This window comes from Medicago sativa, chromosome 5 (assembly GCF_051527215.1).
Source record: "Medicago sativa cultivar Bolivia chromosome 5, Bolivia_mono, whole genome shotgun sequence".
NCBI classification, from domain to species: domain Eukaryota; kingdom Viridiplantae; phylum Streptophyta; class Magnoliopsida; order Fabales; family Fabaceae; genus Medicago; species Medicago sativa.
The window spans coordinates 70,472,263-70,533,210 of NC_140753.1; the positions used below are offsets into that span (position 1 = coordinate 70,472,263).

The following is a 60,948-nucleotide window of genomic DNA, read 5'->3' on the forward strand; positions in this document are numbered from 1 at the left end:
CAATAATTTATTCCTCTAAAATTACCACTTATTTTTGTTCTCACTGTTAACTCTTCTATCTCTATTTTCACTCTTCTTTAATTCCCTTTTGGCTTCCTCATCCCTCATTGTTTTTGCATAGGATATATAACCAATTTAATTTAATATGGATATGATGGACAGTGGAGACACTTGCAAAAAATGAGATGGTATTGTTCTTTTATCGTGATTTTTATTCATTCACCAACTATGATGTTGAAGATTGAAGAAAACAATGTTGTTAATTTTTTGGCCTCATTACAATTTTTTTTCTCCTTTGCAGGAACTATTTTCATTTGGTTAGTTATTTGTATTCTGCACTTTGCTATTGGTGTACGTTATGATTCTTAGAGCATCTCCAATGCTAGAACCATATTTATGTTCTTGAAGCATTTTGGTGGGGTCCAAAGGTGCCACATGTGTATTAAGAACATCCTTTCATTTTTACTCCAATGCAAAGAACAATATTTATGTTCTTAACTTACATTATAGGGTCCCACAATTGGCCCCACATATTTTTATTTATTTCAATACTTTTAAATTAAAATACTTATTAAAATACCTTTTCTTTTCTTCTCTTCACAAACAAAACCTGCTGTCCCCACGCCAAGTAGAGAAAAGAAACAAAACCTGTGTATTTTCTCTCTCTTACTCTCCTTTTTTTCATCTGCTTTTTCTGACAGTTTTGCTGCTGGAACATGTTCTTCACATAGAACGGTTCTCCAACATGGATGCCACATCATCCATCTCCAATGGTAAAGAAAACAAGAACTTGCTTTTAAGTATCAAGAACACTGTCAAGAACTAGCATTGGAGTTGCTCTTAGTGTTATGTATGTCTTTAATCAACTTTTTCCATTTTCTAATTTGTATTGGTTTTTATGTTTGAGTAGGAAGAATGAGGCATAAGTCATTTGAGCTTTGAAATAAGGAGCAAGATTGATGATGTTCTCTTAAGTATGGAATTAGGAGCAGAAAAATATGTATTGGTCCCTGTTAAGTTTAAGAAAATCTGAAATTTTGATTTTGATTTTGTATTGTTGCCTTTTTTCATTAATTCTCTATGACATGTTTTATGTGATGCACAATTACAGAGGGTGAACATTTTTTGTATATGAATAAATGTGATGTTATTTGATATTTGATGTAATTTTTTGGATATTGTCTATTGCATGGTCTTTACGGTGGACTATTTATGTTTTGTATATAAGGTATGTATAATATTTTGGTAGGTTGCTAGCCTGGTATATACACGCTTGCATTTAGTGTATGTTTGTGTTCAATTGTCCAAACCAAACATAATTAACAAGCGTAGCTAAGTTGTGTCTATTTATAAATAATTATAAAAATCCATCAATATGATTTCTATAGTTGTCCATAATTTCTCTCCAAACGTTTTTCACTTTTACTATTATTTTTTTCTTTTCTTAATGTTCGTTTGAATTGGTTTATTTTTTAGCCTATGAAAAACAACTTAAGACAAAAATAGACTTTTATGTTAATTTATATGTTCTTACTTTATTTTAAATAAAGCCAAAGAAAGCAATAAAAGATCAGAAGAGGGTCTGAACTCATAAGTTCTTACCAAGTGTATGTTTTTACATGGTCAGTAGTATGGTGCAGTTTCACGAGTTACATTAAAATGATTGATGATATTGATAATTGACGAAGATGATAAAATGGAACTCGATTGATAATCACAAAGATGGGCATATATGTTCTTGAGGGTAAGGTGATAACAGGAGACAATATTGGTGAAAAGGTCTATATACCTAGATTATCATTGTGTCTTGATACGGGAATTCCTTTTAAATTTTAATGTCGACAGTTAGCTATATTTGTATCTTTTGCAATGACTATTAATAAAAGTCAATGACAGTCACTAAAAGAAGTTGGCATATACCTTCCTTAGTCAATGTTTTCACATGATTAGTTGTATGTTGCAATATTGAGAGTTACATCAAGAAATGGTTTGAAACTTATGTTGACCGATGAATATGGCAACTACATTAATATGACTTTAAATGTGGTGTATAGAGAGATTTTTCGAAACGTGTAAAACCTGAATTATAAAATTGTAAGAAATGTTTGTAAATATATATGACCCGTGCTGCAGCACGGGTGAACGATCTAGTTTTAAATGTAACCCTAAACTTTTTTTTGGTAGTGAATGTAACCCTAAACTAATCTCATTCCAAATTTTATAATAGAGAAAATTTGAAATTTAAATAATAACACTAAACAAAACTCAAATTTATTATTGTTATTTTTTTAAGTTATTTCAACGTCCTCTTCTTTTCAAAATCACTCATATGAATTGTTTGTCCTTCTTCTTTAGTTAAATAAGTGATTGCCACATATTTTATGTCTTCTTTCGTTTGTTTTTGTGATTTCATCGTCTTTGCACTCCGTACCCGTCTATCTCGTCTTCTTATTACGTTAATGCGTATAAATTACCAACATTAGTTTTTATGAAATTTTGATTAAAATTATAGGTATAGATATTATATATTTTTTGCACTTTGATATTGTAACAAATTATACTTATCTTTTTGAATGATACCGACAATATAACAAATATAATATCTTTAAAAAAAAATATAACAAATATAATATAAATTCTTATCTTTTTGAGAGACGCCAATAAAATATCATTCTTATAGTCAAATTTGTTTGAGAGTATAATTGGAAGGAGAAAAAATCAGCCCAAAACATCGTATTTTCTTTATATAGAGTATAAATATAAATATACTAAGTGCAAAGAATTGTTTTTTCAATACAGATATATTAAAATTTTGTTTGTAGTGTTATTTTCTTTTGAGTTTTTTTTAAAAATTTGTTTGATGAAAAGGAAAGAAAAAGGAAAGAGAGAGAAAAACACGAGAAAAGTGAGTTCTCATAGCATCCACCATGAAAGAACTAGTTAGAGAAGTTGGACATTAACTCCAAGACACATTGCAGCATTCAAAATATTTAGCTAACAAGTCTGCACAATTGTTCCCTCCTGCAAGGAATGATGAAAAATGAAGACTTGAAGATAATCCATAAACTGCGGAATGCAATTGATGATAGAAGCATATGAATGTGCCGGTTATACTCCATCTTCAATCAAAACTCAAAGAAGATTTGCAATCTCATTCATACATGATAGATCTACTAAGAGAAGCCAAGAGACCAATCACTCATGCCCGACGATTTTTCATTTTTTTTTTGGTAAAGTAGGCTATTAGCTATAATTTCACCTCTTAAACTGAATAAACGATGAATTAAGAGTTTGAACCTCGCCTTTCATATTGCAATAAACTATTTCTACCAAGTATCAACTGAGTAACAACGATTTGGGTTTTATGATTTCAACTTATATTATACAGGAAAATTTACCTTGTACCCCAACATTTATACCTCTACCCATACATATTATCAAAAATACCAATTTTAACCCTTTCTAAAATTACACCCATCCACCCTATCATGTGTTTCCAGGAATGAAAACCCATATCAAAATTACACTCATCCACTTGATCTTGTGTTTCCAGGAATGAAAAGTTAATCGGTTTTCCAGAATTGATCATCATATCAAAAAGCTTATTGACTATCTCTATCAATTCAGGTTGTCGCAGTAGTAATCTAACGGTTCTCCTCGATTTCATAGTTATCTTCTTAATCACATTTTCAACAAATTAAATCATTAAGATTATTGCAAAAATAACAAAGGGGGAAAATCGTGAGAAGCTATAAATTAATCATAACATAGCCCAAGTGCTAGATCTATTCAATTTGATTTTTGACTAATTACTACGGACTATAACAAATCATTATCATCGTCATAACCTAAAATAACTAGTTTTCTAGACAAGAACAAAGGAAGGATTGGAGCCGACATCGAGATTATAGATTAACATTCGGGTATGGTTTTTTTATTCAAGAATAAATACCGATACAGTTATAAATTCTGAAAAACTTGCCGTTTGATTTTCGGTATAGTTATAAATTCTGAAAACTTGACCATTTTCAATTCTAGAAACACAACACGATGGGGTGGAAGGGTGTGAGTTTAAAAAGGTTAAAATTGGTATTTTTAATTATTTGTAGGGTAGAAGTATAATTGTTGGGGTGTGGGGTAAAATGTCCCATTATACATTCTGGTTTCGACCCAACATGTTATGTCGGATCAATAATTCATATTGATTTGAATTTTTTTAAGTAAGCATATTGGTTTGATTTTGATTCAATATAAAAATGTGAATTTTTTTAATAAGCATATTGGTTTGATTTTGATTCAATATAAAAATGTGAATTAATAAATAAAAATAAACATAGACGAGCAGATTTTTTTAGCTTAATTGCTATGTTCATGCAAAAAAAAAAAATAATGCAGACATTTTTACAATCAAATGTTACAACTGGCTTTTAAAATAGACATACAAATTTAATAAGGTGTCAATTTAAGGAAAGTACAATGTGATTTTATAGAATTTATTTTAAAAAATTATTATGTAATATCTTAAAAGAGGGATGCTATACATCCGAATTTTAAACTTGTGAATTTTCACGAAGGTAGATTTTATGAGTTAAGGGTCCACTATGTTTCGGAAATAGTGTAAAACATGCACGACATTCGTATTGAACAGCCAATCACATTATGTCGCAATGCATTCGTGAGTTATTTCTCTCGTTATGTTTAGCATTTTTTACGGAAGTGATCAAGAATGAAAATCAGATCAACGAAAATCAGTTTTGAGATGAAAACACCGAAGGTTGGGAGAAACAAATTAAAATCATTAAATAATGGGTGAGTGGAATACATGTCATGTGTGTCATGAAACATTGGCTTGGTATTATTTTGCTTTAAATAGCATTTTTCTTTCTTTAAATATTACAGGAACAGACAATAATACAGTTATAATTTCTTAGAGCTCAAAATAATACTAGTAGAGATGCCAATGTTGACCCTTTCAACAATTTAACTTAGCCACGTTCTTTTCTTTTCAATTTGCGGGGATCTCAAAGTTGTATGATTTGACACAAACCTATTCATGAGTTTAGAAATGCCAATATATCGGTTGATTTACATGCAAGTCACACACGGTCAATGTCTGTAATTTGTTTTTTGTTTTGGATCGTTCCCATAAGGACAAGGGGTTTCTTTGAAGTATTCATTTGTCGTAAAAAGGGAGTTGTATCAATACAAGAAAGTTTGATCACAAAATCCATCCATTCACTTGTAAGTTGTTGTGAAGGATATTCTCATCGACCATTAATAGTTTAAAATTTGTAGAATTGTAAAGTTATTGCAGTGTTAAGATTGATCCATATTTCACAGGTGACATTTGACATGGGAAAGGGGAATCCTTTCCCACCATGGGAAAGTTTTTTTTAACTATTAGATTGAAAGAGAACACTGCTTTTACTATAGGTTGTCCACACTATATCTTTCTTCTCATTGTCTTCAACCTCGAGACACCAATAGACCCACCACCTACTCCAAGAGCCACCCCTAAACAATTGATTTCAGCTTAAATCTATTATGCTCATCATCTTCATCCTCTTCTCAAATCCAAAAGTTACAGAGCATATATCTTGTCTATTGTCCCAAAATCAAATGAGCTTTAACCCATTTATCTGATTCCAACAAGCTTCAACCTTAATTTACGGAAGCTTCAGCAATCTTTTGCTATTGACGTTTTGGGATTTTAGATAAATTTGGTATTGAGAAATGATTTTAATTAAAAAATATATTCCATGATTGCAAAAAAGTGGCCAAATTAATGGAGTAAAAAAAAGTGAATTTTTATAAGCTTTTAACACATGATGGCTGGCGTAGATAATCAAATATTGCATTACATGTTCAATAGAATTTTTAAGGTTAAAACATTTATGATTTTGTCCATTTTTCCAGATATTTCCATTTTTGATTTCTGCAGTAAATGTTGAAGATTTGATCTTATACTTGAAGATGATTTTATTATCTCTATCATCTGTCATTGAATTTGTTGGCTGGGTCGTATTGATACTGTTATTATTGTTTGCCTCCTATGGCCGAGCCTGGTTGTGCATGATTTTATCTTATGGCAAGAATGGAGGCAGAAAGCTAAGCCGGTCAATAACATTGAGAGGTTGTTGTTCAAAAACATTGAGAGGTTGATGACAGTGAGAAAAAATATAGTGTGGACAGTTTATAATAAGATCAATGTTCCCTTTTAATCTAATGATTTAAAAAAACTTTCCCATGGTGGAAAAGGATTTCCCTTTCCCATGTTAAATGCCACCTATTTCACATGGACTAAAACTGTTTTTAACATTACTAATAAACTATTACCTAACGTTCATGCATGTAACTTATTTTATTCATAAATAAGATAATCAAAATGTAGGAATTTAGATTAGATCAGATTTTTATTTACTAAAGAGGACAAAACTCAGAGATAAAAAAACTACAAAACTAAAAAGGTGTTTTGAGGCATGAAAGTTTTGAAGATGCAATCAAACAAAAAATCTAAAATTTATTAGAGAGAGTAGGGGTGGGCATGGTTCGGTTAACCATCAAAACCGAACCAAACTGAACCAAATTGCTGAAATGGTTCGGAAAAACTGAACCTAACCGTTTAAAGTTTGGAAGTAACCAAACTGAACCAAAGTTATGGTTCGATTAACCATTTGCTTACCTATTAACCGAACCAAAACAAATATTTTTTATCCAATGAATAAAACCACTTTTATTAAAAAAAATAACAAATTAAAATTAAAATTAAAATTAAAATCTAGAATAGTTTATTTCTTCAAAACAACTTGTCTTATGCAAAACAACTTATTACTATCTCTTTAAAAAAAAAAAAAAAACTTATTTTATGCAAAACTTCTCTCAAAAAAACAGCTTATTTTTGCAAAACAACTTATTATAAAAAACATCTTATTCAAAAAAGCTTATTTTATGAAAAACAGCTTATTACGATCTCTTTTTAAAAAGCAGCTTATTCAAAACAACTTATTTTATGCAAAACAACTTATTTTAAAAAACAACTTATTTTGTGAAAACAGCTTATTTTAAAAAACAACTTATTTTAAAAACTACTTAGTTTGGAACAATATTTAGTTGAATTTAGCACAGTGGTGCAATTTAAACTCATAACAAATATTTTGACGTTTTTAACGAGTGATGTTTGCAGCGGCTTCTTATCTTAAGAGTGGAAACTACAGATGCAGATCACGACAAAGCTAAGCTTATACTCAAAGTTTAGCTTGTGAAGCAGCAAAATAAATTCAACGGGCGTGAGCAATGCTTTAATGCACGGAAAGAATTTTATAATTCAATTATCATTACAAAAAATTTGTATTTGTAACTTTACTAAGAATGATTTTTTTTAGTTCAACGATATATTTTTACGGTTGAATGACCTATTTGCAACACTTATGGTACATAAATCTTTAAATTCTACAATTACTGCAACTGCACATTATAATGCTAATCAAATTGACATACAAAATGACACATTTCATAATAATCATTAAGTTTTGAAACATTATATAATAAGCTGTTTTTAATATAAGCTGTTTTTTTTTTTAAAATAAGCTAATTTTTTTTTTAAATAAGCTGTTTTTTATAATAAGTTGTTTTGCTTAAAATAAGTTGTTTTGAATAAGCTGTTTTTATAATAAGTTGTTTTGAATAAGCTTTTTTTTAAAATAATCTGTTTTTTAAAATAAGTTGTTTTGCATAAAATAAGCTGTTTTTGAATAAGCGGTTTTTAAAATAGATGTGGCTAATGGTTCGGTTTGGTTCGGTTCGGATAATTGTGGTTACTAACGGTTCAGTTCGGTTAGTGAATTGTTATCAAAATAATGGTTCGGTTCGAGAATTGGTTAAATGGTTCAGTTAATTCTGATACGGTTCGGTTCGGTTAACCAGTTCGAATTGGTTTTTGGTTATTTTTGCCCACCCCTAAGAGAGAGGCTCCAAAACAAAACAAAATACATTGGCTCAACCGAAATGCTAAAATTAGGGAGATGTATTGGATTAGGATTCTATGGGATTTTAAAAGACTTTTTAATTATGAAAAAGTCTTGTGGTATTCAATCAAGACTTTTTGCAACTTAAAAAAAGTCTTGCGGTATTCAATCAAGACTCTTTGTCATTTTAAAAAAGTCTTGAGGTATTCAATCAAGACTTTTTATCACTTAAAAAAAGTCTCATGGTATTCAAAATCATTCAAATTTCGAAGGATTGTTTAATAAATTGGATTTTGATGGATTTTGTAGTGTAATTTTAACAAGAAAAAGTCTTTCATGAAAAGATGAGATTTCTTGGGATTGTTTTTCATTTAAAAGTTATTATCTCTTTCTTCGCCCTTCTCCCTTCTCTCTCTCCCCTCCCCCTCTCTCCTTTCTCTCTTCGTCTCTCTATCTCTCCATTCTCTCTCTCTCTCTCTCTCTCTCTCTCTCTCTCTCTCTCCCTCCCTCTCCCTCCTCTCTTCTTTCTCTCTCACCTCTCTTAGAAAAACTCAAACGACTTCTCTAATTTCAAACACAAAATGAGGGCTGACACAATATTTTTTTTTTGAAAGATTTGTAAGGGCTGTCATAATTTTAAATATGTACAATTGAATTTTGTGGGAATAGCATTTTTAACAAATAAAAAATGTGTATGGAGAATAATGTGTTAAGAGTGTTTTTTAGTCCCTTAAAATCTTATAAAATCCATAAAAACCTTAAAATTTTAAAATCAATAGGAAAAGAATTTTTTATTGGTTTTATTTTTCTTTATTCAAATGCTAGAATTTATTTGTTCATTATTTTTATCATTCACGCTTGTAAGTTTTTTCTTTTTTCCCCTAAAATTCATTGAATCCTTTAAAATTTTAAAATCCTATAAAATCCTTTGAAATCCTTAAAAGTCATTGTGATAAATCCATTAAAATCTTGAGTGTATAAAGTCTTTTACATAAAAAGTCTTTTAAAATCTCACAGAATCAATACAATCTCACACAGTCTTTTAAAATCTTAAAGACTTTTTTTATTAAAATAGTCTTTTAAAATCCTAATCCAATACACCCCCCTTAGTAAGTCAATTTGCGCTTTTATAGCCCTCACACCCATTGTGGTTGATCTGATCAGTCCAACTCAAATTTAAAACCTTACAGATACATCTAACCAGTGTCGCAATGGTACCCCTAAACATGCAATTATCGTTAATCAAATCAACAAAAAAATTTCATGCGCAACCAACTGAATATAGGTTTAGATAAGATAGGGATCCACCATATTCCAAAGCGTCTTCCAATCACCTTCCACATAGAGAGAGGTCTTATGCTGCAAATTGTATGCAATCCGAACTATAAATGATGAGTTTTAGTGCCCCCCCAACCAAGAATATACTAACCATTAGAGTCTGAAGGAGTCGGTAGGACTAAAATCTAATTAACAATGTTTAGTGGCAAGTCATCAAGAAGTTCTGATCCCATTCCCCATAGGGATTCAAAGTATGTGTCGACATACATTTGATTGACTAAATAGAAGATAGAAGTGATTTTTGGGGCCCATTTCCTCCAACAAAACATTAGTACATCTCCTATCCACAAGATTTAGAGCTGATAGTGATACTGATATTAAGATTTTTTTTTTTAAGAAGGCGACTAACCCATCGAAATTGACACGATAATCAAACCTTGAGAAAAGACCCATTCGTATGTCGATTTTGATTAAGACTAAGTCCATCATTCATTTTAGGTAGACAACAAAGATCCTCGTCCTGGTCCAACAAATAAGCTTTATGCCCCTCTCATGAGTCTCCACACACAAAACTTTGTCGGATATTATCTATTCATCACAAATCTCGGGATCTTAGTTTACTGCACGTGGAGGTAAATAATAGAGTTGGAGGCATACTTTGAGAGTGTGATCATGTCGACCAAGCTTAAGTATAGTTGCTTTCAACTACTTAATTTCTTCTTTTAGAAAGGAGAAATGATATTTTGACAACCACTTTTTGACAACTTTTGGACAATTTTCTCTCTCTTACTCACATGATGTTGTTATCCTCTCTCTTCCTTTTTCTCTCTCCATTGTTTTTGACCAATAAGAAGTGAGAAAAACAAGGTTGTCATCAAATGGATGTCAAAATATCATTACTCTTTAGAAAGCACCGAGAAAAGTGTTGAAGTTGTTTAATGTAGTGTTGCTTAATGCTTACGTAATGGAATGGAGATGGATATGTCTATTAGAGGAGGAGGGGGTTATGGAGAAAAATACTTAAGTAGAGGTATGGTAAAATAGAAAAATGCTCCATGTTTACAAAACAATCTTTCACCGATGGAAGATGCTCAAATTGGTGGAGAAATATTATAAGCTTGGGAAATGAGGTAGTATCTAACAATGGTAGCGTTGGAGAATGTTGCTTTGATATTCTTGTTAATGGGTTTTCGGTTTAACATTGTTGTGGTAGATGTTACTTGTTAGGATCAATAACCTTATGTGTAACTAGGGTGAGACTTGTATCTGCACGAAAAAATGTTTGTTCATAAAAATATTTGTAACATCACAATTTTAATAAAATTTTGAACAAAAAAAATTGACTGAAAATAAGAGTTAGAATCCTCTCTATTTATCAAAATAAATTGATGATATGAGTGGATCCTAGTATCCTACTACTAAGCGGATTTCATCACCATTAATTGTTTTATAATGTATTTTAAAAAAAGAAATTGTCTCTCTCTTTTTAAATGAAAGAAATGGAGATGCTTCTAAACGGAGACGGTCTTAACCCGTCAAAATATATATCACAAAGTTATTGATGTGTCAAGATGATTTTCTTTTCATTTTTGTTGAAATCTTTTCATTTTTGTTATTACAACTTCTTATAGAATAAAATTCACATTCACATCTTCAACAAATTTCATCTTAACTTCGGAATGAAAACATCTCAAGCAAATAAAGTGAATATTTTTTTTTACATATTTTTAACTGTACTTCAATCATAATTTCACATTTTAAAGATACAATTTGTAGCATCCGTCTTTATAAGATACAATTATTATTTTCGGTACATTGATAAGACATTACAAGAGAAAATAGAAACATTAGCACCTTCGAAAAAATAGATGTTCATTTCATCCATAATAATAGAGTGAATACAATAGAGAGGATAGTAGAAAGTACTCACATTAACCTGTAATATAGATGTTCTAGCAAGATTATGAGTGACTCTATTAGTTTGTCTCTTAATATAAATTAGAACATAACTAGCGTTAGATGAAAGCAAAACCTACAACTTGGAAGTAGACTTCCTAGTTCATTCTCATAATGGCTGTTATTATTCATTGCGTTCACAATTGTCTGACAATCACTTTCGAAGACTACTTGATTGAAGCCAATGTCTAGAGCAATTTAAACGGCTTGTTGAATAGGAGTAGCTTCACATTCACCTACGGTTGCAATAGAGGGAAATGGAATTTGCTTGAATAAAATATCCAAAGTTGTCGGAAAATAAAACATACACCAAATTTACCTTCAGCTTTGACATGAGCACAATCACCGATGCACTTCAACAAACCTGTTGCGGTTTTATCCAAGTTAAAACAGTAGTTTGTGCATCATCGTTAACATGGTGGCGCCACATATAATCTCGAATCGTATCTGAAGCTAAAACACAAGTTGTCTTAACATTAACAAGGTTTTGCTCCCATAAAAAGGTATTGCACACATCAAATGCTCCACAAATAGCCACAATCGAGCATGATCAATGTTAAAATTAATTTATACAAATTGATGGTGTAAATTCTCTTGCACATGCATTCAATTAAATTTTGTCAAGTAAATATTTTTAAAGATATTTTACGTACGAGTTAACTAAAAAATAACATTATAGAATGATTTGAAGGGGTACAGTGTAGAAAAGATAATTATACTGTCGATATATACGAATTAAATTCTTAATGTTTGTATAATAATATTTGCGAATAACATTTTTCAGCCACCTGTTTTAAATATTTTTGGATTCATCCCTGATTGTTGGTGTTTAGCACATTTACATTTTATCTTCTTATGACAACACACTCTTAGAAATGATATTATATAATAAAAAGATAGAAGAACATGAATTTTTTTTTTTTTTTGGAGAGAAGACAGCAGAACATGATTGACTATTAGAAAATTTGATCAGCTATGATACCAAATGAAAAGAGTTGGTTCACGAATTTTTTTTATGCAGGCCCTAGTTACCAAAAACAATATCCAATGTGCCCTAGTTTGAAAAAAAAATGTCCAATATGCCCTACTTTGCCATTTTCCCTTACATAGCTCCATCTGAGATGGCACCATGTATCCTTTAGGATAACTCCATCTCAGATGGAGCCATCCTACCTCCTTTTTTTCGATTTTAATTTTTTTTTTTCGCTTATTATTTAATATCTCCTTTAGGGTAGCTCCATCTCAGTTGGCACCATCCTACTAGCTTCTTTTAATTCTTTTTGTTTAATTTTTTTGCTGAAAATTTATTAAATTAATTTATTAAATAGAAATAATATAAAATAACTTAATAATATAGATTGATACATTAAAAAAAATTAAAACAACATAATTATATAAAATGATAAATATTACAATGAAAAGTACTACTGACGTGCAAGATTAAAATTAGGGCAATTTGTGCGATAATGACCCTCGCCTCGACACAATTTACATTTTCTTGGAACCTTTTCAACTTCATCCATTTCGGTCCTAATGCGAGTGGTATTTGGACGACCCTTTTTCGGTCTTCGCGTAGACAAATTCGGGCAAAGTACAAATCCCACATACGGGGGCCAATAACTCAGGTAGTGAACAGGGTTGAAACTTCTGTTGTAAACAGCGTATACTCTCTCATTTCCACCATAACCACTCAACACAACTCCAAACCTACCCAACACAAACAACATTCCAAAATAACCTTACCCCCCCCCCCCCCCCCCCCCCACCTTATCGACCTAGCTTTAGCACTCCATCAATCACATATGACTATCACCAAACTACCTTTGGCCAAAATTTTCAATACAACCCACCCCAATATCAAGGTCCAAATCCAGCAACTCTTCAATACGGTGAGTTCGAAAACTTCCCACCCTCACATCTTCAAAATCTCCCACCACCACCAACACAATCACAAACCTCCAATGTCCCTATTAATTCTCCAATCAACTTAACTGATTTTGGTTTCACAAACGAAACAATTCAATTTTTGCGAAGTGGGTGTGACGACGACCCACAAAATGTTTGTGATGATAACTCAATGAATAATTTTTGGGTTGACACATCAATGTCAGCCATGTTAATGAGTGGCCCAGGTCAAACAAGTTCTTCCGCGTTACCACCACCCGAACCAACCCAAAGTCAAAGTGAGAGTTACAATGAAGAAGAAGAAGATGGGGACAAAGAAGACGAGGAACCAATAATTCAACAACGAAAGTCCTCTCGTGTGCCAATACCTAAAACATGTGGTACGGCCGGACATAAAGTAGTTAGAAAAACTAGAAAATAATGTAATATTTATATTTAAATACTTTTCATTGTAATATTTTATTTAAATATCATTTTATATAATTATGTTGTTTTAATTTTTTTTAATGTATCAATCTATATTATTAAGTTATTTTATATTATTTCTATTTAATAAATTAATTTAATAAATTTTCAGCAAAAAAATTAAACAAAAAGAATTAAAAGAAGCTGGTAGGATGGTGCCAACTGAGATGGAGCTACCCTAAAGGAGATATTAAATAATAAGGCAAAAAAAATTTAAAATCGAAAAAAAAGGAGGTAGGATGGCTCCATCTGAGATGGAGCTATCCTAAAGGATACATGGTGCCATCTCAGATGGAGCTATGTAAGGGAAAATGGCAAAGTAGGGCATATTGGACATTTTTTTTCAAACTAGGGCACATTTGATATTTTTTTTGTAACTAGGGTCTGCAAAAAAAAAAATTCGTTGTTCACACCATGTTCTTGGAAGAAAACACTCACATGTGTCACATGATTCATCCAACTATATCATGGCTCACACTTAATTTATCTTTAATTCATAATTCATTATTAATAGAGCATTATCACCGACTAGAGTGATAGTAGAACAAAAATTTTCTTTCTCTTAAAAAACACTTTTTTTTCTTTGTTTAATATATATTTAGTGAGTCTTGCAATCAATCATGTGGACTCTTATCCGTCAAAAATAATGTCAACACTTATAAATTAAAAAATACAAAATGTTCTTTTTGAGAGGAATACCAAATGTTCTGATACCCTAATAAGATCATTTCTTGTGTTGGCAAAAAAAATCATTCCTTGTAACGTCCCAAAAGAAAATATATACAAAATGAAGGGTTGAATACGGTCTTTGAAACAAATCTTTAGAAACATTGACGATCAATATCAATGTCCTTAAATTTAAATAAAGGTTTTAACTCGGGACTGGATCCTCTCATGTGACTGGAGAGTCCAGTGAAATCCTAGCCATTAAATGATAAATACATGTGAGGAATTAAATAGGAATTAAATGTCAAAATGAAGAGAGATAATGTATTTAATGGTTTAGATTTAAACCGTAGAAAACTGGAGAAAGTTTTTACAGGAGGGAATCTGCTCCCTTTTAACTCAACTACAAATATGGCTTAAAAAATACTCAACTTCTAATTTGAGATTGTTAAGTTGAACATTTTGTTATGGTTATTTAATTTAAACCTAAGATCTCCTCTTCCAATTTCTCTTTTATTTTTCTCCACTTTCTCCCTCTCACTCTTAAGCTCTCAAATAGATTTTATGATTCTTTTAGCGTATATTTGGTTCCACTTATAAAGATGTCAAAATTGATTCTAGGTTATGTAGAATTGATATTAACATGTTTGAATGTTTTCAAGTAACACTAATTTTGTCTTCAAAATAATTCCTACTTAAAAATAGGATATGTAGTTTTTATTTCAAATAACCTTTATATAATTGTACCTAAACAGAGACATTTTACTTCAATTCATTCCTGCTCTGAACCAATTTTATATAATCAATTTCTTCAAAATCAATTATTATCACTACATAACCAAATATACACCTCTTAACTTAATCAATGTTGGTTCAATATCTTCCTTACGAGTAAAAAAAATAAAGATAATTTTAGTAAAATTTTGAAGAATAGATCTGCCTCTAAAGTCTTAAACCATACTTTAATACTTCCCCACCCAAAAGCCACTTTAAGAAAAGAAAATCAACTTTTCCATTGTTGAATGTTCTAGTTCTAGTGAGTAGTCACACAAACTTTACCAAATAAAAAACTTAAAAATAAAAAATAATCAACCCTCCAAAAATAAAATAGTAAAATAATGAAATAAAATAACTAAAAAAAAAGCCAACAAAAACAAAGAAACACCAACGAATATGGGTCCGGTGGCAACGCAGCCTTCGCTGGCTCAAACACTATAACCCATTCATTCATTCTTCATTCGTTCATTCTCCATTTTCTCCCTCTCACTCTCTCTCTACCTTTCTCTCTCTAAACCAATGGACCTCCATCGCCGGCCGCCGCAAACCACCACCGGTGCCGTCGCGACCAACCCTCATTCCCACCGTCTCAAATCACGTTCCCCTCCACCATCACCAAAAGCCTCTGATGCTCTCCCTCTCCCTCTCTACCTCACCAACACCATCTTCTTCACGCTCTTCTTCTCCGTCGCGTATTATCTCCTCCACAGATGGCGTGACAAGATCCGTAGCTCCACTCCTCTTCATGTCGTCAATTTCACCGAACTCGCCGCCATTGTTTCCCTCATCGCTTCGTTTATCTACCTTCTAGGTTTCTTCGGTATTGATTTCGTTCAATCGTTTGCAACACGCGCTTCTCATGATGGTTGGGACCTCGATGACACCGTCATCACCACCACTACCAACACCACCGCCAATCAGCCTCTCCGCAAACTCACCTCACCTGAACCTTCATTATGTTCAGAGGAAGATAATTCAATTGTAAACTCCGTTGTTGAAGGTAGCATACCTTCCTATTCACTCGAATCGCGGCTCGGAGATTGTTTCCGAGCCGCCGCGATTCGTCGTGAAGCTTTACAACGAACATCAGGAAGATCTTTAGAAGGTTTACCATTAGAAGGATTTGACTACGAAGCGATTTTAGGGCAGTGTTGTGAAATGCCGGTAGGGTATATTCAAATTCCGGTGGGTGTGGCGGGACCATTGTTGTTGGATGGATTTGAATATACGGTTCCAATGGCGACTACAGAAGGGTGTTTGGTTGCTAGTACAAATAGAGGGTGTAAAGCTATACATGCTTCTGGTGGTGCTGAGAGTGTTGTTTTGAGAGATGCTATGTCTAGAGCACCTGTTGTTAGATTTTCTACCGCTAAAAGAGCTTCTCAGTTGAAGTTTTTCTTGGAGGATCCTTTGAATTCTGATACATTAGCTGTTGTTTTCAACAGGTTTGCTTCTTCTTTTTGAATTTTGAATTTTGATTTTGAATGGTTTTGTATTTAGTGAAATGAATATAGTTCTGTTTGGATTATCGGCTTAATTAAGTGTTTATGTATGAATGATTAATAATGTAACTATTTTTATATACCTTATAAGTTGTTTTCATAAGTTTTATCAGAGAATTTGTCAAGAGAATTTGTCATAAGTTGTTTTCATAAGTTCTTCTAAACAGTGTTAATGTTGGTTGATTAGCACAAATAAGGTAATTCAGATTGGCTCTTATTATTGGTATATGAAAGGGATAGCTTGGTTGGGTTGGGTTTTACTGTCATGTCATTTTCATTGAATTATGAAAATCTTGCATGTGGGAAGATAGCCAATGTTTCTAATAGTGAAGTGAAATTATTGGTATTTGAAAGGTATTGGTTAGTTTCTAAAAACATATGTACTGACAATCAATGTTTTAAATTTTTTGTCGCGTAGCGATGTATTGTGAAGAATTGTGGTTAGATATGCAGCCTCAGTTGTGACCACAAATGTGGAGATATTTAAAGCATTTGAAAAAGTAAAAGTGTTGTTTTTAACTTGTTGTCGTGAATTGGGATTTAAATTCCATAAAGATTCATTTCCCGCGTTCTGGTATATTGCGAAGAATCATAGTCAAATATGAAACCTCAGTTACAACTACACCATGGATACAGTAAAAACTTTGATGTCGTGGCATAAATTTGCAGACATTTTCTTTTACGAAAATCCTATTGACAATAATAGGTGTAGGTGTAGATGTGGTTAATTTGACCATTTACTCTCTTAATTTACGTCATTTATTTTGTTTGTTGATTTGTGTTTTTTTTCTTTTTTCATTTTACAAAGTTTGACATCAATGTGTTTTTCGATGTTTAAATTTATTATTTGTTTTTGTAAATTTGAGTAAAGAAAATAGAGGATTGGTTTGAAATTGAATATGGTTTATTGGATTTTTATACAAAAAATAATAATTTATGGTGAGTTTTGGTGTTTGTTTGCTGTCGTTTCAGGTCGAGTAGATTTGCCAGGTTGCTAGGTATTCAGTGTGCTATGGCTGGGAAGAATCTTTATATGAGATTTACATGTAGTACGGGTGATGCCATGGGGATGAACATGGTCTCCAAAGGGGTGCAGAACGTTCTTGATTTCCTTCGAAATGATTTCCCTGACATGGATGTTATTGGCATATCAGGTAATTTCCGTTGCCATTTGGATGGAATTTCCTTGTTTCTTCTCTAGTTAAGCCTGCATGATGTCATGAATACCATTTGTTTTGCTTGTGCTTCACACATTGTCCCTTTCATGGAAGTGGTCCAATTACATTATTTACACTTGTTTCTTTCATGAAAGTGGTCCAATTACATTAAATTATCTTTTCCATTGTCATCCTTGATTTTATCCATCTTTTATTGTTATAGGTGTTATATGATTTGAACTGGTAATTTATTCCATAAATTCAATACATTGGTGTTATTGTAGTTTCACTTATGAATATGAAATTGTCAAATTGAATTCTCATACGAGCTTGATTTATTTGTTTTATCTGCTTTTTGAGAAAATGGTTATGCAAAAGCATGGTGTGAAAATTGAACTTTGCCACCGCTCTCGAAGTCACCACCAATTTATTTACATTTCTAGTTTGATTAGATTCCTAATGTGTTCTAGCATTTATTTCTTTTGTCGTGTCAAATCCTGTTTGGTATTTAGTCTTCCAGTTAACTTGCATCTTTTGAATGTGTCACTATCTTAATCTCGTTATTTGGTTATTTGATTCCTGTAATCTATGCATGCCAAAATAATTTTAATGGGAACATTGGACCAAAAATGTGATGGTTGTTTGTACTGACTTGATTCTTTAGGAAATTATTGTTCGGATAAGAAACCTGCTGCAGTTAATTGGATTGAGGGACGCGGGAAATCAGTTGTTTGTGAAGCAATTATCAATGAAGATGTGGTGAAGAAGGTATTGAAGACCAAGGTGGCTGCCCTAGTGGAGCTAAACATGCTCAAAAACCTTGCTGGTTCTGCTGTTGCTGGCACTCTTGGCGGATTCAATGCCCATGCTAGTAACATTGTTTCTGCCATTTTTATAGCCACAGGTCAAGATCCAGCTCAAAATGTTGAAAGTTCCCATTGCATAACAATGATGGAAGCCGTAAATGATGGGAGAGACCTTCACGTTTCAGTGACAATGCCATCCATTGAGGTGATTTTGCATCCCCTACAGTTTATTTTAATCTTAAATTTTTCCAATTTAATAGCGCTAGGCCTAAGTTTTATATGTTTTTTTGAACTCTCAGGTGGGTACAGTAGGGGGTGGGACGCAACTTGCATCTCAATCTGCTTGCTTGAACATGCTTGGTGTGAAGGGTGCAAGCAAGGAGGAACCAGGATCAAACTCGAGACTCTTGGCAACCATTGTTGCTGGAGCTGTTTTAGCTGGCGAGTTGTCTCTGATGTCTGCCATTGCTTCAGGGCAACTAGTCAACAGCCACATGAAATACAACAGATCATGCAAAGATGTAACTAAAATCTCATCTTGAGGGTGAGGCCGTTGTAGCAGTCATTGTTTATGGTGTCTAAAATAAAATACAATAGAGTCTTTTTCAGCGCAGAAACCTGAATTTAGGGAAGGAAAATAGAAGACATTGGATTCAATTTGATTGTTGGTACCCATATCTGGCTCTGTTTTGCTATGTGTAATATTTTGATAGTACCTGTTTGGTTGTCCTCTCCGGACACTCCTTTCAGCCGAGCCATTGATTGGGTGTTAACATTCTCCATTTCCTTAACCAAGACATTGGAGTGTTGTATTATAATTTTTTTTTTCCTGATATTTATGTTTAGTATATATGTATCAATGTACTATTGTCTACATTTATTACCTTTATTTTATGTAATTGTGGACCAGTTAGTTAGCCGTGTGGTTTGATGAATTTCCTTTTGTCGTATTTGTCCACATAGTACCCATGAAATGAATTTAACCATGTCTTTCCTATGATTTCTCATTCAGTCAGTATGGATGTTGGTGTTATTATTCTATTGTCTTTTTCATTTGTTGTTTCAAACTTTGTAAGGTGACGTATTTCATTGGCACTTTGCTACTTCTGTTCAAGCATAAGAATGTTTTTTTTTTTTTAAGACAAAGCATAAGAATCATTATTTAATCACCCACAGTCCTATTGCATTGTAATTAGGACGAATTCACAATGTTAAACTTGTGAATTGACGGGGTCTAGACTCAAAAGCCGGGGTTCACCAATAACTTGTGGGTTGTTTAGGGTAATAGAATTAAATTTACGTAATATTTTGCATAAGTGAACTAGCTTAGCAACCATACCATCTATCTACTTAACAAACTGTGATGAACACAATTTTCATCAAACATCTACACTGTAAACAGGATATCAGTTGGAGCTTGTTTATTGGAGTCCATTACATGTTGTATTCGATCTTTGTCACCAATTTGAGATATGTCGGTCCACATTAATAATAAATCTCCATTACTGGTTCAAGATCGGGCAATTGATAACTAAAACTGATGATGACTCATATATGCCAACAACTGATGATTCATAACAAAAACAGCAAAAAAAACATGACAAATATTCTAGTGGCACGTGGAAGGGGCCAAGTGAACAAAGGATTCTTAAGTAACATGACAAATATTCTAGTGGCACATGTAAGGGGCCAAGTGAACAAAGGATTCTTAAAGTTGACAGCAAGTCAGAGAAGCAACTTGCTTACCAACTAAATCATAGAAGGCTAGAAGATTCAAATTTCTAAGAGAGTATTTTGGAGATAAATCCTTCAGGTGTTTAAATTAAGGGGGCGTTGAAAGTGTGTGATTCAAATAGGAGTGATGTACTTGGAGTGTCTTAACCAACAATTTCATGAAAGTGTATCATTCACTACAATTTCTCTATTTTTTCATATTGGAGTTTGTTTGAAGGTAGAAAATTACATTCTTGAAATGATATTTCTCAGAGCGCAATGCTATATCTCTAGAAAATTAACATCAAGAATTCTTCAAGAATAAAGAGCAGCCAATCACAATGCACTATTTGCCACAATTCAAGGAGGTGTGGCTGAAAAATAGGAAGTGAACGAATAAATCATGCAATTAAAACTTGCCAGTTGTGTCTTGAAAAATTCTTGATGCTATTTTTCTAGAGAAATAACATTTTTCTTTCTCATAATATAGTTATTAGGAACATTATTTCCAAAAATATTATTTCCTAAACCGTTATTATTTTTTTTTGCTAAAATAATTCATGGAGTATTTGGTAAGCATTTGACATTTTTAAGAATATTATTTCCAAAAATTAGTACTCCGTTTATAGCATCCTCTTTTGGAGCTTACCAAGCACTATGATTTGTAACACTTTTGAGTTTTGAATTAAATACGTCTGAGCAAAGGTGATTGATCATATACAACCGATGATTGATAACTAAGCAGCCATACACTTTGCAGGTAATCTAGTGATGCTCATGCACGGAATTAAGGAGTAAATATTTGAGACAATGTTTCATTTCTTAAAAGGGTTAAGTGAACAAAGGATTCTTGAAGTAGAAAGCAAGTGAGGGAAGCAACTTGCATACCAACCAAATCATAGAAGGCTAGAAGATTCAAATTTCTAAGAGAGAACTTTGGACTTAAAATATCCTTCAGGTGTTTAAATTAAGGGGAGCGTTGAAAGTGTGATTCAAGTAGGAGTGTTGTACATGGAATTCTACCCAACAACTCCTCATACAAGTTGTTCATGAAAGTGTATTATTCCCTCCAATTTCTCTATTTTTATATTTTGTTTCTTCTCCTATGTTGTTTGAGTTATAATGTGATATAATATATTTTTTGCTGTGAACTGGGTATCTCTATGCGTAACTGCACACTAACTTATCAAATAAAACCGCAATGAATGACAAAACTCTTATTCAATAGATATAACATTACATGTACATGGTTAAATTCGAAACCATGATTTAAAGTTAAGCCGGAAGACTTCTTAAAAAAAAAGAAGTTAAGCCATAAGATATTCTTTCCATCACATCCAATCGATTGTGAATGAATGTTTGCTCCAACATAAAATATATTAATGATTGTCTATTTTTGTTTTATGATACATTCTTTTAACAACAAAATAATTATCTCGCGAGCAAACTCCGGATTATCAAAACCCATTTAACTAGGAATAAGAGGGTTAACACATGAAAAAAACACTTTAATAAGATGGTAATAAATCTATTTCAATTTAACTTGAGATCTTGAGTTTGAATTTAACTATGAGAAATCAACTTTTGAAGAAGAGTTTTGTCATTAACTACAGCATGAATTGAAAGAAGAATCTACCCGTTATAAAAGACAACAAAATACATTTATAAGAAATTATTTATATCTTTTTTTTTTGGTCGAAAAATTATTTATATCTTTGAACAAAAAAAAATCTGGGTACAGAATGGGCTTTTGGGCCCAACGCCCAATAAAATGAAAATGAAGCCTGGTTTGAAAATAGACAGAGATACCATTTTGTCCAGTGAAAACAATCACTCATTCTCACACTGCAAAAAAGAAGGAGCCAGAAACTGGTACTCGAAAAAACTCTTCAAATCTTAAACCCTAATAACTCTCTCTCTTCCTCCTCCATCACCGTCTTCAACCATGTCTTCTATGCTGGTAAGCTCTCTCTCCAACTCTTCTTCGTTACTCGTTTCTCTAACTTTACTTAACCTAATTCATTTCTGAAAATGCGGTTGTGGAAAACAGCAACCACAGATCATACTACTGAAAGAAGGTACAGACACGTCTCAAGGGAAGCCACAACTCGTAAGCAACATCAATGCTTGCTGCGCCGTTGCCGATGTCGTTCGAACCACCCTAGGTCCTCGCGGTATGGACAAACTCATCCACGATGATAAAGGTTCTGTCACCATTTCTAACGACGGCGCTACTATCATGAAGCTTCTTGATATCGTTCATCCCGCTGCGAAGATCTTAGTTGATATTGCTAAGTCTCAGGACTCTGAGGTAAACTCAGTAACTAACTAACTAACTCCGATCTCATCATTTTGCAGAAAATGCATTTATACTGAAATTGTTTTTGATTTATTTGTTTATTTATATTACTCTCTGCTTAGATCGGTTTTTTGAAAAGTGATTTGTTATATTTAGTCATTGTATTTGTTTCGTTCAGATGGTTAAGATTTTTTGGAATTAAGGACGTGTTTTTGGATAAACAACTTAAAATAAGAACTTATAGGATAAGTGCCTATCATATTAGTGTTTATGTACAAGTTATTACTATAACAAAAAAATTAAGTAAACACAAACTTTTTTTGTGTAAGGTGTAAGTTGTTATGATAAGCTACCCTAGAGAACTTATGGAAATAAGCTGGAAACTACTTATCAACATTTAATTAGCTGTTTCCGTTAGCTCTCTCAAACAGTCAGACAAATGCTAGTATTTATGTACAATACATTCTATAGCAAAAGATTAAGGCCTGTTTGGATAAACAACTTATTTGTAGCTTATAGCACAGGCACTTATCATGATAAATGCTTATGTATTAGCTTGTATAAGCTAGTCTTATAGCAAAAGATTAAATAACTTTAAATTGTTTTTGTCTTTTCTACAAGTTGTTTTTATAAGCTATATTGAAGAACTTATGAAAATAAGCTGAAATAAGCTGTTTTCATAAATTCTCCAAAACAATGTCACAAAACGTAGGCTGGTAGGTAAGCTCAAATAAGCCAATTCAAACAGGTCCAAGTAAACTTGAACTTTTACGAATAAGCTATAAGCTGTTATAAGATACCCTAGAGAACTTATGCAAATAAGTTGAAAACTACTCAAACATTTCATAACCTGTTTCCGTAAGCTCTCTCAGACAGTCTGTCTAAGTGCTTATGCCAATAGATACGCTCATTTTAGCCAATTTAATTAAGCTCTAAGTGTACATTTGTTTTAATGTAAATAAAGTATTGTCATTGTTGTTTGTGACTGTGAAGGTTGGCGATGGAACCACCACTGTGGTATTGCTTGCAGCTGAGTTTTTAAGAGAAGCAAAGCCTTTCATTGAAGATGGTGTTCACTCTCAAAATTTAATACGGAGTTATAGGAATGCATGCTCCTTGGTACGTACTTATATCTCAAGTTCTTAATTGTTTTTATCATTATTAAGTTCCATGAGTGAAGTTATGTTTCTGACTTGTTTTTTCCGTGTATAATAATTTATATAGGCGATCGAGAAGGTTAAAGAGCTAGCTGTTAGCATTGAGGGAAAAAGTTTGGAAGAGAAGAAAAGTTTGCTTGGAAAGTGTGCTGCTACAACACTTTCTTCAAAACTTATAGGCGGAGAAAAGGAATTCTTTGCATCTATGGTTGTGGACGCTGTAATTGCAATTGGGACTGATGATAGGTTAAACATGATTGGAATAAAGAAGGTAAACTCTATTGCTTATTTTACAACCTTTTCTCCATTTGGTACATTATCTCTTTTATGGTGGCAATGCATAATTCTTTTTCAATAGAAAAGAAATTATTAGGAAAATGTGTGCAAAAGAGGAAGGATCAATGTACTCTTAAATAGTAAAACATACCATAATAGCTCACCAGTATGGCAAGGCTCTCCAATCACTTTGCATAAATGTGTATGCGCACTTCAGTGAATGAAGTTAGAGTTAGAAACTGCAGTGTGTTTGAGTGTACTTCTGCAGGATCAAATTAGAGGATTACTAGAAGAGTTGAACTAATGTGTTTTATAATTGGTCTTACTTAGAATTTTGAGTTCACTTTGGAATGAAATATGCTCGAGTGTGCTTTGGAATGAAGTATTAATTACATAGAATTTTATATCTGGTTGTTAACAACTTCATTAGACAGTGTTATGTTATCTAAACACTTTGTGAAACAAAACATTTGATGGCATGATAGAGATCTGGATTTTTATGTCTTCTCTTTCTGATTTCTTTTCCTATTCCAGTGGATATCATTTTAATCAATGTAAGTTGCATTTGAAGATTTTTAAAGCCGGTCTGTTTTAGTGTCCAACCATATAATCACCATTCTAATAAATTGCCACTCGCTGTGCCTGTGCTATTCATTTCATTCCCATTTCTCGATGTTGACAACATCATGCAGAGAACTATGAAACACCTCAATTAATTTCCCAAACAGTTACTATTTTTGCAGTTCTCCAAATATGTGGTTGCTGTTACTAAGTTCTCCCATTTCCTAACATTTTAATCAAGTTTCAGTGAATTTTCTTCTCATTTAGAAAGATTTTTTATTTGCTGAAAGAGTGAAACAACATTGCCAGTCTTTGTTGTTGTTCCCTCCTCAATAAAGGTTACCTAGTTTTCATGTTGCATTGCAATTAGATATTTCAGTATCAATATTTACCCATAGATTCGTAAGTGGATACATTTCAATTGATAGTAGGCGCATTTCAATTGATTTGCATAGTACTGTTCCTGCAAATATGTAAAAAAAAATACTGGATTGTTCATAAAATGTAATAGGAAGTTGGATAAAAAATAGTTGACTAACTGATGCACAAGATATTGTACAGGGAATGAATTAAGAATTTTGCGAAGATGAATGTCCACTTTCGAGCAGTGGCTGCTCCTAAGAATAAAGAAAGAAGTTTTTTTTTTTTTTTTTTAATCTGAATTTATATACCCATTTCACTCACTACCCATGAATAAGGGGTTGGATTTTACACACACGCATAGTTATCTAATTAGATAACTGTAAGCTACGGTTACAACTTACAATAAGTAATTTGAAAAAGAATAACTGTTACTAAATAATATTTACTAATTCATTAAAAGTAATAATAATTAACTACTTAGACTTTAGCACAGTCACAAGTATGTGCCTTGCCATTTTACTTGTTAATTCCACCGACTTGAGCCAAGACATAGTCATCCATCCACAAAGGTCTCTTGGTCATTCTATGGGGCTTATTTTTTTTAACCCAATTGACCCACCATTTGTTTGAACCTATGAAGCACGGACACAGACACGAATAATAATTTGAGAAAATGACATAATTCAGTGTAATCATAGGTGTCGTGTTGGTGTCGGACTCCGACGCGTGTCCGACAACGGGACATGCCTAATCCGAGGAGTGTCCGTGCTTCATACTTTGAACTGTATCACTAACTAGGTTGGACTTGGGACTGTTACTGTCATATATGTTTTTGTTTTATGGTTACATTAGTGTTAGTATCATAAGCAATTTAGTTTTCTTTAGGTACTTTTTTGTGTGTTGTAGTGCTGTTATAATGATTCAGGTTTTCTTCTACAGGTTCCTGGTGGTAACATGCGCGACTCATTTCTTGTCAATGGTGTTGCCTTCAAGAAGACATTTTCATATGCTGGATTTGAGCAGCAGCCCAAGAAGTTTCTCGATCCAAAAATACTATTACTTAATGTTGAGTTGGAGCTAAAATCTGAGAAAGAAAATGCCGAAATAAGGTGCCAATATTTCAAATTCGTTTGTTTTGTGTTCGTTGATTTTGGGGTTCTATTGAAGAGTTGCTTAGTTATGTGGCTTCCTTCTCTTATTTCTTGTGTTCTCTACAGATTATCAGATCCTTCGCAGTATCAATCAATTGTTGATGCAGAATGGAATATTATTTATGACAAATTGGATAAATGTGTCCAAAGTGGTGCCAAAGTTGTTCTCTCACGCCTGGCTATTGGTGATCTGGCAACACAGGTATTAATTATTTTTTTCATTTATTTTTCCTCATTAGATCAAGTTTTAGTTATAATATTAGAAAGTCAATATTTTGTTTTACTTATAAACTTCCACGTATATTAATTAGTAGTTTAATTTGAAACTTGCCTTTGAAACAGTATTTTGCCGATAGAGACATTTTCTGTGCTGGTCGTGTAGCAGAAGAAGATCTTAAAAGAGTTGCTGCTGCAACTGGGGGAACTGTGCAAACATCTGTCAATAACATTATTGATGAGGTTGTGTATTATTAGTGGGATTCTGCATTGTTTGCACTCTTTGTAATTTTATGTGTTGCAGCTGATTTTTTTTTTTACTTATTTGCTTGAAGGTTCTTGGAACTTGTGAGATTTTTGAGGAAAAGCAAGTAGGAAACGAGAGATTCAACATCTTCAATGGATGTCCATCTGGCCAAACAGCCACCATAGTTCTCCGTGGTGGAGCCGATCAGGTCTGTTATATGTGGTGCAATAAGTAGTCATGGAGCTTGTAATTAAACATATTTAATAGGATCTGCCATTATGGGCAGATATTTAAGTTTTGCTATTTTTTCACAGTTCATAGAGGAAGCAGAGCGAAGTTTGCATGATGCAATCATGATTGTTAGAAGGGCTATGAAGAATTCAACTGTAGTTGCTGGTGGAGGTGCTATAGATGTATGTCTCCACTCAGAATTTTGTTGTGCATTTCATTGGATTATGATAGGGACTGTTAAATATTAAAATGTGGTTACGTGGTTATTGTTGTCAGATGGAAATAAGCCGGTACCTAAGGCAGCATGCACGCACAATAGCTGGAAAGTCTCAACTTTTCATCAACTCCTATGCAAAAGCTCTTGAGGTAAGTTTTTGTAAACTTAATATGGTCTATAGTGGTATACATGTCTTAATTATTATTAATCATATATCTTTAAATTAAGGGACTGCAGTGGCTGTTTAACAAAAGTGGTCTAAAGTTTTTGTAAACTAGATATGGTCTATAGTGGTATACATGTCCTAATTTTCTATTATTTTAGTCATATATCTTTAAATTAAGGGACTGCAGTGGCTGTTTAACAAAAGTGGTCTAAAGTTCAAACTAACAGGATACTAACAATCATCATTGTCTTTTTTACAAAATTTCCAATCAAATTTTCAATCATTCTAGAAAATTTTCAGGTTTCCAATAGGTTTTTTAATCTTGGTCAAAAACTGTTGATCATATGCTTTCAGTGTTGTCAAGAGCATAATTTGAACAAAACGCCTCTGCTATCCAAAATATGCCCATCAATCTTGTCAAATAGCAACTATAGGGTTATAACAAAACAAAACGTAATTTGACAAAACCAATATTTTCCCAGATCCGCAATTGAAAATACCATGCTTTATTATTGCATTATTGTGGGAGGAAGGGCGTGGCATGAGAGAAAAGCTGCCCTTTTTGTGTATGAAATTTTCTTGATGCTATTCAACCCAAAATTAATTGCATATAATGCCTTGTGATTTTGAACATTCTCTCATGCCACGCCCTTCATCCACGATGAGCATAGGAATATCGAATACAATAGTTTTCCAATATATACTTTTTTTCATTTTTGAAATCACTATTTCAGGCATCTGGTTTCACATGCATAGTTTGCTTGATTGTATTTTGATGCAAACAAATTTAATGTGTTATTGCAGGTTATTCCCCGGCAATTATGTGACAATGCTGGATTTGATGCAACTGATGTGCTGAACAAACTAAGACAGAAACACGCGCTTCCTTCTGGTTGGTTGACCTTCGTTTTATTTGCACAATTGCTTACTTACTACATATACCTGCATTTGGAGAGGCTTAGAAGTAGGGCTGCAATTGAGCCAAGCCCAGTTGAATATAAGATCATTGGTGCTGTTCAATTGAATACAAGTTCAAGCCGGAGGTCATAATATGTTAAAGGCCTGGCCTGTTGTAGACCTGAACTGATCTCAAGCTCTTGTGAATAATAAAAAATAATTTGCATATTTACAGACACACATACATACTTACAACAATAATTAATTATCTATGTCCACATAACTTGTTTTAATAAGTATTCATTTAAATTAAATAACTCACGAATAGGTGAAGTTTATCAGTAATAGTAAATTTAATTTAAAAACACCATTTTACTTGAGTTAAGCTGCTTGTGAGCTGAACATGCTTAGAAATTAGATTCGTGGATTTGGTTCAGTTAATAACATATGTTCAATGTTTTAGAGTGTTTGTTTAAAACAATTTGCATGAACAGGAATAGCTGGACCCACTTTCAGAATGTATTAACTACATTGAAACATGCCATCAAGTATATGTTGATTGGATAGACCACTTTATTTATTTCCTCTTGACCATTGTTTCACTCCATCATCATAGAAAAATTTATCGAAGGGCTTATTTTTAATTACTATAACCAAACTGTTTTATTACATAATTACAAACCATTTAGTTCATTCAAACCCTTGCTCAGAAGCAAACCATATTGTTATACAATAATGTAATCAGGCTTTAGTTTGTGCTGTCATACTTGGTATTTATCTTTTGCTAATGTCCTATGCACTTTGGTGGCTTCAAGAATGTAGATGAGAAATTTGTATAATCTGTAGATTCTCTGACCTTGAATTCATGTGTGCCTCTGTGTGTGGGTGTACCTGACATATCTGTAAATGCATTTGCTATATAATTTAATAAACTTCTGAGTTCTTCTGATGGGTCAGAAGTTAAAAATCTTGCTTTTACATGCTTGTTGAAGGTGAGGGTGCTCCATTTGGGGTCGACATAGCCACTGGTGGAATTGCTGATTCATTTGCCAACTTTGTCTGGGAGCCTGCAGTTGTAAAGGTAACACATTTATTTGCGTGGTTTGCATTCCAATTCTAATGTTCTATGTGGATGGTGTCTAAGTAAGTTAATAAATTTGCAGATCAATGCTATAAATGCTGCTACAGAGGCAGCTTGCCTGGTCTTAAGTGTGGATGAAACAGTTAAAAATCCTAAGGTAAATATATGACCATCTCTATCAGTTTATATTTACCGATGATTGCACTTTTGTTTTGGTTAATATTTCCTAGGGTATGTTGAAATTTCATTTTAATTTCACTTCCTGTTTGACACATTTCTTTTTGTAAAGGATTTTTTCTACTTTAAGGGGGTAATAGTATATAACTTTTACCTTTGGATATGTGCCATGCTATATTTGACTCTTTCCTGTATAAATTCACATGCAGTCCAATTGTTCTCAACTTTCCTTGTTGTCTTTTAAGCATTGTTTACATATCACCTGGTTTGAGTATAGAGTCTAGTTGTCTTGGTACTTTTTCCATACAAATTTCTTTTACTCGGTCTTGAAAACTGTCTCCTGCTCACCATCAAATACTTATTTGTTTTGGGGTAATGGCGATTAGTTCCTTAATTCATGCGGATTGGGATTCCTTAGTTGTGAGAAAAGACAGAATGGTGTTTCCATCCTCAGCAGGATTCCATTTCCAGAATGAAATTTTTCATCGTCCCAATTTGACCTTATTCCTTCTATAAAATAAAAAAGTTCCCTTAGTCAAGATAAATGAATTATCTGTGTTTTGAAGTTATTGCGCCCCTCCCTGTTTCCTCGCTTAATCATTGAAGCAGCTATTTTCTTACTACATCCATGTAGTAGCTGTACCAAGAATTGTGTATCTGATACTTCCCAATTTGCTTTGATATTAGCGCCATGCAATTCGCATTGATAGCTTTGATGTTTCTCACTCATATTATGTATTCAAATGCTCCTTCATTGATTTTAATGAGAAATACTGTAGATTCCATTAAGACTTTATTTGATTATATGCCATGTACATTGTACAAATGATGCAATATTTATGTTTACCTGATTAATTGTTGCATAATTAATGGGATATATAAACTGCCTGTAGTCATTTTTGGTTGGTATTCTTGCGATGATTTAAGTTGGGTCCCTCAATGTGACTTTTGAACTTTACATTGATTTACAGAATTGTGGTCATCAATGTCTTGTATATATGACCATTTTTTATGTACATTAAATCATTTGTTTTCATTTTATTCTCTAAGCTTGTTAGTTATGGATTATTTTTTTCTCATTGTACCCATGTGTCCCACAAAAATGTAAATAGTTTTTAATCACATGTGTGCCTATTCTAGGATTATGATATTTTCACTAATACGAAGAAGTAGGAAACATTTATGGAACTGTATTTGAATTGTTTTATCTATTAAATCTATGTAGTCCGAGAGTGCACAAGGAGAGGCTGCTGCAAGTGCCATGGGAGGCAGAGGTCGCGGAGGTGGTTTCCGTGGCCGTGGACGAGGAATGCGTAGATGATTAGAAATGTGTTCTAATGGGTTAGTATTTGTGTCGTGTGTTGAATGTCTGTAATATGCGCAATGCCACTGGATGTATGTTTCTGGTATTGTTGCTAGAAGCGTACAATATTTATCTACAGATGTTGATATGGTATGAAATGGTAATATTGGGGATTCTAGGAGCATCATCTGATCAAACTAGGATTTGATGGTAGCGATTTTGAGGCATGGTCTTTTTTGTATTTGTTAATTTTATACGTTGGAGGGGTTGAATTTATTAGATGGCTGTTGTTTGGGATTTCTATTTTGTGTGAAATTTTGCTTCATCTTAACACTAAGTATTTAGATATGCATGTGATTTTATCTATAGCCTTATGTAGTAATCTATGGGAAGGTCTTAAGAACATTGCATACAATTGTTGAAACTGATAGCCATAGCAAAAATTCCAGTGTTACTAACAAATTAAACCACTAATATTGGCAACATCGATCTATAAATGGTTCATGATGATAGTGACAGACTGGATGTTGTTTTCATGCCTCAAGGTGTGACAGATTCTTGTAGTTATTATTCTGCTTAATTTCAGTTATGTGTTGGTATCATATAGTCGTTGTTCTTGCAAAGTTTTATGTTTGGGTTTTCAGTACTGATAGTTGGTTTTCAAAAAGAAAAATGATATTTGAACAATCATTTTTAAATAATTTTTGAGACAACCCTCTCTTTCATACTCTCATTGTATTTTTAGTATCTCTCTCCCTCTTTATTGTTATTGTCCAATAAGAAGAGAGGAAAAAAAAAAGGTAGTCACGAATGTTGTTTAAAATTGGTTGTACAAATATCACCCCTTTCCAAAATTCTAAATTCTAAAATATTTCTCGTACGTATTTTCTCTTGTGAATTAGGTTCTGGAAATATATCGTGGATATTAATTATGATTGAATGCCTGTATATCTATATTGATATTATGTTAGTGCAGTAAGTTCTGGAAATAAAGTGTAGTTATGCGTTGAACTTTGTCTCTCAATACTCAATTTAGGGCCTGTTTGGTTTGGCTTCTGAGAAGCAATTCTAGCCCAAAATCAATTCTCTACAGTGCCAAAAGCAATTCTAGCCAAAAACAACGTGTTTGGTTCAGCTTTTCAGAATTGCTTTTATCCTCCAAAAGCAATTCTCCATGAAGCTACAAATCCTAGCTTCTAGCTTTTCTAGAATCAATTCTCCTTGAACAACGTGTATAGGTTTGTATATTTTATTATTACAACATGTTGTTTTACTTTATTGCCCTTTATCAATTCTCATTCTTTATCAATTCTTCTTTAGCTATGTCTATTTTAGTAATTATACATTCAAAAGCAATTTTACATAATTGCATCCAAACATAAATCATTTTGTTTAATCAATTCTACATAATTGTATCCAAACATAAATCAATTCTCTCAGAATCAATTCTGTTAGAATCAATTCTATCAGAATCAATTCTTTCAGAATCAATTATATTCAAAGCTGAACCAAACGGGCACTTAATACATAAATCTTTGTCATCGAGTTAACACCTGATGAACAAGTGATATTCAAATGTAACACCTTAAATGCACTATCTAATGTCACACAGACAATTAGATAGAATCGTTATTTAAAATGTTGAACCTTAAATGCTACTCTCTCCGTCTCTATATCATAGCACCCATTTGATTTTATTTTTGTTCCTAAATGTAAACCCTTTTTCAAATTACTAGATGAATTTATTTTTTTTTTCTAAACATACTCTTTATTAATGCTACTAATTTGTCTTGAAATTTGAAAAGTTAAATTTAATACACATACAAACAAATGACAATTTGATAATATTAACACACAAAACAGACACATTAATTACACGACAACTTTTCTTTAGAAACGTGAAAAAAGTAAAAGGGGCTTACATTCAGGGACGGAGGGAGTAATAGAGATGGAATATTTTATTGATTAAGATAACGACTAATGAACAAGAGAGGGAACTAATGTTTTGTTTCTAATGTTTTGTTTATTTCTTAAATAATATATATTTGGGGTCAGGCTCTCATTGGAGAGTGTCCATTGTGAATCTGGATCATTCTGATCTCCTTTTGACTTTGACCGGTAAAAACAATGAATGACTAAGATCTTACCATAGAAAAGTCACTGCATAATGTCTGCTCCTTTAAATATGACACTTGATATGACACCAAGGAGCGAGCATAAACAAATTTGCTCAAAAAATCCTTAATATTCCCTCCGATCATATTTATAAGAGAAAATTGGGTCAACAAAAGTTGATGTATCTTGTTAAAAATTCAGTCGAAATACATTCGATTTTGTTGACCTAACTTTCTCTTATAAATAAGACTAGAGGGAGTATTGAATGTAATGGTGTCGGAGGATTGTTTGGTGTTCACTAGTGTTAACTGCCAAGTTGAGGGGTTTTGTCTTTGTATTTTTAAGGCTAATAAATTTGTATAAATGAATGTGTTCCGCGTTTAAACTTATAACTTATGGTTTTTTACATTATCTTCCATGTTTGATCTAAAAACTCCGTTCACTAAAAACTGTAGCCTTGTTCTCGTTGAATACCAATGTTTTTGCAGAAATAGGATAATATATAACAAGGAAATAAAACATGGATGTTCATTAACATCTTTCGTGTAGATCAAAATGCCAAAAATGATTATTTCGGCAAAGCTTACAGCAAACTTGCTAAAAAGAGGCACCCACGATAATTAAGAACCATAAGAACGATGCCTAAAAAACTATAAGAAAAAGAAAAGGTGAACAACTGAACATCATACATGAGATTCCTTATGCAATAAATATTAAAATTGACGGTGCCACATGGGAACCTTGATAACACATGAGATTCCTTATCCCATAATGAGAAGCATATATTATTCAGGTAGAAAATATGCCAAGCAACACATGAACCAAATTTAGTTAACTTAATAGCCAAGCAATAAACATCACACTATCACATTGGTACTAAATAGGAGTGTCTATTTAGTTTGATACTAAATAGGTGAAACAATAATCCATTGGATGCTCTTAAATCTCTAATGGATAACTTCACTTCAGTTATTACTTCATTAAGATAAAGCCGTTCTTCAAAACAAAGCAAAAAGATAAAGCTGTTACTTTGCTTTCCGCATTTTAATTTAAAATCACCTTAGCGTTTTATGCTCACACTAATCACATTGGTTTAGACTTGCAATCAATCAGTAATTAATGTGTATACATCTTTAATCCGTTATATATATGACTAGTGACAAGCTTAATCGGATATTCTTTTCTTCATGCAGATGATAAGGTACTGTAATGAAGTATGGATGGAATGAAGGTTATATAAAATCTAAGATATATTTCTTTGCATGAAGTTTTTTTTTAAAAAAGTAGTTATTTAGTTTTCAGTGAAAAGAAGATTATTCCAATATTTTAATATAAAAAGAAGATTCCAGTTAGATAATGATAGTTTTACAGCTCATAGAGTGGGCTATTTTAATTTGTTTTCAATGTACATAAGATAAGATTCTGAATATTATATGTTAGCAACTTAGCTTAACTAGCTAGTATATATATGTTAATCATGGACAGAGACCCGACATATTAGACATATTCATGGAATTAGAAATGAATTGGATGGATCAAATCAATGAGATCAAGAACAATGGTCCTTCAATAGCTGATGAGAAGGAACAATGGAAGAAACATTCAATTTACAAAGTACCCTCTCAAGTCACGGATTTGAACAAAAAGGTCTACAAACCACAAGCAATTTCCTTTGGTCCTTACCATAATGGGGAGGAGAATTTAAAGCTTATGGAAGAGCACAAATATCGAGCCCTTGTTCGTTTCTTAAAGAGGTGCGAAAAGCCCATTGAGTTGTTATATCAACGCCTGGATCAAGTGGCTCAAAAGTTGAAAGACTCGTACAAGCCACTAGATTCAATTTGGACAAATGACACACCAAAATTCCTTCAAATGTTGATTCTTGATGGTTGTTTTATTTTAGAAATTTTGAGAGTCAATAATGATTATGAAAATCCGGCCGAATATGATGAGAATGATCTTGCCTTTGGTAAACATGGGAAACTTCATGCAATGCCATATATCAAGCGTGACATGCTTATACTTGAGAATCAAATACCTATGACGGTTCTTAATATATTGATTCAGGTTGAAAATGACAGTGTTGAGGAGGAGGTAATATTTATGGTCTCTTTATTTGTCTATGTCATTTAAAATTACCATTTTTTTTATTTCTAATTTGTTCAGTTATAAAATTATTGACCAATGATTTATAATAAATATATTTTTTTAGTAAATAAGGTGATTTTAGCTAATATTATACACATTAATTAATTAAATAATATTTGTTAGCCGTAAATGTTAGTTTTGTTGGTATTTTGTTGATCTAAGAATAAAAAATATGATTAATATAACAAGACCATTTTCAACTCAAGACCATTATTTTACATGATTATTGATACAATGATATATATAGCTATAGATAAATGTTGATTGATTATTCTAAAGTTGTAGTTATATGAAACATTACAGGAAGATCAGCATGAGTTGTTAAACAAGAAAATCATAAATTTGTTAAACCCAAGCATAGATTTAATTGGAAGCTTGGGGAAATGCATGCATGTATTGGACGTGTATAGAAAAAGTGTGATACAGGAAGGACCAAGCTACCCAACACACAAACCAACAAAAAGAGATTGGTTATGTTTAGAGGAACAAGACGGAGATCATTTCACTCGATCTGCAATAGCACTCCAAGATGCTGGAATCAACTTCAAGAAAAGCAAAACAAGGAGCCTCAGAGATTTTTCCTTCAATCGAGGTGTTCTTAGGTTACCGACTTTGAAATTAGACGACAGCACAGAATACATATTCCTTAACCTTATTGCCTTCGAGCGCCTCCACATTGGAACCGGCAGCGAGATCACATCGTTTATAGTCTTAATGGACACCATCATCGACAGTGCTATGGACGTTTCAATTCTAAGCCGAAATGGGATCCTAACCAATGCTTTTGGGAACGACCAAGTTGTTGCCAACTTGTTCAACTCAATGTCCAAAGAAATCCCCGTGGATCGCAATGGACAACTTGAAAACGTGAGGGAGAGTATGAATCACTACTGTAAGAAACCTTGGAAAAAATGGCGTGCCAGTCTCATTCATACTTATTTTCGGAGCCCTTGGGCTATTGTGTCTCTTGTTGGTGGTATCTTCATTTTTGTTTTTACTCTTATTCAAACTATATACACAATTCGTCAATCTTATCAAGACGACTGCTAGCCATTTTACACTATTTAACTCACATTTGTTTCGATTGGTTAAAATTCACATGGGTTCCACAATTTGTACACCTACTTACCTAGCTCCTATAATTTCCTCTTTACCGGTTTGATCCATATTTCTTTTCTTTTTTTGATCAATTTGATCCATATTTCTAATATGTTTTCATTTTGAATATTTCATGTATTTCACGTTAGATTTGTTATTGTAACTTTGTATTGAAGCATTGTTCCCATTAATAAATCGGAATATTTACAAACAAGTGAACATGCATATGATTATTGTCAAGTTTCTTTTATTTATATTGAACTTTTTTTTAGGACTGCTTAATTATATGAGTATCATCATCTTCAATCCAGTGCTAGATTTATACTCATTACTTTAACAACTAAAATAAAGCTATCTCGATCCACTCGTGGTTTATAGTTTTGCTCCTTTTCTTTGTTATAATAATGGTTACTGGTAATTGATGTTTTCGTCTCTACAATATACAGAAATAAAAAATAATTATTAAGGAAAGGAAGAGAAGATTTTCACGTGACGGAAATGTAATTCAAGCTTCTTTTATAGAAGAAGAGTATAATTTCTGCTAATATATTTTGGATAAAAGGAGAGAAGATTGTATATTTTGACACAAGAAGGGAGAGTAATGTGATTTAAGTATCTCTTAAGGATGATAGTTTAATTTACTCTACATATTTAACTTTAACTTTTAAAGAAGAAAGGTGTAATTCAAGCATCTCTTAGATGATAAGCATATAATTTACGCTAGGTTTTTATTTTTCAATGAAGGGGGTGAATATTTCAATATAACACGGGAAGATTGTAATTTAAACTTCTCTTAAGAGTGGAATGTAATTTACTCTAATTTTAACTTTGATGATGTAAATTTATGAGTTATTCAATATAAGCTTGAAAACATGAGTTATTCAGTATAAGCTTGAAAATTGGTCTTTCCAAACATAGTTTTAATGACTTTTTGAACTCTCGGATTTGGCCTCAAATAGTTAATTCAAATTTTAGGACGGACTGGGTGAAAACATTTATTTATTTATCTAAAACCAACGTCTGCATCCTTTAGATAAGGAGAAGGGGGTACTAGTATGAGCATTTGCGGTGCAGTTTGGTTTGATTTCGAGGTTAAAAGTTGTTCAAACTATAAGATAAAAAACCTGTGGTTGTTGACAATTTTTTAGAAAATCAAACCCAACCAATACGGTTTGAGTTAGTTCTATTTTTTGCGAGACAACAACTAATTTAAAAAATATGCCTACTATTTTAATTATATTAGCGGTAACATTAACTAGTTTTCAACAATTAACAATTTTGATTATATTAACCTATAGGAGTGAGACGATGGAGGAGAGATGTTCGAGTTGGAGACATTCGAGAAATGGTTTTTTTTAATGAGTTGAAAACGATTACATTGTACGTATAAAGTTAATTGGTAAAAGAAGGGAGAAAAAAAAAGGGTTGAGTGTTTGGGTTGGTTACTAATTTGATACTGAGTTTGCGGTTTGGTTGACAAAACAAAAACTGCAAACCGAACCGCACTATTGAGTGGAAAATTGGCTTCCAAATCAAACACAGTTTTTTGCAATTTTCGATTTGGGTTGGTTTGATTTGATTTGCAATTTTCTATTAGGTTAGTTTGGTTATGAACACCCCTAGGATCTTAGTTCTATTTTAGAATGTTGTGAACAACTTAGTTGAATGCTTAATTCAATAAGTCCTTATCATATGTGTAACATCTAGATGAAACCTCTATGAGCTGATGACTAGCTTATTAAAGATGAAAACATTTTATATATTATAAATATTAACTACTTTTGTAAGCTTTTCACATGATTAATTCAAATCAGCTTTTCCAAATTCTCTTCTAGTACTGCTACAAAAAAATAAAAATAGAGCTTATAAAAAACCAGTACAAAAGTAACTTCAAAATACAAATTTAGGGGAAAATAAATTAAAAGACCAGTAGTTTTGAAGTTTTAAGTTTTACTGTGCTACAAATCGAACTCTCATCATTGAAAATGAAACAATGCAGACACTAAAGGAGGAAGACAACCAAAATATGATAGAAATATCAAATACAATCAACACAAGATAGAGATTCTTAAGAAACAATAATCCATGCTACGATAATCGATAATCGATAAACGATTACAAATATTCAACAAAAACAACTTCAATAACTTAGAAACCAACTGCATAGAGAAAACATTGAAAGACAAATTCATATCTAATAAAATAAGAATAATTAACTAAAAATTCATTATGCTATAATTCTAAATCTCAGAATCCTGTGAGCAGAGTGGTGACTTCATAACCATCACTTCAGTGGCTGGGGCTCCTACAGAAATGGAGGCAATATCACCCACCGACGAGGGTACCTCGGCCTCCCTTCCTTTCCATCAAACAACTGCAGGTACACCAAAGACAAGATGCAAGATTAACAATTAAAATATGCAAGGAATGCAAAAGAATAACAATATTGGTTCATTTTATAGTATTTTTCATTTCATAAGATGATGTAATTTATCCAAGCAACACATGAACCAAATTTAGTTCACCTAGCAAGCCAAACAATAAACATCACACTTATATGTTCATTGTTGCAGTAGAAAGAAGTAGCATCACGAGAGTCAAAATCAAGTTACCGACAAAACTTTCAAAATCCTCAATTTAAAATCAAACAGTTTAGCCATATCATATGAACACTTACGCATCATATTTGGACAAACTGATTAAATATTTATAGCATAAGCGCTTATCATATAAGGGTTTAGGTATAAGCTATTTGTATAACAAAAAATAAAATGAGGTCAAAGTGTTTTCGCTAAAAACTATTTTGGAGAGATTATAAAAATAAGCTAAAAATGGCTGATGGACATGTTAAATCTATTTTCATAAGATCTCTCAAACAGTTTCACAAGTACTTGTGACACTAGATAAGCTCAAACAAGTCATCCAAATAGGTCTTTATATATGCTTTAAAAGAAAGCTATCTTGTTATATTTTTATAACATAAGACGCCATAAACTGAATTAGTGAACTACAAAAGAAAAGGTAAGGAGACATACCTTCTTCAAGCGCCTGTGTTTTGCAAGAGCCCAGTTGGTCATGATAAAAGCAGCGACGGCAAGAAATATATAACCGGCAATGGTTTGCGTTGCAATGTTGAAGCCCAACCACTGGTAAATCTCTGTTGTATAGTTTGCACAAGTAACAATATTGAAGAGAAAGCCACGTGGGATTTGATATCCACCTTCTCCAGCAGGTCCACGAAGATTCCTCAGTATAATATGGCAATAAAAGTTTGAAACTTGACAAAGTATCCCAAATCCAAAGCCTATCTTCATTTGAAGGTCACTTACAGGGGTGTATAGGGGATGGTTCACATAATAAGCAATATAACAGCCAAATGTCCAGTAATAAGCACAGTTGCGGAAAACATTGGAAAGGGGCGAAGTTGCATGGCTGAAGCGATGCACAAAAAATGTTTCCAGAATTCGTTTGGCGTAATGGAGACACCAATAGTACATGGCATATGTCTGCACAGGGTGGATGACACGTTCGCCTTTGTAGCCGAAATACTCGTAGACAACGGGGAAGTAGTAGAAGACTGGATAGAGAAGCAACGGCCCCAAATACTCAAAGAAGAAAAGCGTACGGTAAGAAACTTGTGGACCTAAGTCCTTGAACGTTACAGTTAAGGTTTTTGAATTTCCACTTGTATAGTCATTGAGACTCTTTTTGTAATTCAAAACAACAGGCTTTTCCTTTGATCCCGGTTGGACAGGAAGTGTCAAGCGCTGCCTTGATGGATGCTTCTTGGCTGTTGAAAGTGAAACATACAAATCACGTTAATGAGTTATGGAATTCGATGCAACCTAGAGACAGACATACACATACAAACAAGCATATTTTTTCTTTTGAGAGAGGAATTAAGATAGAATAAGAAAGCCATAAAATAATAGGAATTGGATGAAATGAATTGAACTGGTATTGTCAGCATTTATTAATTTAAATTCTGCAATCCAATAAAAATTGGGTTAACTGTACATGTGAGTTTTAAGTCTACTTCATCTACAGACTGGATGAAATGAATTGAACTGGTATTGTCAGCATTTATTAATTTAAATTCTGCAATCCAATAAAAATTGGGTTAACTGTACATGTGAGTTTTAAGTCTACTTCATCTACAGACCAAAATACAAAAAGTGGGTTAACTTTTATAAGCCGAGAAGAAACTTTCATTCTAATATTCAATACCCAAACTTCAAGATCATTTTATATTGTGAAAAAATGTGGGACTTATGATGGGGTGTTTGGAAATCCTTTTGAGGGACCTCAAAGCTACGCTTGAGCTCACAGAGTGATGTTTGATAAAATGCAAATCAATTTAAAGCTCAAGTTTGCAGCTTTGTGAAAATCACGGTGACTGACATTTAAATGTGAGGTGGAGGTAGGCTGTCACGCTACCAAACACATGCTTAGTGGATTGGCTCAAACTTACATTTGAGACACTCAAACGGATTTCCAAACACAATCGGTTTATTTGCCCAAGGTTGGAAACAATTTCAACAGAGGCATAATATAAAGCTCGAAATACATCACAGATATAACCAACACGATACTATATAGAAACATCACAGATCCATCAAGACATAAGCCTTTGATCAACTTAACTTCGGTCATTTTTCTTCTCAATATTACTAAAAAGTTAATCAATTTATCATACATAAAAGTTTTAGTCACTTACTTTGCTTGTGAATTGCCTCCTGCAAATCTGCTACAGTAGCCTGTGGCAAAAAAAAAAAAAACCAACTATAAATCATGGATCAATACTTTAGAAAACAAATCAAATTCCAAAATATAATTTATTTCCTATAAATCAACCTAAGAAATCAAAACTACCCTTTTATGACAAAAACAAGCACAACACAATACAAAAGACACAAAAAAGTATGAAATTTTAAAAAGACTTACAGAATCATTGAGCTCAATGCCACCTTTAACAATCTCTCTTCCACTCCTAGAAACCACAGTGACCTTCATCTTCAAAACCAAAACACACCCACTTCACCAAACAGTGTAACCAACACACTTCACAAATCACTGAAAGATCATACACAAGATCCAATAGAACTAGCACCTATAAAACTCCAAAAAAAAAAACACAAAAACAGATTCAATTACTCCCATCATACACAGCAGCACTAAAAAACAAATTCAAACAGTGTGTTTTTCATATAAAGCTATCAAATTTACAATAGCTATATAATACCCACATGTCAAGTTCCAATCTTTTGTAAGAAAGTAACAGTGGGATACAGTAAAATAGTAAAAGATTCAAACTTTAATGAAGAAAATTGGATTTCGATGAAAACAATGAATGTGGGTCATCGTTAAATTAGGTAATTCAACCGTAAACAGAAAATTTTGGTACCAAAAAAATAGAAATCATATTGAAAAACCTAATTGGAAAAGTAGAAGAATGAACGGAATTAGAAGTACCTGAATTAGGGATAGAGTGTAATGTTTCTTCTAAGAAAGAAAGCAAAATGTGGGTTTGAAAATTTGGATAGAAAAATGGAGAATTTAAGATGGGGAAGGATGGATTAATGTGAGGTATGGTAAGTACAAGATGAGGCCAGGTCAATGTATGCATTAATGGAATATGGTTAGGGTAGGACAACTAACCATATAAGCAGGTTATCAATTATATCATCCATATAAAATACCAATATTCTCAGCCGGATGTTTAGCAATAGGATACCCTTACTTAAGTAAGTTCCAAATTTCATCTCATAATTAAAATTAATAAAACATTTTTTTAGATAAGCAAAGTTTATAAAATGATAGAAGATCATATTTATAAGGTTTTTAGAAGATCATATTTATAAGGTTATCGTTAGGTTACATATTTGAATCAAAACTTCACAGTTGTATATATGAATTTAAATGATGTTTGTCACTTCGCATATAAGCTATTTTTTAAAAATGACTTTGTTACAAAATTATTTTTATGCAAAAAATGAATGACCATTTGAATTAATTTTTAAAGATTTTTTTTTTTAATTCTTCAGTTCTCAAAAGGAAATGAGTTTTGATAGTCTGCCGTGAGGTAGGTATAACCTGATAAAAAATTGTTCCATCTAAGAATCAAACTCTTTTCCAAAACAATTTTTCATTTGTTGAAGTTCATTAACCACTTGAGCTAAATTGTTTGGTCAAGAAAAGTATTTTTAATAGAAGGGAAAACTACAAAATCTCTTTTTATAACTTAAACTAACACAAAATACCTTAACTTTTCTTAAAAATCTCTAAAAAAAAAAATACTCTCAAAATGATTTATATTAGAAGAGTTTGTTTGAAGGTAGAAATTATATTCTTGAAATGATATTTCTCATAATATAATTATTAGGAACATTATTCTCAGATATAATTCATTGAGTGTTTTTATTTTTATTTTTGCTAATATAATCCATTGAGTATTTGATAAGCATTTGACATTTTTAAGAACATTATTTCCAAAAATTAGTACTCCGTTTATAGCATCCTCCTTTGGAGCTTGCCAAGCACTATGATTGATAACTAAGCAGACATACACTTTGCAAGTAATCTAGTGATGCTGATTCATGGAAATGGAATTAAGGAGTAAATATTTGAGGCAATGTTTCATTTCTTAAAAGGGTCAAGTGAACAAAGGATTCTTAAAAGGGGAATTAGTCACTTTAGTCCCTGAATGGGGAACGATTCGTCAATTTAGTCCCTGAATGCAAATAAATTGCAAAATAGTCCCTGAATGTAGACTTTGTTAGTCAATTTAGTCCTTGAATGCAGACTCCGTTAGTCAATTTAGTCCCTGAATGTAGACTTCGTTTGTCACTTTAGTCCCTGAAATTGACCATGCAGGGACTGTTTTGCATATTATCTGCATTCAGGGACTAAATTGACGAATCGTTCCCCATTCAGGGACTAAAGTGACTAATTCCCCATTCTTAAAAGTAAAAAGCAAGTTAGAGAAGCAACTTGTTTGCCAACCAAAAATATCATATCATAGGCCAGAAGGTTCAAATAGGAGTGTTGTACATGGAAAATTTGCAATCCCTACGCAACAACTGCTTGTAGATGTTGTTCATGAACATGTATTATTCCTTGAGTTATGATATTGACATCACTTTTATGACAACTTTTGGAACAACTTTGCAATATACACCCCTATAAACATAAACATATGATCCTTTTTTTATATATAATTGGTTAATTCTTCGCGCAACTGCACGGTAATCTTTAAAGTAAAATCATAATGAATGATTAAACTATCATTCAATAGATTTAACACTACTTCATTCACAGGATTGGATTCAAACCCACGATCTCAATTTAAGCCGGAAGAGAATTGTGTATCTATTATATCGTTGAATGAATTTTTGTTCTATGGATCGTTTAAAGAATATTGTAGACATTAATATTTGAGAAAGAGAAGTCAGGGTCAATCGTGATCTCCTCCCTATATCATTGTGTAATGTTATCTATAAAATTATCTCTAAAGTCCTTACAAACCGTCTGAAGCCTTTGTTATCAAAGTGCACCTCCCAGAGCAATCAACTTTTGTTGAAAATAGGTCCATTATTTGATAATGTTATTACAACAACAAAGACCCTTCATCACATGAAATGCAAATCAAAAGGAAAACTGTTGGAGAAGTAACATCGAAGATAGATATCAATAAAGCATGTGACATAGTCGATTGAAACTATGCGAAGACAATGATGCGAAGCTTGTGAATTGGGAGGGTCTGAAACAAGTTGTCTCAAAGAAAGGGTTGAGACATGGTGACTTATTGTCACCTTATTTGTGGATACTTTGTGTTGAGGGACTCTTAGGCTTACCAAAATAATTTGAGGCAAAGGGATAGATTCACGAAGTCAAAGTGTGTGGAGAATCTCCTCACACAACTTTTATTTATTCACAATTGTTTTTTTGTTTTACATGAAAAAAATCAGTAAATGTGCCAAATTGAGAGAGATTCTTCAGAGGTATGAGGAGGTGTCAGGACAAACTATTCACTTATAAAAATCAAAGATTTTTCAGCAAAAATACCCAAGCATAAAAAAAAAGGAAGATATCAAGAAACTTTTTCAAGTCTCAGAAACCACGAGTTTTGTAAAATATGGGTTTTCTATCAAAGAAGGAAAAAAGAAGGCAATATTTTGGCTACTTAAGGGATAGAGTTTGTAACAAAATTTAGCAATGGGTCAGGCAATCATTTTTCAAAGGCGGGTAGTGAAGTATTCATCAAATCAGTCGCTCAATCAATTTTTACATATTGCATGAACACATTTCTTCTACCATCAACATTATGATAGGACATTCAAATGATGCTAAACTCTTTCTAGTGAGGCGCGGATAAAGACAAGGGAAATAAGTTATTTACACCTAAAAATAATTATCAGATTAGCCGAACTTCGCGAATACGCGATGAGTCTATTAGGCGAGGAAACCCATCATCCGAGTGAAGGACAAACGATGCTAGAGAAGCCGAGTGCGATGGATATTATTCTTCATCAACTTCACTAACTCAAAGTGTGGGTCGTAATTAAAAGGCTCTAAAATAAGTCAAAGCATAATGAGATTGGAAAATGACTCAAACCCAAAATCTCTAATCTCACTACCACTAAAGGCTCCAAGGAATGAGGGAGAAGACACAATCTTCATCGGAGATGTGCACCAAGGATAATGTCAATGGATATGTCGAGAAGACATAATTCAAACCTAGCATGGGGCGCCACAATCCCTCTAACAAGGGAGTTATTATGCAACACCTGTGAAATTAGTTGAATGGAGGTTTAAGCACTGTAGGCAATGTCGTTTGGCTAATAGACAATAATTACACTATAAATATTTTGTCCAGACATTCTAATTAACATATTCAATCAATCAACAAGCTTATTCTGCAAAAAAAACAAAAAAATAAATTTTCCTTTACATTTCTGCTTTATTTATGCATTTCTTAGTTTAAATCCAAAAACAACAGTACCTAACACTCTACTGGAGAAGTTAAGCAACTCACAGCTAAGGGGCAAAGTTTCTCCCTCACTGTCAATCGCTTGAAGCAAAGAGAGTCACAATTGAGAAAACTTGACCGACTTCGGCTAAGGCTCTTAACCAACAATATATTATTTTTGCATGTATTTTCAAAGCTGGATATTTTTCTCACGATATTTTTTTTAGGTCCATCCGGTCCATAACCCAATTTTTTTTTACATATATCTCCATGCATCACAGGTGGAAATATAAAATTTGGGGTGATCCTTAGTTGAGATCTATGGAAAACTCTCATATTACTATCCCTATACCACGAGATCTTGATTTAAACCAATAAGAAAGTGAGAATTTGAGAGAGTGTTGAAAAAAGAGTGTTGTTAGCACTACTCAAGTTAGTAAAGTTAGACGTGGAATGTTATAAATGGCTTGCTAAATGAAAGGGATAGCGAGGAATTTCACAATATGGTTGTGAATTGTGATGCATATAGAGGAAGGGAAGAGAATTGTGTTTGGAAGTTCAACTCTAAGGGAATCTATTCAAGGTGAATGGCGTAAGTTTTGGAATTTACAAGTTCCTCAAAGACTCAAAATCTTTTTATGGAGAGTAGCATGTCATGGGGATGCCTTCCAACAAGGGATGGACTTCAAAGAAAGGGTGTGCACTGCACGGATGCTTGCCCTCAATGTTAAACAAACATGAGAACGATTGATACTTGTTCTTGGGATATGCAAATTGAAAGGTGAGACAAGTATGACAGATGACGGGATTGTGAGATGGTTTACAATAATTGATCCAAAATGCTCCAGAATTTCACAAATTTATATTTTAATGTTGTTACTGACTTGTAGCTCCAAAAGACTATTGATTTTGCTATGATGTTGTGACTTGTGGTGTTATGGAAGCACCAAAATGATGATAAGATACGGGAGGACATGGAGAAACCATGCAGCGTATCTGTTCATCTACCATGATGGCTAACACCGTCGATGAGGAGATTAGAATGCAATGTGGATGCAACGTTGTCTCAAGAACTACATTCTTTTGGAATAGGTAAGTGTATCCGAGATAGTATAGGATATTTTATCCAAGCGAAGGCGACATGACACAATGGATTAATAGCATAGTGGTTGATAACATAGTTGATAGCTCTCATATCTTAATCGAATTTGGCTAACTACATTTTCAATGATTGTAAAATTCTCCTTACCAACTATCTAAACTTTAATCCTTTCAAAAAAAAAATATATCTAAACTTTAATATAAGTTTTAATGGCAGACAAGTGAATTTTGTTGCACATACTTTAATTGAAATAGTAAAAATAATAGATAAAAATGAATAGTTATTGATATTTGTATTTTATTCTCGGGAATAAAAAATTCCGAACCTCTAAAGATGGCAATTAATAAATATGAATAGTTATTGATATTTGTAAATTTTATTCTTTAGAATAAAATATATAATACCTGTTTTTTTTCAAAAAAAAAATTGTACAAAACACACGAGAATGCTATATTTCTATCCTCACTTTTTCAAAAACGTTTAGGGTATACTTTTAAAAAAACACACCCTAAAGAAAATACGTAGTTTTGGTATAACATTTTTCATTTCAATTATACCTTTGATTTGAACTATTGTATTTACAATTTTATCATTTTTATAATACTATTTAAATTTTTGTCCAAAAAATATTGTTTGAATCTTAAAGTAAAAAAATCAGTTAAATTTCATCATAACAAGAACAATCTTGTTACAATAGAAACAATAGTAAAACTATAAATGAAACTTATTTTCATCTTATTTGCAAAAAACAATTATAATAAAATGTGATAAATAAAATAGATATACAATTAAGTGTAATAAAAAAATCCAACAAACGTGCATGTCACATTTCACCAGTAAAGCAAAAATAGTGATTATGGATTTTTAAAAATAATTTAAAGCAAGAAAATTTTAAATTATTCATTAATCTTGTGTCCTAGCAAAATGAATGATGTCTAACTGTCTAAGTGTTAAACATGCCTATCCGATTTCAACACCAGCTTAATTTGCATTGAAGTATTGGTTGATGGAATAGTAATGCATTTACTAACTAACTAACGACTACCTACTTTATGCATACCTCACCATGGTGGTGTCTGATTGGATAACTGCCAAAACTATTGTGTGCATTTTTATTACCTCCAACAACATGCTATTCCCATCTGCCTAATTAGTTAGAGAAATGAAAAAAGTTCTTAGGAGAGTCATGTATGAAATGGAAATGAAACTTTTGTGTCAAAATTATACATAATTTTCTCACATAAAATTGTATATTTATCTTTCTTTTTATAAAACTATATAATAACTGTAATAAGAAGAGCTATTCTCTATGAAGGTCAAATCCTTAATGCGTCTTCGTACAAACCCATATTAGTGGTTTTATGAGACAACTTTTACTTTATTTAATTTAAAATTGATCTTTTTTCGACAACAAAAGAATTGATATGTTTGGTCAATATTATTTTTTATCTTTTTGGGTTTTGTGAAAAACAAAATCATCTTTTAAAATTATTTATTTTAACTTTATTATTTATTGGCGTATTTTTAAAGAGATAGGATCCGTTGACACCTGGTGACTGGTGTCAACGAATCCTATCTCATTTTTAAATATGAATATATAGTTTTTAAGAATAACAAAGAGGATGTGTTTTTTCTCTAAAAAAAAAGATGATGTGTTTTTGATAATTTATGAGATTGAAAATAAATCACTTGTCATTAGATGTTATTCTTGAATTGTTTTGTTCTCTTTTAAATGTATGTTTGGTTCTACTCCCTCTGTCCCTATATGCAACCACCCATTTGATTTTATATTTGTCCCTAAATGTAAACTCCTTTTCAAATTACTAGATGCATTTATTATTTTTTTCCTAAACATGCCCCTAATTAATACTACTAACTTGTCTTGAAATATGTAAAGTCAAATTTAATACACATACAAACAAAGGACAATTTGGTAATATTAACACACAAAATAGACACATTAATTACAATAACAACTTTTCTTAAGAAATGTGAAAAAGGCAAAAAGGGGGTTTACATATAGGGACGGAGGGAGTACGTTATTAAAAAATATTTTGAAAGAATTAATCTTATAAAATTATGATCGGGGAGATAGAGCTTCGAAGGCTTTGTATAAACATTAAAAACAAATAAGTTTTCATAAAAAATTATCATTACTTAATCAAAATAAAATCTTATATTTTTAAGACAAAAGTCTTATTTTTGAATTCTTTAATCAATCAATGTTCTGGAACACCCATCGCTAAAAATGTAAAGGATGAATCTGTGAACAAACTCACATCACCCAAGTTAATAACATACAACGACAAAATGTCTACAAATAATATGATAAATTCTAAGTCACTGAAATACCCATAATTTTGAATCTGTAACGTCGACGTCCAAATCATTGATTAAATCTATAATTGACAGAAGTTGATCTTTCAATAAGAATCAAACGAGCACCGCAACAAGATGCGAAATCAAACGCCGCACAAGACGACGAACAACACAACGCCGCACTCAAATGACCAATTTCAAAATTGGGGTTGGAGATGAAGAAGAAAAATCAGTACGTTTTTTTAATTTCATCCCTCTGCAATTTTGCATTTTTGGTTTTGGTCCCTCCTTTCTAGCCACTCATTGTCTCTCTTGACACATAAGCCTGTTTTTGCCAACTCATCCTTCGCCATGTGTGTCTCCGTATGCCACCACAACGTTTTTGTAACGGGAGTTAAGAGGAGGGACTAATTGCAAACGGTTAACAACTTATGATGATGGTTTTGAAAAGAAAAAAAATAAACAGGGACGAATTTCAGAAAACACGCGAACTTACAGGAACGTTTTGCATATTTAAGCCTATTTTATACGCTCAAATAACTCATTCAATTGCGATCTTAGTTTTTTAATACCCATTTCTTTGATTACAAATAGATTGATCGATGGTTTTTTTTGGGTTTGAGATAGATGTTTTTTTTTTTTGAAAGAGAGATAGATGTATTCTTTTGTCTATGTGAGTTTAGTTCAAACTTCAAAGTTGGTAAGTACATTACATAATATATGTAGGAGTCGATGTTCGAACCTCAAACACCTCACTTATTCTCCTTAAAAATAGAATATCTAGTCACTTAAATACTTGAAAAAAAAATTATTCTCTATTAAACATGTTTGTAGTTTTGCAAAGTGATATCAGATTCGGTCATTATTGTTTTTCCATTAGATTGCTTAATAATATATAATCATCATTATTATTATAACACTAACAAGTTGATGTTTTCTAACACCTAACTCTTACTCATTCATTCACACAATAATAAATTAGGCAATAACTTTTTTTGACAGAAAAATTAGGTAATCACTTAATTTTCGTTAGTATTACTCCCTCCGTCCCTATATGTAACCACCCATTTGATTTTATATTTGTTCCTAAATGTAAACTCCTTTTCAAATTACTAGATGCATTTATTATTTTTTTCCTAAACATACCCCTAATTAATACTAGTAACTTGTCTTGAAATATGTAAAGTCAAATTTAATACACATACAAACAAAGGACAATTTGGTAATATAAACACACAAAATAGACACATTAATTACAATAACAATTTTTCTTAAGAAATGTGAAAAAAGGCAAATGGGGTTTACATATAGGGACGGAGAGAGTATTATATTATTAATTAGGTAATTACTTAATAAGGTATTTATAGACATCCCTTCAAAAATAGGTATTTATAGACATTTTTTTCTATAACTTTTTTGCTCCGATTTAGTAAAATTCTTAAAGTGTTCATATTTTATTTTGTCATTATTTTATAAATGTTTACCTAACAATTTTTTTTCCTTTCAATTACTGTGTATCTCTTGTAAAATACTAAAAATATTGCCAACGTAAGTTAATACCATTAATAAGAAGTTGATTCATGTAAAAACAACGTGAGTTCAACTCTAGTCGGAAGTGTTAGAGCATCCACAATGGTAGTTCTCTAACAAGGACTCCTTAAATGGATCCCACATTACACATCACTTATTTATAATTTTTTAATAAAAGTAAATATTAAGGACTCAATGATTCCAATGGCAATACACTAATAAGGACTCAAATGAAAAGTATTTAAATATGTCCCAATATCCTTACATATTAAACAAAAATAGTTTATCTATTACTCATTTATACAAGTGGGACCAAGTAGTACACATTTTATTACTCCTTTATGCAAGTGGGAGCAGTACACATTTTATTACTTTTTTAAACGTGAGACCCGTTAGTTACCTAGGAGAGAGAAGGTCCTTATATAGTTGTTCGTTCCTTAACGGAGACTCATTTTTTCTTCATCCAATAGAAGGTCCTTAACGGGGAGTGGTCCTTGCTAAGTAAGGACCCCCATTGAAGATGCTCTTCCAACCTCGTTTTGTTGATCAGTAATGTAAGTATTTTTACAAGCGCTCTACGAGTTTTAAAATCTACATTGATCTAAGATCCAGACAGAGAAGCAAAGTCATCTAAACTTTTTGTTATAATTTTCTTTTTCTCGCTAAAAGACAGAACCGATTTCCGACAGGTTTATTACATACCTAGAATGTGTACGTGGACAAAAGCAACAACACATGGTTTTGTCCCACACTTAACACCAAGCTGCTACTTTATACATTCCCCCATAGAACAAAAATGCTACTTTATCTTTCTCACGCTTTACTATATTCCACACTTCTCATCAAAATCCAAACCAATAGAAAATTCTCAAGAATTTAAGTTTCTACAATGGCAGAGAAGAAACCACACATAGTGATGACACCATTCATGGCACATGGTCATCTCATTCCATTCCTAGCCCTAGCAAGAAAAATTCAAGAAACAACTACTACCTTCAAAATCACAATAGCCACCACTCCCCTCAACATTCAACACCTTAAATCTGCAATATCCAACACATTTTCTTCCTCTAACAATGATATCTCAATCGATCTTGCTGAATTACCTTTCAATCATAGCCAATATGGTTTACCACCAAACATAGAGAACACAGAGAAGCTTCCTCTAGCTGATATAATCAAACTCTTTCAAGCATCAACTAGCCTTGAAACTCCTCTTAGCTCTTTAATATCAAAGATCACACAACAAGAGGGTCAACCTCCAATTTGTATTATATCAGATGTTTTTCTTGGTTGGGTTACCAATGTTGCAAAGAGTTTAGGAACTAAGAATATATCATTCACTACTTGTGGTGCTTATGGAACTTTGGCTTATATATCTATTTGGTGTAATCTTCCTCATAGGAAAACAGATTCTGATGAGTTTTGGGTTCCAGGTACTACAAAAATATCTCATTTATAACTATTTTTTGTTCAGCACAAAAACAAAATCTAACTAGCTTTATATATGATGCTAGGGTTCCCTCAAAACTACAGATTCCACATCTCTCAGATGCATAGATATCTAAGAGCAGCTGATGGAGCTGATAACTGGTCAAAATTCTTCCCTCCACAGATAGCACTTTCTATGAAATCTGATGGATGGATTTGTAACACTGTTGAGGAGATTGAGACATTAGGGCTGCAACTATTGAAGAACTATCTTCAACTTCCTGTTTGGTGTGTTGGTCCTCTCCTTCCATCAACTACATTAAAGGGTTCAAATTCAAAGTATCGTGCCGGAAAAGAATCCGGCATAGCTCTTGAAGAATGCATGGAGTGGCTTGATTTGAAAGATGAGAATTCTGTGCTTTACATTTCTTTTGGATCACAGAACACAATAAGTGCTTCACAAATGATGGCATTGGCTGAAGGGTTGGAAGAAAGTGAGAAACTTTTCATTTGGGTTATTAGGCCACCTTTTGGTTTTGACATTAATGCAGAGTTCAAGGCAGAATGGTTACCAGAAGGTTTTGAAGAGAGAATGAAGCATAGTAAAAGGGGTTTGTTGGTGCATAAATGGGGACCTCAGTTGGAGATTCTGTCACACAAATCAACAGGAGCATTTCTAAGTCATTGTGGATGGAATTCTGTTTTGGAGAGTCTTAGCCAAGGGGTGCCAATTATTGGTTGGCCACTCGCAGCAGAACAAGCATACAATGCAAAGATGTTGGTGGAAGAAATGGGGGTGAGTGTGGAATTGACAAGAACTGTGGAAACTGTGATTTCTAAGGAAGATGTGAAGAAGGTCATAGAAATAGTTATGGATCAAGAAGGAAAGGGAAAAGAGATGAAGGAGAAAGCAAATGAGATTGCAGTACACATGAGAGAGGCAACAATAGAGAAAGGTGAAGAAAAGGGCTCTTCATTGAGAGCAATGGATGATTTTGTCAGAACCATTTTGCAAATATAAGGTTCAATGAATTTTTGCATTTGAATTTGAGAAATAAAGTTCCTTATGTCTGCATTTACTGGCTGATTTACAATCTTTCAGGTTCAGAATTGAACTTATCACCTAATACCTTAATCAGTTTCTAATGCAAATGAGTCAAATTTTATTTATCTATATAATTTATTTTATTTTTTGAATCAGCAAAAGTTATTGATACCAAACTCTAGCAAGACGCTTAGAGCTGGTGATGAAAGAACAAGGATGCCGCATGTAGACGTAACATCCAAAAACAACCACCACAACACAATCGTAAACAAAAATACAGTGTAACCCCCTCCAAAAGAAAAAAAACAACAAACCAAAACTACCCTGAAACTGCGTAAGCTATGAAGCTGAATTCTAATGTAAAACTACAAGATTTCAGTCTCATAGCTATGCCTATTCAGTTCATACACAGTAAAAAAAAAACTGCTTAGACCAAAAAGAATGCGCAAAAGAGCAGCCGCTGCAACCTACAGAAGACAGCCGCTGCATGCCCGACACCCCAATTGAAAAACCAGAGACCTCCTTGCTAATCACCTACATTACCACTCTATCCACATATTGGCAAAAGTGCAACCACCCAATTCTGGACCCTCTTACAACAGCTGCTTAGACCACCACCCCACTTCCAATCTGAAGAGAAACAGCCAAACAACACAGCCTAACAAATTAGTGTTCAGTTACCTCCAATTGAGTTTCTTATCTCAAAATAAACTCTTTCAGGTTCCAACACCATTCATAGTATAGGAATGTAGGGATATTGAGCCTACTCAAACTCCAACGCCAAGCCAACACCTTTATTTCTTCCACTAACTCTTAACGTCAAAACATTTCTAAACATTCTATGATTTCATTTATTCAAAATGACCCAAATTGCAGCATGCCAAATGAGCCAAAAACCCTTTCTCGACCTCTTCCTCCTTGCTTCCCTACTCCAGCAATCCTAATGAATGTACAAATTTGGCGGCATAATGAACATTATACCCAACCATCTCATAAGATTGGACCAAATACCAATCACCACCCTACAATGTAAGGTGGTTAACCGATTCCTCCACCGCCTCACAATAAACACGCGCAAGTGATCCATCCGGAGAAAATATTCCTCCTTTGAAGATTGTCTCTTGTTGGGATACAATCCAAAAAGACTCTCCAACTAAACACCACCACCTTTAGCGGAGCCGGACTCTTCCAAATGACCCCTAGAACACGATTTACCGACACACTTCCCCCCTCTAACACTAAAATCCTTTCTAGCTTACTATAGCAAGACTTCACCGTGAATCTACCCCCTCCTCCAACTTCCAACGCCACTCGTTTTCTTCCAATGACAATGTGAAACCCTCTAACTCCTCCATCAAATTGTTAACGAGATTTTCCTCCCAAACAAATAACCTCCGCCTCCACATGAAATTCCATCCCCCTTCAACTACATTTGAATCAATGACCTATACTTTCGCTTCTGAGTTGTTTGTAATAGTAAAAACATTTTATTTGTGTTAATTTCAGTTACAAATAGATAATAGATTTTTGAAGTGAACAACCATTTTTTGAAAACAATGAAAATACAAACAAAAAAAAATGTTTTCATTATTTCTGAAAGTGCATTATCCATAATTAGCATTTCTTCTTCTCTTTATCATAAATCATTTCAGAAGTCTTGCATCTTTTTGCCAACTAGTTAAAATTAACACATTTTAAGAAACGAAAACAGAAAATATTTTCAGAATGCAAAGTCATATTTATATGTTGATGCTTTTTTGGGGTGATTTTTTTGTGCTTATAATGTGTTATTTCAATTCTAAGTTACCCTCCACGCTTTTCAGGACAAGATAATCACTGAGCACAACGAAATAAATATCCTGTTTAAATTTATTTAGCATAGGTTTATTATTAATGTAATGTAACAATCTAATAGTCACATATTACTTATGCCCATTTTTTGTGAGTAATTAGTATTCATACGGTAGTTGTCACCAAACTTGGATATAGTGACTCTTAAAAAGACGCTGAACAACAATTATACTTTCTTTTCTCTCCCTGGACATGTTCTTAAACCCATTTCTACTCATTGTAATTGATTGTTTGGAGCTGCAGGGTAGAGAAATTTCCAAATCCTTTCCTATCAAACAAGTCTTCTGCCTACGATATGATACATGTACGAATATGCAAGAGAACAAATTTTTGTAGAGAAAGAGGCTTGCACAAAAAAAAAGACACTACATTTTCTAATTCATTTGTGTATCAAATGACCACCACACAGCCATCAAAATGATACATACTCACATAACCACCCGGCTATTAAATGAAACTTAGACGCTTCAGTTTCGACGCTTTTTTGACATAGGTTCTGAGTTCGCGTCGCCCTGCGAAAATTTTGCATGCAAACAAATATTAATATACACAGAGAAAGAGGTTTATCTAAATAAAAAAAAATTAGATTAAACTAAGTTGAATTGTAGGAAGAAAAAAAAAGTTGAATTGTAGTAACAATATAAGATACGAGTTGACATATCATTATCAAATTATAATGTAAATTTTAACATAGAACTCTAGCCTAGATTTTAACATGGGTGGGTTGGGTAGCTCAACTAATCTGAGCTGAGGGTTAAGGAGTTGAGGTCCAGGGTTCAAACCATGGCAAGGAAAAAAAAAAACTAACAATTAACATACTAACATTTGTCATTAAAAAAAAATTGTAGATTTTAACATGATTATTACGCCTCCAGAGATGGAAAACTAGTTGGCTTTCTTGTAACATAGTTGGATTACTTTTAAAGATAAATTGATTTGTATGCGATGATGGATGATACACATATTTAGGTAATAGGAAACTTACAGCACAAGAAAGTTGCTCGCGGATATAAGCCATTGATCGTAGCACAGCACCCAATGCATCCCTGGATACTTGAAACTTAACTTCAGACTCGCCAGAAACCCGGGCATTATCAAGCTGAGACAATTGAAACAATTTCAACAAACTTAAAGTTATTCAAAGTAAAGAAAGCCTTTTAAGAAAGTGTCATTGCTGCACAATAACTAAAACAAGAACCATTATTTCTCCCATAATAATAATAACAATACCATTATTTTCTTTACATTTCCTTTTATTCTTTACTACTTCTATTTGGAGGCTGGAAGAAAATGAGAAGTTTTGTCTGTTGTTTATATGGATAGACAGAGAGAAAGAGGTGTATAATTTTCTCCTTTGCTTATTTGGTCGGATGGAAAAGTGGGGAAAAGATGAATAATCAATGTAATGACTCTTTTACCTTGATAAAATAACCAAATAGACCCCCACATTAAATGATAGATAAATAGATCTGTAAAATTAAAAAAGAGCAAGTTGTCTACTTGAAATTGTGTTTCCTCAACTTGAGATAAAATTGAATGTGGCCCCCACATCAACTTAGTTCCTTCTACGCTATATTCTCTCCATAACCAAACAAGAGAAAATGGGAGACATGGATCAGTTAGATAGAAAAAAAATGCATACTTTTATACAGACCTAGCAATTATTAGGTCTTACATAATATGCACAAAGATTTCACCCGCAACCAAAGCATCTTAGACATCGATATTTAACACAATTATCACTCCACAAATATTCTATTTGCAACAAAATATGGCTTCCAAATTAAAATGTTAATTCTTTCAGTCTTGAGATGCAAAAGAATGAAGCTCAATACTCTATCCTTTGTGTGTTGCTTATATTATAAGTTCAGGTTGGTGAAAACCAATTGCAAGATATTGAAGTCAAAAACCAAGTTTAATGCCTTTCCCTGATATTACAAGTCCACATTCTCGACAGCATCTTCAACACATTATTAATAGCCGGTATAAATATATTCATCTTAGCAATATTCCTATGCCACCAGCCTCAAAGACCATAGATTAGTTATGTTCTGTTCTTTGTTGTCATTCTATTTTAAAGTTAAAATTATCTACCTCGGCAGCCAGATTCTTTCTTTTAAATATAAATCAGCTTATATGTACCACCCTTTTTGCTTTACATCCCCTTAGTACGAAGACAATTGCATTGATCTCTACTTTTCATTCCAGTACTAGAATAACAGAGCAACAAAGCATATGAACCGGGCATATTAGAGAATAATGAGTCTAAAGAACAAAATAACATACCTTGAGATTTATTACAGCAACCTTATTTGCTGTTGTTGAAAGTTGTTCCCCGACTTCAGTCATAGACTTCAAAACAGGTCCCACAGTAACCCGAGAGAGATGGAACTTAACCTCATATTCTGTTGATGGACTCTTGTTGTAATCTTGCAACTGCAATTGAAATATGTTTAATGACTGACAATCCTCACTGTTACTTTGTTAAAATGATGCGACAGGATAAAAGCTAAGTACACTAACACTAAAAAAGGACCATGGTCAACCGAATGGCAGGAGTTTCTCAAGTGAAACACAGGTATCCAAAACTGATTTTAAATTATATCAAGAATACCACTACCAGTTTTTTGATGTTGAGATTGTTGTGCACATACCTTGAGATTGACAACGGCTACTCTGTTCTCTGGATTTGAGGTTTTGTTCTCCATTACCCATGTCATTGACTTCAAAGATGGAAGAGCCACCTACATGACAGAATAAAAGGACTGGCTTAATTTTATGTATTCAAATTTGGGGCCTAACTCATCCTTACAAAACCGGCTTGTAAGGTGAGAAGTGCCTCCTCTTTATAAACTCTTCTCAAGAGTGCTATCTGTCCGATGTGGGACTAAATCCACCCCCTCAAAGCCAACAAAATGAAGGTGTTGGAACCTGCAATGAAGGCAAACCAAAGGTCGCAATTTAGGCGACTAGGGGCAGACCGCAATAAAGGCGGAATTTCCAACATTATGCATTCTATTCCAATCCCAAGAACATATATAAAAAAGCAACAAAAACAGAGATGTTCTTGCCATACCGTGTTTTCAGGTGGACCATCATCTTGCTGAAGAGGCGCTGGGGGCGGACCATCATCTCGCTGACGAGGCATTGGGGATGGACCATCAACTCGCCTACGAGGCACTGGTCGTGGACCATCAACTCGCTGACGAGACACTGGGGATGGACTATCAACTCGCTGACGAGGCATTGGGGATGGACTCTCAACTCGCTGACGAGGCACTGGGGATGGAACATCAACTTGCTTACGTGCCACTGGGGTCGTTTGTGGTAAATTCAGATCAGCCATTGGTTGAACAGGAGCATCGACGTCATTAAGATTAAACGTCGATGTTTCATCGTTAAGTGGCCATAAAAGAGGGGTTGTACTTGTATCTGATGTTGAAGTAGGGGTTCTCTTGTCGGGATCGGAGCAATCATTCCAGCTGAGTCGATGATTAGTTGATGACACTTTGGCAATATTTCTCTTCATGACATCAACTTTCTTTCCACCTTCTCTAAGACCAGTCATTGCAGCATCATAAGTTTCCATAGCTACAGCACCTTCCTCAGCATATCTGATGGCTTCCCGGCACAGATTGGCATACCGTGATGTCAAAGACTCATATGCAAGTGATTCACCACCACATTCATCCAATACAATACTGTTTTTTGCTTCCATTGTCCACCGTTTTAAGATGTAGTGGGATGGTATAGTGAATACATTAGACACGGTAAAAACAGTTAAAATGTGCCTACAAAGAATGCCTGAAAACTCAAACATTTGGCATGTACAGTTAGCTCTCAATTCAGACTGGTTTAATGTGACAGTGTACGACTTTTCGACATCATCAAACTTTGCAACTCCAAATATGCTATTCACCCCATCCTCTTCGATTCTGTTGGCGGTATAAGCAAAAGTTTCAACTAGCTCTTCTTGAAACTTCAAAAATATTCTCTGTGTATAAAGCTTAGCAACCTGATTCTCCATTGGCGAAGGTGTCTTTAGAACTGGATTAGTGCTAATTGTCTCAAAATCTGATTCTATTTCCTTTTCAAACCATTTCTCCAGAGCTAGTTCATACTGCCTAAAGAACATTGGTAATGTTGTATGCCGGTTGACAACGCCGTCCAAAAAAGAGGCTTCAAATCCTTGAGTAGGAGATATTACAGCGAAAAATGAATCACGGAAATATGCTGGAACCCATTGATCACGAGCACTATACAAGGACTGAAGCCAATCATGCCCTCTGAGTTCATATTTGTCTATGATAGAATTCCAAGAAAAATCAAACTCCTCAATTGTTTCTGTCAGGTTAATGCAATTATAGAGTTCATAGTGAAAATAAGGATGCATGCGACATACATGGCCCAATTTTTCGTGGCCTTCTCGCAAGACATAACGTTTGTTTATGCAGTGACGTGCTTGGGGAAAAACTTGTGATACTGCTGTTTGTATGCATCTGTCCTGATCGGTAGTTATAGAGAGAGGGTGACGGTCATTCATAGCTGCTAGAAATGTCTTGAAGAGCCAACCAAAAGAAGCCTCAGAATCATCAAATATGAGTGCACAACCAAACAAAATCATTTGACCATGATGGTTTATCCCAGTGAATGGAGCATATGGCACATTATATTGATTTGCTCTATGTGTTGTGTCCAGGGTAACTGCATCACCAAAATGACTGTAAGCTGTCCTTGATCTTGCATCTGCCCAAAACACATTAGACATACGATTATCTTCATCAAGTTGTATTGCATAGAAGAAACCAGGGTTTTCAGCCTGCACTTTCATAAAATACTCCAGCAGGTCCCGAGCATCCCTCCCTAATGTCTTCTTTTTAATGGGTTGCCTCACATTATAAGGCATCGAAGTGGAATTTTTAACTGGATGACTCGTTTTCGCGGCAGCTGCAGGAGAATTCCTAATCTTTTGACTATTGTCAGAGGAAACGTGATGCGCATCAATAGATATATACATGACACCAGTTGGAACAAGCCCCAGTCCTTTGTAAGTTTCAGGCATGGTTCTTCCAACACTAGAAAAGTGCTTCACTGGTTGAAGTTTTTCCACCTTATCAGGTACCGCCAGAGAATGGCTATGTTCCTTCACAAATTTTGTAACAACCCACTTATTTTGACCCTTTTGCTCTATCCTAATCATCGCCTCGCAACTTTCAGTCATCCTTCTTTTCAAACCTTCCCTGCTACACACAAACTCCCGGAACATATTCGTCCCATCAGCATTAAACTGACCATGCAAACCAGCTTTTGAGCTGAAACCCGACCGTCTAGCATACTCACTATAAAAACTTTTAGCAGAATCTTCAGAATCAAATACCATGCCCAAATACGGCTCCGAAAAATATGGCTCCGAAACCATACCCTCAGCATGAGATCCCGAGTTTCCAGCATCATTAACTTGACCAAATTCAGCATCCACATTATGTTCCATCGATCCACTTCCTTCTCCGATAGTTATCACATGAACATCCATTACAAACAATGAAACAACTTATACTGCTAAATCATTGACTTTCACACTTAAACACCAATCAAATAGAAAATTGCATGCATAATCAAAGTTTCCAACGTGCCACCATGTATATCCAAAATCAAGCAACCCAGATTGTGAAAATTATCACACTACCCAAAACTACAACAAAAAATCCACTCTTTTCTACTCTCCACACGTGTTGAATCAATTTCACCTTGAAAATTCCTAATAATGAAATGCAGAAAAACAAATTAATAAACCAGAAAAAGTAATTTTCATAACAATTTCAAAAAAAAAAATCAAAACTTTAAGCTTATAAGAGTAACATAATATAATATGATCAAAACCCATTTCACAAAAGGACAAAATAATAACAATAATTCAATAAAAAACAGTAAATGGTTACAGAATTGAGTGTAGAAATTGAAATGGGAAATTGGAAACCCTGACTTACAGCAATGAAAATTGATTTCATAATCTTCTGATTGTAGGTGTGTGAACAATGCGGGGGAAAAACGATGGTGTTAGGGAAGAGTTAGGGTTTTGGATTGTGAAGCTCCACCGTTGCAGAGTCGGAGAAGACCGAGAGAAAGAGAGAGAGAGTGTTGCATAGCATAGCAGGTTTTCGATATGAAACGTGTCAAGTATACCCACGTCTTGTTCACCGTTGGATTTGCATTGGACGGCTGAGGTTTGTTCATAGACAAAAACGTCTAAATTTGGATCTTGATTCCTTAGAGGTTGGATCTATCAAGTGTAGAGTGTACCCCACCTTTCATTTATTTTTGTACTTGTAAATGTTTAAACGATAATAATTGTGATAAATTATCCTCTAAAAAACAATTGTGATAAATTAATAATTTAGGATATTACTTCCTCCGGTCCTATTTACAAGGGGAAGTTGACTTTTTAGATACATTGAATAATGTATGTATGTAGTCAAGAACCTAAACCAAATACATAAATTATTTAATATATCAAAAAAGTAAATTCTTTCTTGTAAATAGAACCGGAAGGAGTACTTTTTATTTTCTTTATCTAGACTTTATACGGTGTAATGTGTTTGAATGTTTGTAATGCTACCATTTATCTAAGAATTTTGATTAGTAGATTGAATTGTTTGTTGATTTTGAATATGCGTGATGAAACTTTTAGATAGACAAATGATATTTGTACAATCATTTTTTTACAACTTTTGGGACAACCCTCTCTCTCATACACTCATTATGCTCTTGCTTTCTCTCTCTATTACTTTGGTTTTCGTGTCAAGACATATA

At 33.2% G+C, this 60,948-nt stretch overlaps 6 protein-coding genes and 1 long non-coding RNA gene across 16 annotated transcripts in view; 5 read left to right on the forward strand and 2 right to left on the reverse strand.

Annotated features, from left to right (window-relative positions):
• Positions 1–1,209, forward strand: part of LOC146924520 (uncharacterized) — a 4,863-nt gene extending 3,654 nt beyond the window's left edge. For 5 of the 6 annotated variants that reach the window (XR_015010691.1, XR_015010693.1, XR_015010692.1 and 2 more), the window contains 3 exons: positions 122–188; positions 302–351; positions 911–1,209. This is a non-coding gene — a long non-coding RNA (uncharacterized LOC146924520). The remainder of the gene's footprint in view (positions 1–121; positions 189–301; positions 352–910) is intronic. The other variant, XR_015010696.1, reaches the window with a different exon arrangement.
• Positions 1,210–15,478: 14,269 nt separating this feature from the next.
• HMG1 (hydroxy methylglutaryl CoA reductase 1) lies at positions 15,479–19,473 on the forward strand. Its single transcript, XM_085710624.1, has 4 exons — positions 15,479–16,456; positions 17,486–17,667; positions 18,335–18,681; positions 18,776–19,473. Exons 1-4 carry the CDS (start codon positions 15,531–15,533, stop codon positions 19,016–19,018), a joined length of 1,698 nt encoding a protein of 565 aa, XP_085566750.1. The 5' UTR covers positions 15,479–15,530; the 3' UTR covers positions 19,019–19,473.
• A 2,539-nt stretch (positions 19,474–22,012) lies between these two features.
• On the forward strand, positions 22,013–30,899 carry LOC146924522 (TCP-1/cpn60 chaperonin family protein). The gene is made up of 14 exons (XM_085710625.1): positions 22,013–22,149; positions 22,240–22,500; positions 23,482–23,607; positions 23,713–23,916; positions 25,785–25,954; positions 26,063–26,198; positions 26,339–26,455; positions 26,548–26,667; positions 26,774–26,872; positions 26,967–27,056; positions 27,878–27,965; positions 28,963–29,051; positions 29,134–29,208; positions 30,454–30,899. Exons 1-14 carry the CDS (start codon positions 22,135–22,137, stop codon positions 30,547–30,549), a joined length of 1,686 nt encoding a protein of 561 aa, XP_085566751.1. The 5' UTR covers positions 22,013–22,134; the 3' UTR covers positions 30,550–30,899.
• Positions 30,900–34,146: 3,247 nt separating this feature from the next.
• On the forward strand, positions 34,147–36,103 carry LOC146924523 (UPF0481 protein At3g47200-like). The gene is made up of 2 exons (XM_085710626.1): positions 34,147–34,740; positions 35,098–36,103. Exons 1-2 carry the CDS (start codon positions 34,156–34,158, stop codon positions 35,842–35,844), a joined length of 1,332 nt encoding a protein of 443 aa, XP_085566752.1. The 5' UTR covers positions 34,147–34,155; the 3' UTR covers positions 35,845–36,103.
• A 1,816-nt stretch (positions 36,104–37,919) lies between these two features.
• CER10 (3-oxo-5-alpha-steroid 4-dehydrogenase family protein) lies at positions 37,920–41,543 on the reverse strand. Of its 2 annotated transcripts, none has more exons than XM_085710627.1 (5): positions 41,365–41,543; positions 40,837–41,002; positions 40,610–40,649; positions 38,928–39,682; positions 37,920–38,266 (listed from the first exon to the last, which is right to left on the reverse strand). In XM_085710627.1, exons 2-5 carry the CDS (start codon positions 40,903–40,905, stop codon positions 38,198–38,200), a joined length of 933 nt encoding a protein of 310 aa, XP_085566753.1. In that variant the 5' UTR covers positions 40,906–41,002; positions 41,365–41,543; the 3' UTR covers positions 37,920–38,197. The 2 variants fall into 2 exon arrangements, with proteins under 2 accessions (XP_085566753.1, XP_085566754.1); XM_085710628.1 differs by having other exon boundaries at positions 40,837–41,010.
• Positions 41,544–50,617: 9,074 nt separating this feature from the next.
• LOC146924525 (UDP-glycosyltransferase 92A1-like) lies at positions 50,618–52,388 on the forward strand. The gene is made up of 2 exons (XM_085710630.1): positions 50,618–51,247; positions 51,329–52,388. The coding sequence occupies exons 1-2, from the start codon at positions 50,701–50,703 to the stop codon at positions 52,261–52,263; spliced, it is 1,482 nt and encodes a 493-aa protein (XP_085566756.1). The 5' UTR covers positions 50,618–50,700; the 3' UTR covers positions 52,264–52,388.
• Positions 52,389–54,331: 1,943 nt separating this feature from the next.
• Positions 54,332–60,291, reverse strand: LOC146924526 (protein FAR1-RELATED SEQUENCE 3-like). 4 transcript variants are annotated; one of them, XR_015010697.1, is made up of 6 exons: positions 60,126–60,291; positions 57,215–59,896; positions 56,793–56,882; positions 55,639–56,574; positions 55,124–55,237; positions 54,332–54,650 (listed from the first exon to the last, which is right to left on the reverse strand). XR_015010697.1 is itself a non-coding variant. In XM_085710629.1 (6 exons), the coding sequence occupies exons 2-6, from the start codon at positions 59,669–59,671 to the stop codon at positions 54,606–54,608; spliced, it is 2,856 nt and encodes a 951-aa protein (XP_085566755.1). In that variant the 5' UTR covers positions 59,672–59,896; positions 60,126–60,291; the 3' UTR covers positions 54,332–54,605. The 4 variants fall into 4 exon arrangements, 1 of the variants encoding a protein (XP_085566755.1); XR_015010698.1 differs by having other exon boundaries at positions 56,425–56,574; positions 56,793–57,069; XM_085710629.1 differs by having other exon boundaries at positions 56,425–56,574.
• Positions 60,292–60,948: the final 657 nt, after the last annotated feature.

Excerpts from the sequence above, each read along its gene's own strand:
- LOC146924526 (XM_085710629.1), bottom strand. The coding sequence starts at position 59,671 with ATGGATGTTCATGTGATAACTATCGGAGAAGGAAGTGGATCGATGGAA. Across the intron at positions 56,575-56,792 it reads TAGCCGTTGTCAATCTCAAG|TTGCAAGATTACAACAAGAG; the intron begins GTATGTGCACAA and ends TTTCAATTGCAG. Across the intron at positions 55,238-56,424 it reads TTGCTGTAATAAATCTCAAG|CTTGATAATGCCCGGGTTTC; the intron begins GTATGTTATTTT and ends CAATTGTCTCAG.
- LOC146924525 (XM_085710630.1), top strand. The coding sequence starts at position 50,701 with ATGGCAGAGAAGAAACCACACATAGTGATGACACCATTCATGGCACAT. Across the intron at positions 51,248-51,328 it reads TGATGAGTTTTGGGTTCCAG|GGTTCCCTCAAAACTACAGA; the intron begins GTACTACAAAAA and ends ATATGATGCTAG.
- CER10 (XM_085710627.1), bottom strand. The coding sequence starts at position 40,905 with ATGAAGGTCACTGTGGTTTCTAGGAGTGGAAGAGAGATTGTTAAAGGT. Across the intron at positions 40,650-40,836 it reads GCATTGAGCTCAATGATTCT|GCTACTGTAGCAGATTTGCA; the intron begins GTAAGTCTTTTT and ends TTTTTGCCACAG. Across the intron at positions 38,267-38,927 it reads AACACAGGCGCTTGAAGAAG|TTGTTTGATGGAAAGGAAGG; the intron begins GTATGTCTCCTT and ends GTGTACCTGCAG.
- HMG1 (XM_085710624.1), top strand. The coding sequence starts at position 15,531 with ATGGACCTCCATCGCCGGCCGCCGCAAACCACCACCGGTGCCGTCGCG. Across the intron at positions 16,457-17,485 it reads TTAGCTGTTGTTTTCAACAG|GTCGAGTAGATTTGCCAGGT; the intron begins GTTTGCTTCTTC and ends CTGTCGTTTCAG. Across the intron at positions 17,668-18,334 it reads GGATGTTATTGGCATATCAG|GAAATTATTGTTCGGATAAG; the intron begins GTAATTTCCGTT and ends TTGATTCTTTAG.
- LOC146924523 (XM_085710626.1), top strand. The coding sequence starts at position 34,156 with ATGGAATTAGAAATGAATTGGATGGATCAAATCAATGAGATCAAGAAC. Across the intron at positions 34,741-35,097 it reads ATGACAGTGTTGAGGAGGAG|GAAGATCAGCATGAGTTGTT; the intron begins GTAATATTTATG and ends GAAACATTACAG.
- LOC146924522 (XM_085710625.1), top strand. Across the intron at positions 26,199-26,338 it reads TTGGTGATCTGGCAACACAG|TATTTTGCCGATAGAGACAT; the intron begins GTATTAATTATT and ends CCTTTGAAACAG. Across the intron at positions 27,966-28,962 it reads GAAACACGCGCTTCCTTCTG|GTGAGGGTGCTCCATTTGGG; the intron begins GTTGGTTGACCT and ends TGCTTGTTGAAG.